General features: G+C 38.1%; 2 protein-coding genes across 3 annotated transcripts; both read right to left on the bottom strand.

Moving 5' to 3' along the window:
- Nucleotides 1-24,427: 24,427 nt before the first annotated feature.
- Nucleotides 24,428-54,896, bottom strand: si:ch211-195m9.3 (galaxin). Of its 2 annotated transcripts, none has more exons than XM_038298563.1 (14): nucleotides 54,836-54,896; nucleotides 54,705-54,743; nucleotides 46,401-46,449; nucleotides 38,286-38,398; nucleotides 37,374-37,496; nucleotides 36,804-36,959; nucleotides 35,870-35,906; nucleotides 35,080-35,183; nucleotides 29,745-29,830; nucleotides 29,025-29,251; nucleotides 27,216-27,369; nucleotides 26,955-27,123; nucleotides 26,747-26,800; nucleotides 24,428-25,768 (listed from the first exon to the last, which is right to left on the bottom strand). In XM_038298563.1, exons 1-14 carry the CDS (start codon nucleotides 54,861-54,863, stop codon nucleotides 25,521-25,523), a joined length of 1,587 nt encoding a protein of 528 aa, XP_038154491.1. In that variant the 5' UTR covers nucleotides 54,864-54,896; the 3' UTR covers nucleotides 24,428-25,520. The 2 variants fall into 2 exon arrangements, with proteins under 2 accessions (XP_038154491.1, XP_038154492.1); XM_038298564.1 differs by having other exon boundaries at nucleotides 37,374-37,500; nucleotides 38,289-38,398; nucleotides 54,836-54,895.
- LOC119792097 lies at nucleotides 49,721-50,971 on the bottom strand. Its single transcript, XM_038298565.1, has 3 exons — nucleotides 50,592-50,971; nucleotides 50,313-50,481; nucleotides 49,721-49,917 (listed from the first exon to the last, which is right to left on the bottom strand). Exons 1-3 carry the CDS (start codon nucleotides 50,917-50,919, stop codon nucleotides 49,785-49,787), a joined length of 630 nt encoding a protein of 209 aa, XP_038154493.1. The 5' UTR covers nucleotides 50,920-50,971; the 3' UTR covers nucleotides 49,721-49,784.
- Nucleotides 54,897-72,089: the final 17,193 nt, after the last annotated feature.

Below are 72,089 nucleotides of genomic sequence, written 5' to 3'. Positions count from 1 at the left end.
CCTTATGTCTTCCAGAAGTCTAAGCCTATAGCAGCATAACTATAGAAATAGCTCAGGACAACCTGAGCCACTCTAACTATAAGCTTTATCAAAAAGGAAAGTTTTAAGCCTACCGTTAAAAGTAGACAGGGTGTCTGCCTCACGGACTAAAACTGGTAGTTGGTTCCACAGGAGAGGAGCCTGATAACCAAAAGATCTGCCTCCTACTCTATTTTTAGAAATTCTAGGAACCACTAGCAAACCTGCAGATGGAGAGCGATGTGCTCTGTTAGGGGCATAAGGAACAATCAGATCTCTGATATAAGATGGAGCTTGGCCATTTAAGGCTTTTTATGTGAGAAGGAGAATTTTCAATTCTATTTAACAGGAAGCCAATAAAGAAAGACTAGGGTAGGAGAAATATGATCTCTCTTTGTGAAGTGTTCTATTGCAGCCAATAATCTCTTATCCTAATCCCAGACCTTAATAGTTCTGTGGAAATAATGAGATAATGTCAAACCATTTAGTTGACTAGGCAGTTGACACCACTGGGCCTCGCCTTCCTCAGAGTGCAGCAGCCACTGTAGTAGGACACCCCTAGATACTTCTGGCTCAACATCATCAAGGCCTCATGTGAAATTTCAAAATTAAAGCTTTTCAAAATCTCTAAATTTGGTCACTTTTATCGAAGTTATTCTCAAAATTGCTAATAAGATGGTTCTAGTCATAGATTTAAATTCAGTGGGATAGTAGAACACTCCTAGATGCTTCTCACCCACGGCTACACATAAAACGTCCTTTACCTTCATTTAAGTTCATTTACTGTTTATCTTGGTTATTCTTTGTTGCCCCCTATTGTCCCTTTTCTTCCCCCTTAGCTCCTTTTTAGTTGATCCTGTCCACACCTGCTCCCTATCAACTGATTAGCTCATTCATTGTTTGCCTCTCCTATATATACACCTCCTGTGCAGTTCCTCTTTGCTAGATTCTCTTCACTTTTATGTATGTTTCTTGCACTTGTCTGCTTGTTTTGGTTTCTAAGATCCCTGCCTGTTTGGTCTGGATGTATGCTTCTTTTGCAACCAAATTCATTATTAAACCTACAAGAAACCAGCTCTGCTTCCGTTGCTGCATTTGGGTCCTCTACAAACATCCACTAAACCTGACAGATATATTATATTAGTGAGAAATACTGTGTTCTTTTACCAATATGATGCAACATTTTGCAAAACCTTTTAATACACACACATGCATTTGCATCTCCAGACCACAGCTGTTATCCCTTCATCTCACTCCCCATCTCTCTCATACAACACAACATAAAAATGTTAATGGAAATACTGACATACCGATTTGGACAAACCCAAATCCAAACATTCCACATTTTGTGTAGTACAAAGCCAAAGAGCCGAAGTGAACTGAATGCATAACTTACTGTTAGATGATTCTTTTTTGTGACAACATATTAAACCAGTGTCCTCTGGATACCAACTTGCCAGCTGCAGATGTAGTGACCGATAGTTCTGTCATAATAATAACTGAACTTAATTGATCTCACACTGGAGAAATTTACCTCTGCATTTAACCCATCTCCTTGGGGAGCAGTGGGCTGCCATCGTGTGGCACCTGGGGAGCAGTGTGGGGTTAAAGGTCTTGCTCAGAGACATAGAGTGCCGGCTGTGGGGCTGTGGGGGTCGAACCGGGTACTTGCAACCTTCTCACTGCTCCAACCCACTAGGCCAACAGTCCACGCAACAATGCCAACACTCCCCTCAATGGCAAATAAAAACTTAATTTATAATTGCAGAGTTACATCATACATAACGATGTCTCCTAAAAAAATTGACAATTGCTGCTAAGTAAAACAAATGTGGTAATTCAGTGAAAAACTAGATTTAAATAACAGCTGACTGTTTGAACAAGGGTCCTATGTCAAGTCCCTAGCACTTGTTAAATGTGTCTATACCTGAGAGAAGATTAGAAAAAGGAGAACAGTTATTAATTCTTATGAATCACTTGTACAAACTATTTAAGAACAAATTTGTTTATACAAATGCTTCTTGCATGAGACCCATTGTCCACACCCTGTGGTATTGCATCGGAAAATTGATGTAATTCTCTTCATCAACTCCCCAAAATAAGCAGGAACATTGTATCAGACTATCTGGAGTTTTCTCCTTAGCTGTTACTCGATGACAGACACTGTTTGCCACATCTGTTTTATCATAAGGTGCTTAGTTGCCAACTATGCTCCAAACTTTATCAGTATGAGTAGCATAGAGCTCATTATCTTTGCCTAAAAGATGAACTTTTCTTTACCATAGCTACATTCATCAGAGTTACCAGAATAAAAGCATATAAACTCAATCACATATACAACAAATAACAGTAAGTTTACTTTGTCCTTTGTAGGGTGTTTGTTTACAGGGCAGCAACAGCACAGTTGGGATTGATGCTTCCTGTAGGGGCATTCTTACACAGTTATTCTGTTTTTACAGGACAAGATGGGGTTGCTGCACAGACAGCAGTGTCACCAACTGGTCTGTAGCGGAAGTCCATGTGCAACCACAAATAGACTGGGATTGTGTTTAAATAAACTAATTACAGTTAGGGGAGTACTTATTTATATCCTAATTAGGGAAAGCATCTAAATAGTATCGTGTAAAATATTCATAATGACTTTGCTAAGTGAATGTATGTATTTACATAAATTGTATTGTATTGGATGTCTGATGTCACCTCATGTGCTCTCAGTAGTCCAGTGAATTATGATTGCACTGTTATTCTTTAGATCATGCCCTATACACTTCACAGGTACAATTATAAGCAAGCATTAACCAAAAAAATACTACAATAATATGGAAAAACAACACCAAAAATTGCCCTGTTGAAACTACGGTAAAGATTTCTGGTACATAATGAATGAAAGAAAGTCCCGAGTTTCTTGCAGCAAAGTTATTACTAATATTTTAAAATATCTTATTAATTGCTCCTTAAATAATTCAGGGTTATGAATATACTGTTTCCGAAGGTGCATTAAGCGGCGATCCAGATGTATTTGTGGCTGCATATGCAGGTACAGATATAACACTTTGTGCATGATCTTTATAAAGGCATAGCATTATAGTATAATTTAAAGCTAAAATATATATATTTTGGATGATTATAAGCTCTGTAAGTATGATATAGTTGTTTGTCTCTCTGTTAAATGCAAATTCACTTATTTTGGTCCAAAATTATTGGAGAAACTTTTCTAAATGTATTACAGATTTTATTCTTTCAGATTTTGGCTTTTGCTGTGTGAATATTATTATCATTATATACATAATTTTGATAATAATGATGGTTAATCATTTATAAATAGGTTTTTATTTTTGTTAAAATTTCACATACACAAAAGCAAATTCTTCAACAGGAAGCCTGAACTCTCTGCTAAAAAATAACTTGAACAGTGTGTGAGGACAATCTTCTCATCAAAAAAACACAAAGGCTTTAAAGACCATCAACATTTGTCCTTTAACCTGTTTACTTGAAATTCACTCTCACATATGTATTTTTTATTATATATTTTTTTGTTTCCTTTCTTTGTTTATAAATGTACTTCTATATTTCTACTTTGCCCCTGAGTTTGCTGTATGCTTTCTAAAGATATAAAAATGTAACAGTTAAGCAGTTTAAGTTTTTTTTTCTGTTTAAGACAACATTTTAAGATGCTACAGCTGGATTTCTTTTTTATTTACCAGTCAGACAGTTGGATCTTTTACACAAAACCACCAGAGGGCAGCAAAAGATACAATAACACTGTTAAAGGTTTTTTTGAGACTTTGGCTCTGTTCGAAAACCTAGGACGGGTCCTCCAAGGACGCGGTCTACCTAGACTGGATCCTTCGAAGTCCTTGAAAATAAGGAGACCGGAAGAGTTTTGGCTGTAAATTCGACCAGGTCTACCCTTTGGCGGGTTTTACCGCCGTATGCTCTGTTGCTTAGCAACCGTGAACGTTGACACACAAAGCAGGAAAAGAATGAATACAGAAGTTTTCAAAACTGTTTATTTATTTCTTTTTTATTGTGAAGTGAACAAAGACTACACTCACAAGAATCCAGAGTGGAATAAATGTTCCAACCATCTGGAGCAGGAACAAATAAAATCAAATGTAATGATAGAAACCTTAGTCAGTTAAATAAAATGCTGCTGTCATTCTGCACATCTCTGATGTTGCTGCTATTTTCAAATATCCATGACTGTAAAAATGTCCATAGCTGCATATTGGTTATTTATTCCCCAGTTTTATATTGTTAAAACACTTTACAGTATTTCATTGTTTATATTTTAACTCTTCCCTATTATGTTATTCTTATACATTTTATACTTTATTACATTTGTGTGACCATTTTCAATAATCTTTCTGCTGCTGTAAATTTTCCCATTGTGGGAAAATAAAGAGATTTTCTATTCTATTCTATAAAAGGGGTAGAACGATATAAGTAAATCTAAACAATATATGTATAAAAAATATATCTGCAAAATCTCTAATATTCAACAACAAAAAATAGGAAGTTAAGCATATTGTGCAAAATAGCAATAAAAAGATAAAAATCCTATCAGATTTATAGTCCCCACCCTGCAAATATATTAGAATCTGTCCTTAAATTCCAGCCAAACCCATTTACACAGTAACAGATTAAAACCTTTAGATAAACCAAACATTACCGCCACATATCTGACTCAATAACCATTAAAACAACTATTTTCATTCATTTCAGACGGAACTATTCACAGAGTTGTATTATATTAAACTGAACTTCCAATTTTCACCACTGTTCGGCGCCAAGTAACCTTTCCTCTGATCACGGCTTGCTTGGTCTCGCAATGAATCCTGGGATATCCAAGAATACCGAGGATACATCGGACCCGTCCTTCAAATTGGGCAAAAAGAAGGACGCATTTTAAGGCCGCATAACGAGGACTCTTGGAATCCGACCAGACCTCGGCGCCGCGCTATGACGTAATCGGCCTTCGAATCCGGTCTTCTAAGGATGCGTCCTAGGTTTTCGAACAGAGCGTGTGAGTCCTTCATTTAGTGTTAGAGGAAAAACATTTCTGTGTGAAACTATGCAAGAGAAAGGAAATTCAATGTTATTATTTGCATTTTTAGGAAATATAACTCCGATAGGGACAGTCAGGGAATTGGGATGGGAAGAGGAAGCCAGACAACCCAGTGAGAGTAACTCCTGTAGTTATTCCAAAGGGAAACATGTCAGTCCTTTATCAAAGCAATGAAACATGTAGAGATAAATGCCAGTACAGATATAAATGCACTTTTTTTTTAAATTATGAAATATACAATTTTAAGTAACAACCTGTACTGCTTTTAACAAGTGTTTTGCAGGTGTCTCACAGTAAAAAAGTGTAACATATACTACCATTGTGAAATTCTGTAGCATCTTATTTTCTTATACATAAGCTTGCCAAAGTGCTCATCCAGGAGGGGGGATCCTGCAAAATTAATGACTCAATGCAATTGTCAGGGTTCCTTAGAAAACTCTTAACGAATCTGACTATAACTTGATTCAATCTATATTTTTTTAGATGACATGTGTTGTGGATTAGTGCTATATAAATAAACTGAATTTAATTGAAAAACTTTTAATTATTCATTGGTCATTTTTTACTGAATTACTGTTGAGAACAATTTGGTATTTTTTGTGTAAATGGAATTGGAGGTTTTTTATTAAACTATACTTTATTAATTGCACCCTGGGCAAAAATCCTCCTTCTGCTGCCCAAAAAGAAGATATAAAATCAAAATTTTAGTATTGGATTAAATTCAGTTAGGGTCCACAGAAAGCATTAAATCTATTTTTGTCATCCACTTCAGCAATATAGGTAACCTACCTAACAGCACAAGTAAGCAATAGATCATTTTACAAGGTAGAACAGATAGAGATGTGGTTTTTCTGGTTCTCAAGCATTGTTTTTTGTATAGCTGCCCCAGGATGCTGTCCAAATTAGATCACTTACAATCACAATTGCTACAGTTTCTCTAAATTATAGGTGTTAAACACCACTCTGGGGTATATTTTGGAGCATAAAACATTAGCCTTGTGATTACTTCTAAAACATCACCCAAGAGTTATAACACATGACTTTACTCATGCACTCTGTCTAGACAACTAGGCAATCATGATGTATATTTTGTCATGTTCAATTTTTTTTAGAGGGCCGAACAACCTGGAGTTTCTCTCAAATATGCTATTACTGAATCTTTGTTTTTCCAGAAAAATTAAGAGCAAATGTGCCCAAAATCTTGCAAACTAAAAACATTTAGCTGCAGCTTTTCCAGTAAGGCAGAGTAACAGAAAAAGGCAGAACAAAAAATTACTGGGGAACAGCTCATATAAACAGAGTGAATAGAAATGATGTTTTGGCAGCAAGAGGAGAGTGATGCACAGCTCTGTTCCACAAAGCCGGATTACTGGGTTAGCCACACAACTTGAGGTTTAACCTTTACTTTCCAGTACCACGAAGTTGGATTGAGTCTTAATGAGGCTAGTCACAATAAAAATGTACTCTGTTCCTGTTAAGGTTAGATTAAGAGATTGATCTTAACCCTAGAAAATACTTATTTGAAAACCCAATTTAATTCAAAGCCCAAAAAGAACTTAAACAAAACATCAAAATAAAAGTTGAAAACTAAAAAGCAGTTAAAACAAAATATATTCTTGACAAATTGAACAGTTTTTAATGTATTAATTCATTTTTCCTCTTTTGTGACTTCTGTGTCCTCCTTTTGTGTCCTCATACACTTCTGGCACTAACTGTTTCTTGCAAAATTGTTTAATGAAGCTAAACACAAAAAACATATATATTGGAAAATAAAAACCAGAGTGGAGGGTGTGCTTCGGCGGCGCAGTGGTTAGCTCTTTGTTTTTACAGCGCACACGACCCATGTAAGAAGGCCTTAATCCTAGTTGTGGCCGACCCGGGGTCGACTCGATCTGTGATCCCTTGCCGCATGTGTCTCCCCTTCTCTCGTACTCCCTTTCCTGTCTGCTGACTGTACAATAAACGAGCCACTAGTGCCATAAAATCATAAAAAAAAAATAATAATAAATCAGAGTGCAAAGTGTGAGAAGATCCTTTGGGTCACTATGATAACATGTGCAGTGAAGATTTTCCCAGGTTGGGCTGGCATATATGTTGGATCCTAGAACCATTTGTTGGCTGTTTGGCAGCAGGAGTATAGCGCCCACTGTTTCAGCCTTTATGTGTGGCCATGCGATATTATGCAACCAGCAGCTTTGTGTAAACCGTCTGAGATGCTGAGGGCTCTGGAAAAATTCAGTCTGTTGATCTGTCCATTAAGAGTCCAGAGTGCTGATGCAGTTTAAGTTAAGACTTAATTTCTTCTGATCACATGCCTGCCATAGCTTTCAAGTTTGGCTTGGATATAATTAAGCAATAACCCCAAGAAGCCATGGGTTAAAGGGATTTTACAACCCCCCGCAGTGGCAGTTGCTCACTTGTGTTAAGTCCGAACATCACTTATTGTATTGCCAAAAGTTGAAACACATTACTACAACAGACAAACATAGCTGTTGTGAAGCACTCTGAAATAAATAAACTCCAGAAACCACTGCACGATTTCAGCACAAGACGAATGATCTGACTGAATGATCAATTCTCCATCCCGACTCATACTGTAAGGAAAACCTTATCACTGTCTGGCCAGTATCAGTCAAGAATCCTTAGGTATGTTTGCAAATCAGAATTTAGCAGCCATCTACACCAGTGGTCGCCAACCACTGGACTGGGGATCAATTGCCACTGGGCTGCCGGCCGCCCAAGTAATAATTCATTGTTTCCTTTGTATTTATTTATTCTCCAGGTCTGAATAATCTTTTAATTTGTTAAATCTTTTATTTTGAAAAATGACTGGATTTTTTTGGATCTTACATCTTGGTCACTTCAGTGCCAATAATCGAACAGACAAGTTAGCAAAATGAGAAAAAAACAGATATCTTTGAAAAGTTTCTGTTCAAAGGGGAAAGGCCCAGTGAAGAAACAGAGGAAGAGCCCACACGTTTGAAGAAAATGAAAGCTTTTAACAGACAATAGCAGGAGTTCTGCTTGAAATATGGATTTACTTCAACAAGCAATGGATGTTGGATGTTTACTTTGGCTGTATTCTTTTTGCTGTTGTTACGTTTTCTTTTTCTCTCATCTCATACAGGTGTGGAGAGAGACTTCTAGGAGTTACTTTATATCTTCTGTGTTGTCTATTTTTGCTGTATTTTTGCTGTTTTGTTTATTTTCTCTCTTTTAGTGCACTCTTTCCTATCTCTAGCTCTTTCTTCTCCCTTTAGTTCTTATCCGCTCTTTCCTTTCTCAGGTCCCTTTCCATCTCCTTTTCCTATACATAAGATTTTACCCCTTTAATAATTTTCAATAACGTTTCATTTACTTGTATGAAGTGCAACCTTATGGCAACAGTCATAATGATCTGCTTGTGAAAGCAAACTTGTCTGGCTATCATCTAGCTATGGGAAATCGATTCCCAGAGCTATATTGGGATATATTAAATATAGCTATATTGAGCTATATTTATTTATATATTATAAATATATATGTATTGATATATATATATATATATATATATATATATATATATATATATATATATATATATATATATATATATATATATATATATATATATATATATATATATATATATATATATATATATATCAACAGGACTATTTTACTATTAGATCAACAGGACTCTAATAGCCTTCATCAAGAACTCAATGAAGCTGTGGAAAACAAGTCTGGAAGCCAATGCAAAGCCAATAGCACAAGTCGCCATCAAGTGCGGCATATACCAGGGCGATGCACTATCCCAGCTGCTGTTCTGCATAGGCCTGAACCCCCTCAGCCAGATCATCACAAAGACTGGCTACGGATACCAATTCCGAAGCGGAACAATCATCAGTTACCTCCTCTACATGGATGACATCAAGCTGTATGCCAGGAGTGAGCGAGACATCGACTCACTGATCCACACTACCAGGATCTACAGCAACGACATTGGGATGTCATTCGGACTGGACAAGTGCGGTCGCATGGTCTCAAAGAGAGGGAAGATGATCAGAACCGAGGGGGTTGAACTACCAGAAGGCCACATAACAGATGTTCAGGACAGCTACAAATACCTTGGGGTGCCACAGGCTAACGGGAACCACGAGGAGATGGCAAGAAAGACTGCCACAGCTAAATACCTACAAAGAGTAAGGCAGGTCCTGAAAAGTCAGCTGAATGGGAAAAACAAGATCCAAGCCATCAACACATATGCCCTACCAGTCATCAGATACCCCGCTGGTATAATAAACTGGCCAAAGGAGGAGATAGAGGCTACTGACATCAAGACGAGAAAGCTCCTCACAATGCATGGAGGGTTCCACCCCAAATCCAGCACTCTGAGACTGTACACCAAGCGTAGCGAGGGAGTCCGAGGGCTAGTGAGTGTCAAGACCACTGTCCAGGATGAAACAACTAAGATCCAGGAGTACATCAGAAAGATGGCCCCCAAAGACAAATGGCTTGGTGAGTACCTCTGGCAGGAGAAAACCGAAAGTGAGGACAAGAAAGAGGAAGGAGAGCCATCATGGAGGGACAAGCCGCTGCACGGCGTATACCACAGACAAATAGAAGAAGTGGCTGATATCAAAAAATCCTACCAGTGGCTGGAAAAGGCTGGACTGAAGGACAGCACAGAGGCACTAATCATGGCAGCACAAGAACAGGCACTCAGTACAAGATCAATAGAGGCCAGGGTTACCACATCAAGCAGGACCCCCGATGCAGACTGTGCAAAGATGCCTCTGAAACAATACAGCACATAACAGCAGGGTGTAAAATGCAGGCAGGAAGTGCATACATGGAACGCCACAACCAGGTAGCTGTCATAGTGTACAGGAACATCTGCCATGAGTATGGGCTGGAAGTCCCAAGGTCAAAATGGAAGACACCTCCTAAGGTAGTTGAGAATGACCGAGCTAAGATCCTATGGGACTTCAAGATCCAGACTGACAAACAGGTGATGGCTAACCAACCAGACATCGTGTTGATCGACAAACAGCAGAAGAAGGCAGTAGTGATAGATGTGGCAATCCCAAGCGACAGCAACATCAAGAAGAAAGAACACGAGAAGCTTGAGAAATACCAAGGACTGAAGGAGGAGCTAGAAAAGATGTGGAAAGTAAGAGCAACTGGTGCCAGTGGTAATTGGAGCACTGGGGGCTGTGACCCCCAAACTGGGAGAGTGGCTACAGCAGATTCCAGGTAAAACATAGAGGTCTCTGTCCAGAAGAGTGCAGTCCTAGGAACAGCTAAGATACTGCGCAGAACCCTCAAACTCCCAGGCCTCTGGTAGAGGACCCGAGCTTAAGGATGATACATACCACCCCACGATGGGTGAGAAAACAGTTTTTATATATATATATATATATATTTATATATATATATATATATATATATATATATATATATATATATATATATAAATATATATATATATATATATATATTTATATATCATAAATAAATAAATATATATATTATAAACATATATATATATATATATATATATATATATATATATATATATATATATATATATATATTGGGATATATTAAATATAGCTATATTGAGCTATATTTATTTATATATTGTATAATAAATAATATTTATTTATATATATATATTTATTTATATATATATATATATATATATATATATATATATATATATATATATATATATATATATATATATATATATATATATATATATATATATATATATAAATATTTATTTATATATCATAAATAAATAAATAAACAAATAAATAAATAAGTAAAGGGGACCTGTTGGAATGACTAGGACGTAATTAGTGGCAGCAGCTGAAGCTGGGTTTGGTGCTGAATAGTGGCTTGGAGATGACTAAAGAAAATGCCGCATGGAATGGAAATAAATTAGTCCAAACTAAACAAAACCAAAACATGACCCTGAGGTAGCATTGACAATGTGAGTGTACTGGTTTTATAACAAGGAAATATGCGCACAGTTTCTGGTGTCTGGTCAGACTTTATTCAAGCAGAGAGTGACAACATGCATCCTCTGTTAGAGCCACATTAAAATAATGATAAGTATTCATCCTAACAAGGCAAGATAAGTTAATTTATGATCCATCCATCCATCCATCCATCCATCCATCCATCCATCCATCATGTATGTTTGATGTGTGTTTATCCATCTAAGGTACTAAAATAATCAGAGCATTATAAAACAAACACAAAATAAACTGACAAAAACTTGGTCTGTGAAACACATTTTATCACTGATGGTAGTCTTCAATTCTGCTTTGTTTAAAAAAGAAAGCTTTAGTCTTTGAACCTATTAAATATGGCTTTGCAAAGTATTTTCTTAGATGTTTTAGTTGTAACTGATGTCTGATCAAAAGCTTACTCATTGGCTGAACTACAGTATGTTATCAGCTGTAAGGATTAACCAGAATGCAAATAGCATGACAAAGGTCTGTGTTGACTGTTTTGATCATAATGAGAAATGGATTACCCCAATTATCTTTTTTGGATGATCTCTACTAGCCCAACAAAACTATTTGCTGAACAATCAAAAAGCATGTGCCTCACCTCTCTCCCGTAGACAGCTGGAGATAGGCACCAGCACCTCTCCCCACTTGGGATTAAGCTTGTCTGAAAATGGGATGGGAATCAAAAAGCTCTGTGTTATGATTATGATTTATATGTTATGGAGTTTGACCTTATACTAGGTGGTTTCTGCAAACAAGGAATTTGGGTGAGGATGAATGTGTTAGTTATTTGCCTCACAGACTGACGAAAGAGGAAATACTTTATATCCCTGAGGGCAGTTTCCCACGTACCATATTAGTGAAAGCAGACATTCCAGCAGCTTTATTGGCACTACCTCTTTAGTTCTCCACCAAACTCTATTAAAACTAAATCAGCTGTTTCACTTTAAGCTGCCTGAAATTCTTTTTTTCCTTTGAAGCTGTCTGTGCATGTTTGTGGCTTATGTTTGGAAGGTTTGACCTGGGAAGTCCTCTCATTGCGGACTGAAATAAGATACTGTACCCTGCCATCTGGTAGTAGGTACATGTGCAAAAGGTTTCCATGTTATTTTCTCTTAAAACAGTCTACAGCAGGGTAGTGTTGTTTTATCAATTTAATTAAATGCAGCTTATTCATATAGCTCCAATTCCCAACACGTCTTCTCAAGGCACTTTACAGAAACAATTTAACCAGACCATAACATCCAGGTCAGACTGGACGTTGTGGGGCTGTGTTGGTTAACACGACTCTGCAACATTGCGTGGACATCAGGGGCAATCCCCCTGGATTGACAGACTGGGGTGGTGGTCCCGCTATTTAAAAAAGGGGAGGATGTGTTCCAACTACAGAGGAATCACACTCTTAAGCCTCACTTATAAGGTCTCTTCCAGGGTTCTGGAAAGGATGGTCCATTGGATAGTCGTAGCTCAGATTCAGGAGGAGCAGTGTGGTTTTCGTCCTGGTCGTGGAACACTGGATCAGCTCTACACCCTGAGCAGGATCCTGGAGGGTGCATGGGAGTTTGGCCAACCAGACTACATGTGTTTTGTGGAGCTGGAGAAGGCATTCGACCGTGTCCTGAGGGGGTCCTGAGGGGGTCCCCCAAGGAGTATGGAGTACAGGGTCCTGTAAGGTCACTGGTCTGTTCCGCATTGCCGGCAGTAAGTCGGACTCATTTCCTGTCAGGGTTGGACTCCGCCAAGGTTGCCCTTTTTCACCGATTCTGTTCATAACTTTTATGGACAGAATTTCTAGGCGCAGCCAAGGTGTTGAGGGGATCTATTTTGGTGGCCTTATGATCGTGTCTCTGTTATTCGCAGACGATGTGGTTCTGTTGGCTTCATCAGGGCGTGATCTACAGCACTCCCTGAAGCGGTTCACAGCCGAGTGTGAAGAGGCCGGGATGAGGATCAGTGCCTCCAAATCCGAGACCATGGTCTGAGCCGGAAAAGGGTAGAGTGCCTCCTATGGGTTGGGGAGGATGTACTGCCCCTAGTGGAGGAGTTTAAATATCTTGGAGTCTTGTTCACGAATGAGGGGAAGATGGAGCAGGAGATCAATAGATGGATTGGTGTGACGTCTGCTGTGAAGCATGCACTGTACCGGTCTGTTGAGGTAAAGAGAGCTGAGCCAAAAAGCAAAGCTCTCGATTTACCGTTCGATCTATGTTCCCACTCTCATCTAACATGCCTGGAACATGCCTGGACCCGAAGGTCATGACCGAAAGAACAAAATCCTGCATACAAGTGGCTGAAATTAGTTTTCTCCCTAGTGTGTCTGGGCTCTCCCTTAGAGATAGGGTGAGGAGCTCAGTTATCCGGGGGGACTCAAAGTAGAGCCGCTGCTCCTCCACATCGAGAGGAGCCAGTCTAGGTGGCTCTGGCATCTGGTTAGGATGCCTCCTGGATGTCTCCCTGGTGAGGTGTTCCAGGCACATCCCACGGGCAGGAGGCCCAGAGTGAATCCCAGAACACGCTGGAGGTACTGGGATTCCCCCTGGGCCTCCTCCCCGTGGCCCAGGGGGAATCCCAGGACACACTGGAGGAACTATGTTTCTCAGCTGGCCTGGGAGCACCTTGGGATTCCCCCGGAGGAGCTGAACTATTGAGATAGCTCAGGAAAACCTGAGCCCTCTAACAATAAGCTTTATCAAAAAGGAAAGTTTTAGGCATTGCCTTAAACATCTTAATCCACTATTCTGTTCCTGATATCCTAAAGATCATTGGATTTTTTCAATTATGTCACAAAGGAAGCAATGCGTATGACCTGATTTATTGAAATACACACATTGGCTCTGCAGTCACCTTCAGCTTGACACACCACCCATATGAAAAAACTCAGCATGTAAACTGAATGGTTAGTGCTACATCAGGGCAGGTTTGTGCAGTTAAAATTATAACTTGTAAAAATTAAAAAACAAATCAAATAAAGATTGTGTGCTACTTTTGTTTTAGCAATATCAAAGATTATTTTAGGTCATCCAGAGGTCAACCATGGCCCCATTTAAGTAAAAATTGGATACAAATGACCTATTTGTTTAGTACTACTTGATTTGTGCAGGTAAAACTAACATTTATTTGATATCTAAGGTAATATGACAATCCTGTGCTGATATGTGAATATAACGATGGGAATGTTTACCTTATTTAGAGAGTCGAATGATCATCCACAATATTTCGTAGTTGAGTAATTTTGCTTGCTAGTATGTTCCTCATGATGCCATGAGGCTGATGGGCGATTCAAGATGGTGCAAGAGGCGGTTTGGCAGAGAGATGGTGTTGGTGAACATCAGATTTGTTCATTACAATGCGGTTTGTTAGGCTCCGTTTTGCTTGGACTCTATGTGTTTCTCCATAAACTCCTTGTGCCTAAACTTCCAGACCTAAAACAAGAGGGAGCGCAAGACACGAGGGACGCCACCAAAACAATGCAAAGCCTATCTCTCAACAGCACGCACAACGATTGAGTTATGCCCTACTTTTGTTTTGCGCAGGATTATTGTTGCTGCAGACTGCGCACATGTATGTCAAAGTTAAGAGAGTACAACATGAGTCATATGAAGGATTCCAGGTTAGGCCTACCTCCAGCCAAAACAAGTTTGAGTATGGACATTTTAATATTTTCACAACAATCCTGAACTACGGTGAAGCAAGATTTGAACGCAATACAAAGCCGGACACTCCATACACCCAGAGGAAGAACACAACTAAATGGACAAAAATATGACAGCCATGTAAAAAAAGTGTCCAGAGTAACAAAAGCAAACTTGTACACATTCAAACTGATTAGATTCCCTACCGTTTCACGCTGCTCACAGTTTTGTGCACTCCATGATCTTTTCCCATCTAAGTTACTGCATTAGTTCTTGGTCACAGGCCACAAACACTACTATCAAGCCTCTTCAGATGATATATAATAGAGCTATAAAAATCTTAGATAAAAAACCAATCAGGTCCCATCACTGTGTTAGTCTGAACAATTTAAAAATGCTAAATTTCGAGAACTTTGAGAAATTTGCTTAGTTAAAACTGGTATATAAATGCTTGCATGATAAGGCCCCTAAGGTTTTGAGTGACTGTGTAGTTCCTCTCAGAGCTGTGGGCTCAGACACAAGAGGAGCCCACAGGGGAAACTGTCAAGTACCCAGATGCAAAACCTCTTTCGGTCAATCAGCTTTCATTGTACAAGGCACCAAAACATGGAATACATTACCTGCAGAACTGAAGGGAGAGTCAAACTGGGTCCTTTTTAAACATAAACTTAAAGACTTTTTATTGAGAGGTCAGTCATGTGAACATTAATAATCTAACTGACCTGATCTTATTTCTGTGAGGTTTTAGTGTTTAATTTGTTCTGTTGTTTCTTGTGTACAGTCACTGTGTTTTATTGTCCCTATCAAATAAATGAATAAATAAAATAAATAAATGTAGGGAGTGCTCCAGGAAAACAGAGGTGAGGGACCTTTACAGAACACACCCACATGAAAACTGTAAATATCATAAAGGTCATCTCATTGCCTCACAAACTTAAAACAAAGAACTGTGTGAAATCCCACAAATTATCAGTGCTTTCTGTTTCACGTTTCCTCCCTGGCGTAGCTCCAGGCGATTTCCTATTGTTTCATCATGAGAGCTGACGCTGAGGCCTGCCCTGCTGTATTGCACGTGTCTGAGCTCTCCAGTGAAATTTCTTGGCCTTTAACAATGGGAATATGATTTCTGGGCCAGCTGCTGTAGGGAAGGGTGACCACAGTTTCATGGGTTCTCCCTTTGTGCATTCCAACTTTTACTGTGGCTCTTTGGGAAAAGGGCTGGGACTCCCTCTGTAAGCTGTTAGATAGCACTTTCACGTATGTTCTTGAATAGATATATTTAAGGGCAGAATAAGTTGCTTTTCAAACTGTTTACCCTACTTTGTGTTATCAGACAGGATACAAACTGAATTGAAGAAAAATAGGTGGATCAATGTAAATAGAAATAATAAAAAAGACAGTTCCCTGCATTCCTGTGGAAAAAATAGGGCATACTGGTTAGTATCAGAGTATATAGATGTTTTATTGTTTTTTTTTAAAGAAAAAGGAAAGAGCAAACACTTTGTTTAATCTACTATTTAAAAAAAAAAAAAAGTTAAACCATTGAAACCTAAGGCAGAGCGGTGCTTTAGTTGCTTGCTGTTGCATCATTCAAATAACTTGGCTAACACTAAGAGGCTTGGCTAACACTTTCAGACATAAAGAGGAGCACCACACAAACTGAACTAACTCATATTCCTGAAAATATACTGCGTAGTTTTCATATTTCTTTTAATGACTTAGTGATATGTCCAAAGTTCCAGAAAGTAAACTAAATCATAACAGGTTTAGATTAGACAACATTCAACTGCTAGAAACTGATCCACACCCTCAGTTAAAATTGCAAGAATCTTTATGTTTCACAGACAAAAAACCCAATCAATCAATCACTGTTATTTCTATAGCACAATTAAAAACTGCAGGGGTAGCCAAAATGCTGTATTTATAAACAAAAACAAGTTAAGAATAAATAAATAAGATTAAAGGAGACATAATAACCAGGTTCACAACAGTAGTAGTGTCATAAAAAAATAGATTAGACTGTTAAAAACCAAGTAATAAAATGTGTTTTTAAAAGAGATTTAAAACAGGAAAAGAGAAGGCCTGTCTGACACTTAAGGGTAACATATTCCATAATTTAGGAACTGCAACAGCAAATGCTCAGTCCCATCTGAGCTCTAGACCAGTTTTATGAATGGTCGGCAGTAGCCGATCAGCAGACCTAAGTGATGGAGGAGGGCTGTTCAGACATTTAAAAACAAATAACATCTTTAAATTAATTATAGTATCATCACTGAGCCAGTGAAGTAATCACACTTTGTGGGAGCTATATTCACCCCCACAGGTGTGAGTAATCAAAGGAGCCGCAGAAGTCTGCACAAGATAAAACAGACAATAACAGTGAAATGAAATGACATGCTTCCTAAAAACAGAGCTGGGGAGAGAAGGTAAAGGGCAAATAAAAGAGGACTGAGAATTTACCCCTGAGAGACCCCATGTGGAAGACACAAAGTTTTCCAATTCTACACAGGAAATTCTGCTGGATAGGTTGGACCAAAACCACTTGAGGGCGACACCACTAATGCCCACGCAGTGCTCAAGACAGTACTTTGAAATGGTGTAATGAACAGTATCAAAGTACTAAAACAACACATTTTCAAGTCTGTAGACAATAATATATCATTTGAAACCCTCAGAAGTGTGCTTTCTGTTCTGTGAAGGGTTTTAAATCCACACACGATTCAGTGATGGAATTATTCTCTAAAAATGGTAACAGGTGGTTCTAGGCAACCTTATATAGTATCTTAGAAATAAATTGAAGGTGAGAGGCCTACATTGGAGCACAGAGAAGTGATAAGGTTTGTTTTTTAAGAGGGGAAGTGCAACTGCCTGCTTAAAAACCCTTGGTACTGTCCCAGAGGAAATACCATTATTATTAGCTAATATCTTAGGAAATACCTCTTTATATAAACAAGGAGAGATAAAATTTGCAAGAGAAACAGAAGCTAGAAGCTTCCTTTGATAACTATTGTGTCCAGCTGCAAATGCCATTGGCAGCTAGCTTTTGGTCTTCTATCACATTTTCCAGGACTCCTTTTTTATTTTAGAAATAGAACTGTTTTTCATACTCTAAATACTTTGGGTATAATATGTCTTTGAATTGTATGTTGAGACAACATTTAGCCTTTTATTCCATTTTTTTAATAAAAATTGGGGTTTGGGATGGGATCATTTCTGGATTAGCAGCTTTAACCCTTTAAAGCCCGATCCAAGAAAAAAACAAAATAGAAAATTACTTTTTTTTGGTTTGAATTCCTTATTTGCCCTTTTAACAAAATATGTAAAAAGAAAAAACAGAAATACATTTTTGAAATTAATAATTTATTACTATGCGATAAGTCAAGATTATTTTTTGTTTAGTCTTCTACTGGCTGTTATCAGGTATATCGGATTATGTACAATAGGATTTTGAGCAAAGTTTTTTACCATTAAATTATGCAAAAGGTTCTCGTACTCGTACTCGTCGTCTCCCGCTTTATCCGGAACCGGGTCGCGGGGGCAGCAGACTAAGCAGAGACTCCCAGACTTCCCTCTCCACGGACACCTCCTCCAGCTCCGTTGGGGGAAGCCCTAGGCGCTCCCAGGCCAGCCGAGAGACAAAGTCTCTCCAGCGTGTCCTGGGTCGTCCCCTGGGCCTCCTCCCGGTGGGATGTGCCAGCAACACCTCCCGAGGGAGGCGTCCAGGGGGCATCCGAAGAAGATGTCCGAGCCACCTCAACTGACTCCTCTCGATGTAGAGGAGAACCGGTGTAGGTACCAGATTGACTCGGGCTGCCAGATTGACTCGGGGGCCTGCGCCTTTTGAGATGCGTCAGAGCGTCCGCCATCTTAAATGTGGTTTCTCAGTCACTTAAACAGTATCAGAGGGACTTTAATTTCTGAATATACTTTGTATTCGTAGTATTTTTGGCTTTGTAATATTACAAGTTTATTTTTTGTATCCCTTTAGCTTCATTCTCCTGAAGTTAATCTCGTTACAAATGCAGACCGCGGGCTCAATGTAGTTTGTTTGAGTGGCGTTGCAATAATGTCACGTCATCGGGAGGCGCAAGGCCCATGGCGAATTCGGTGACGTCATCGGAAGGCGCAGGGACCATGGAGAATTTCTTCGTAAAATTGTCCGTTTACAAACCGCAATCCCGCTTTCGAATAAAACCTACACCCCGCTATAATTACTTTAGTAAGCTGTCCAGACCAATCAAAATGTTTTGCGCAATTGTGCAAACGTTAAAACAATTATGTATTGTGACGTCATCAAAAGGCGCAGGCCCCCCAGTCAATCTGGCAGCCCGAGTCAATCTGGTACCTACACCGGCTCTACACTGAGCCTCTCCCGAATGACCGAGCTCCTCACCCTACCTCTAAGGGAGAGCCCAGCCACCCTGCGGAGAAAGCTAAATTCAGCCGCTTGTATCCGGGATCTCGTTCTTTCGGTCATGATCCAGATTTCATGACCATAGGTGAGGGTAGGAACGTAGACCGACCGGTAAATTGAGAGCTCTGCCTTTTCGCTCAGCTCTCTCTTCACCACGACAGACCGGTGCAGCGTCCTCATTATTGCAGCAGCCGCACCGATCCGTCTATCGATCTCCCGCTCCATTCTTCCCTCATTCGTGAACAGGACCCCAAGATACTTGAACTCCTCCACTTGAGACAGGGACTCTCCTCCAACCTGAAGGGGACAAGCCACCTTTTTCCGGTCGAGAAGCATGGCCTCGGACTTGGAGGAGCTTATTCTCATCCCGGCCGCTTCACACTCGGCTGCGAACCACCCCAGCACACGCTGTAGGTATGCAAAAGGTATGGTTCGTATGCAAAAGGTGTCAGATGCAAAACATTTCAGAAATCGTATATATCAAATTCGATACATTTGGCATTATAGGGTTAAGCTGCAAAAGTTATTTTTTTAAACTACCTTTTAGCATTAGTGGAATAGATTTAAAGAATCAGTCACCAGAAGGCTCGGACTCATTAGGTGCATAAATGTGAATCATCTCGATAGAAAGGCTTCCAGAGGTATCACATAGAAATTATCAGGAAAGGATTTTTTTTTTTAACTCAATTGCACTTTGTTCTGTAATGACTGAATCTTTTTTTTTTTTTGCTTTTCTATATATAGGTGTAATTGAAAAGTAAGAGAAATATATTCCCCAAAAGCACCAGGAGATCAATTGGCATCAGTACACTACTTCCAGCTTCTTTCACAGACTTGAGATAATGTATTATTATTCAGTTACATAGCACAACACTTGTAAACAATATATGCAACCCCACAAAAAAAAACATAAAAAAGAATGACCTTAGATCTAACTTAGTGATGCATGAACCATTTCTGTCTCCTTATCTCCAGAAATAAAGACAATGCATTGCAATGCAATGTGATGTGAACATTGATGTTTGAAGGTTTTAGTTCTAAGTTTTATGTTTAGACCGTGCTCATATGTCCACTGTGGCTTATTGTTTTGCTCTATCAATTTCTCTCTGTATGTTCCTGCACGTAATCAGGGTGTACAAAAACAAAAGATGCCGACCTCCTTCATCTCCTATTAAGGAAATATCTTACATCAGACTAACAAAGTAAACTTCCGAGACTATCCTGTGATACAGGAACTGTCTGTATACTCATAGGTCATTTGTATCAAACATTGTCGCTTCCACCTCCTTCCTCTGGTCTTTATTTATTTTGAAAAGTAATTACCGGATTTCATTTAGGTTTGGTAGCCCGCTTCAAGGAAATGCATTTCCTTGCCAGTTGTTACGTCCTTAAACCTTAAGTCGTATCCCCTCCATTATTCTCCCTGAGGCTTTTTAGGGTCTTGGACAATGCCACAAGGAATGCCACTGAGGCAGCTGCCTGATTCCTAATGACAATGCATCACTGTTATGTGGGGGTCTGTGCAGCACCAGCAGCGAAATAATATTTTAAGGCAGGATCGTAATCTTGATGAAGTCATTCTCTGCCACTGAACAAAGAAGAACCACAAGCATCAGAAGCGTCTGTAGACATTTTACTAGAGGCGCTTCAGGAGCATCAGTGGTGCTCTTGAGACGCGTCTGACCTCTATGTGTACAAGCATCAAAAGATACGTTTATTTGCTGCTGAAATTGCGCTCAGTGTGAACGTAGCATAAGAGTTGGAAAAAGGTAATGATGGAGTAGAAATAGATTTTTTTATTTGAGAAACTCATAAGCAGGCTTCAGGACACATGACTGATAAAAAATTTTATACTGTGAGTTTTTTATAAATGTTTATAGAACAAAGTGTGGCAACAATATCTCAAGAAAACAGCCTGGGGAACAAAAAGGACCTAGAGGATAAATTAAAACATGCTGCTACGAACAGAGGCCCTGTGTCAAAAATATACGGACTATTGTGTCATACTAAAGCATACCATAAATATGTAACAAAAAAACAATGGGTAAAAGACATTGGTGTGCCCATTTCTAAATCACAGTGGAATGCAGCACTGCAAAAAAGCACAAAAATGTCCAAATGTATAAAATCATACACCTCAAAATAAGAAATCAAGCATATATATTACGCCTAATATTCTGAATAAGATGGACAAAAAAAAGTGTAAATTATGCTGGCATTGCGGTGAGTCTGAAGGCACACTGTTGCGTATGGTTTGGAATTTCCCTTCTGTCTGGACATTCTGGAGGAATATAACATTGTCTGATATTTGCTAGATGTCGAAATATAACTTTGCCCCCTGGAATGTCTGCTTGGAAATGTCATGACTCACTTTTTGGAATTGATGGATTGTCTAGACATTGGCCCTTACTGAAAAAGTATTAAAAAATGTACATAATAACCCACTGTTACTGTCTTGATAAGTGACCCCTCTACCTTGTGTATTATGGCAAACAAGTATACACGTGTGTACTTGTCCTGTTAGAGCTCAGTGCTGCATTTGATATAGTTGATCATAATATTATTTTAGAAATACTTGACAGTATTGCTTATTCAATAATAAAAAAATACACCATGTTCACAGATACACAGAAAAAAAACAAACAAAAAAATTTATAAAAACCCACTATACATCAGCTGTCAATTCATCTAAATGGTATTTAGTTGACCTCATATAATAGAGTAAAACTCCTTGGTATAATTTTTAACCAGGACATTTTATTTAAATCATCACTCATTATTCATTCTTTCATCCCTTGAACAATTAGTTTAATAATAATCAATTCAATTCAATTCAGTTTAATTATATGGCACCAATTCACAACACGTCATATCAAGACACTTTACAGTTCAATCATACAGTCAAATTGATTCAAAGTCCTCTAAGGAAAACCAGTTGATTGCATTGACTCATTGACTCAAATTCAATCCCTCACACTAAGCATGCTTGTAGCGACAGTGGAGAGGAAAAATTCCCTTTTAACAGGAAGAAACCTCCAGCAGAACCAGGCTCAGTGTGAGCGGCCATCTGCCGAGGCCGACTGGGGTTCAAGGAGACAGAAGCAGAGATACAAAAAGCAACAGTAAAAGGGTGGCCCCGTCCAGGAAACACACAGCCAGGCAGACGAGCTCCGAGCCAGCTCCCATGTCAGCATCTATAAACAACGGTGTTGATGGCAGAAGCACAGCTGATATTTCTCTCCAGGATGGTGTCACAGCCAAACAGGAACAGACGAGGCAAAGCTAATATGAGAAAAAGCAGAGAGAGCATAACGTTAGAGATTGAACTAACAGATTCTCCAGAGTGGGATAATAGAGATACAATGAAGCAGAATGATGAAATATCAGAAAAATCTTTTCCAGGCAATGGCGTAACGACACAACAATAGGCCCGTAAGCATTATCTGGGTGGGCTCCATATGAAGCACAACACAGGCTACCTTGAGTTTCACAGCTCCCGTCCTCACCCACGATCTCTCTTTATTAGCTTCCTGTTAAATTCAGAATAGAGCTGTAAAATCTTGGATTTAGAATTAAATTCCTCACGTATTAATCCCTAAATAGCCAAGTTCCACCTAATATCATAGATCAGATCATTCCTAATGTTCTAAAAGAGCACTTCGCTATCAATCTGCAGTTTTACTGGTTGATCCAAGGATTTCTAAAAGCAGCTTGGGAGGCAGATCTTTTAGTTATCAGACTCCACTCTTGTGGAACCAACTATCAGTTTTAGTCTTTGAGGCAGACAACCTTTTTACTTTAAGATTAGGTTTAAAACTGTCCTTTTTGACAAAGCTTGTAATTGGAGGGGCTCCTGAGCTAGCTCTATAATTATGCTGCTTAAGGTTTAGACTGCTGGATGACATAGGGACCTTACATCATCCTACTTCATTCTATTTCTATTCCCCCATTCTACAGTATGGTAGATTTATGCTACATAATGCTCTCTTGGCTTTTCATATCATAGTAGCTTCATCTGGTCAGTTGCTGTTTTGGTGTGACATCATCTTCAGGAGAAATATCAGCTGGCTTGCTGCCGTCAATACCTCAAATTATAGATGATAGAGATGGGACTGTCTTTTAGTGCTTAGTCCTGTTTCTTTACTAGACATAGCCATTGGTTGAGCTTTTGCTGTGACATGCAAACTGACTCAGAGCTCTTCTGCTCAACTGTTTCTTTTCCATGCAGAGCCCCATATGGGGCTAGTTTACCATTCTCTTTTTTTAACATAGAAAGTGTTTATATATCAGTGCTTCTATATTCATTTTAGATGTCTGCCTCTGTCTCCCTGAACCCCCAGTGAGCATGGGCAGAAGGCTGGTCCTCTGTCTAGAGCTAGCCAGCCATCTTAAAGGATACGACTCTGTCGTAGCTCTAGTTTTCTTCAGTAGAAAGAAGAAAACCTTCCAGAAGGACAAACAGCAACCCATCCAATCAGGCCTGAAATGTAGTGGCCATAAAAAAGCCACTAATTAAAGGTATACTGGAAGATTCTGAAGGATTTTGAAAAGACCCGTCCTCTCCACTTAAAAAAAAGCACATGCACAACCCTATACCCACACCGAGAGGGAATACCTACACTGGAAAAATGATCTAGAAATAAGTAAAAATTTCTTAAATTAAGTGTATTTACCCTTAATTTGAGTAGGTAAATGAGACTATTTTCCAATGGAATTAGTATTTTTCCTCTTAAAATAAGATATTTAGATAAAATGCACTTGAAATAAGACAATATAATTGTGTTTTCTTATTTTATATGTAAATTGTCTTGTTCCATTGGCAAAATGTATCTCTTACCTTCTCAATTCAAGAACAAATGCACTTATTTTAAGAAAAAATGACTTATCTAGATTTAGATTTTTTCCAGCGAATTAAACGTGTGCTAGTACATGCATAAGCCAATTTCTTCTGTTATGGCCTTACGTAAACATATCACCAGAATGACTGACAATTAGGAGGACCCCTTATTTTGATGATCCACCTGGAAAATGAGCATCCTCCTCTATATCTTTAACATGCATGTGGCAGCCTCTCTAATTTGTAAGACATGAATCTCATACGATGAGAAGGAACATTTCCACAGTAGATTAAAAAAATGTTAATCTTACGGTAAGTGCTTTTTATTTAACATTTCCTTACCGGGCAGGAGAACAAACAATACATTCAACTATGTTAGAAAAAATAAATGTTCAATAAAAAAAAACAATGATAATCAGGCATGAAACATTTAATCCACAAACACTTTACTGAATTTTAATCAGCTTTTTATTCACTTAATAGTTTCGTCAACTAACACATGTGTAAGAGAACATATGTCACATTTATATTAAATGATATAAAAACGAAACAAAAACTACTGGATACACAAATGAAAATAAGTTCACAAAAAAAAAATAAGTCTTGCTTTTTTAGTTAAAAGACTGGTGTGGGATTTTAGCACATTTACATCTCTGGCATGGTTTATTAAAACTGTATTTAGTTTTATTATGATAAACTACCTAAATAGAATCACTATCTTGTCAGAGTCCAGTACAAATCAGTGCAAAAATAAAAATAGTATATATAGTGCCTTGCGGAAGTATTCAGCATCCTTTATTTCAGGCTTCAAACATAAAGACATAACACTTATTTTTTTGTGAAGAATCAGACATATCTATATTGACCTGCAGCTGTAATCACAGCAAAAAACGGCATTACAAAATATTAACTCAAGGGGGCTAAATAATTTTGCACACCAAATTTTCCTGTTTTTGTCATTTGTTTAAAAATTTTCAAATATCTAATACATTTTGTTCCACATCATAATTGTGTTCGACTTGTTGATTCTTTACAAAGTATAACAAAGTAGTACATTAGAAGCCTTAAAATGAAAAATTCAATGGGGCTGAATACTTTTCAAGGTACTGTATATACTATATTAAAATATACTTTTAATAAACATTTGACAGGAATTTAGCTTATAAGAACACAAAGCTTATAAGGCTCACCTACAGCAACATTTTTTTCACTTAGCTTCTTGTATCAAACCGTTAAATGTTTGATCTTGTGTTGCTTCTACAACTATAGCTTTGGTCAGACTTTGGTACTTAATGATTGTGTAAACTTACTTTCTGACTTTAAATTGGCAAGCTGGCATCAACATAACACAATGCTAAACTGAGTTAGTTAGTCAGTACTTGATGTGTAAAATACTTATAGAGTCACATATTGCTTTATATGTAAGTTATATGCCTATGTCTGAGTAAAAGTGTTAAATGTTCTTAATGAATCATAAGTTACTGAATTAAGTAACTGCTCAAAGGATTGGAAAATGTGTAGGATGGCACCAGCCAGTGGTGACCTACTGAGAACACTTGGAAAGAATGAAATGCAGTGACTGCAGGACAGACTCGTGGTTAAAATCAGTGAAGACATCAACACGATTGAAGAAGTAGGTCTTTCCAGCCGTTAGTCTGAGGAAGTTGCATTGATTTGCTGCATTCAGGGTGAAAACATTTGGTTCCACTGTGACGTTTGTTCCGTTGATTTTCAGCACGCTGCTGAACACGGTGCTGTTCTGAGACACGCTTTCAACAACTCCGATGTACACTAAATAAGGGCAAAAAAAAGAGAATAAAAGTTACAAACATACACTTCAGAATACACTTGATATGAATATTAGAAACACAACAGCAACTCAGTGTGTTAGAAAGGAGATTTAAGTGACAATTTAAAAAATGATGTAAGCGAAGTAGTGAATGTCCTGATATCACAAGCTAATACTATCTTTTTAATATTAGCAGTGCTTTCTCAGTGCTTCCCATATATGCAGTTCAGAGTTATTCATTACTATGTTCAAATCAAGCAATGCTCTACTCTAAAGGGGTAAGTATTAACACAGAAAAATGGTTAAGTCGATGGCTGCTAAATAGTGAAACAACATAACAGACTAGTAAACCCACCTGCTTTAATGATCTTAGTTAAGTTGTAAATGCATTAATGGCTAATGTTGAAGTAATGGTGGAGCCAAAGTAAGGCTGAAAATTACAGCAGAAAAACTAGAAACTAGTTGCAACCTTCCCAGCTGATGTAGTTAATTGCTAGAGAAAATATCTTTGTTCAGCATCTTCAAATTTTTTTGTCAGAGCCTTGTTTGTTTTAAAAAACAACATTAATTTTAGAATATACATTTTCCAAACATGGATGTTAAACTTCAATTATTTTTTCCAGGAGTGTCAAAAAAAATTCCAAACTTCTTTATTCTGATTAAAAGCAAGTTTATTACTTAATATAGTTTAAAAATCTTATTTTTTGTTGTTGTTTTTCCACCAGAAGAAACAGTTAGCCTTCAAAAATGTTATGCCATAGTTTTGAAAATAGCATTAGGTATTGTCATTTTTTGTGGTATTGGTATCAAGCTTGAAATTTTCAAACCCTTAAGACCATTATGATAATTTGGGACAGCTTGTCGCAGGAAGGGCAGTTTCAAATACTAAGATGGTCTAACCTGGTTTTAGTTAGATGTTCCCGCTAAAGTGGTTACAGATTATGTTTATTTTGAAGAGAGAGCTATTTACAGTTTCTTACATTCATTGCAAAGTTGTGCTTTGTTCAGATTGTTCACCAACTGAAGTTTGGATTCTGCAAAAAAATAAAATGAAAAAATAACACTTTTATTTACACAATTATTTACATTTTCTAGCAGAAATGGACGCACAATTTGGCTACAATGAGACTGAAATGAATCTTGTGTTTTAGGCCCAGTCTTGGTGAAGTTTTAGGCAGAAGAAATTACCTTTTGTGATGGAACTTTTACAGATGGTCTTGTGGTGAAGTGGACTCAGCTTGCCTGCACAGCATGACCACAGACTTTGGTTGTAGTACTGGTGACCGCAGCACTTAAAGTTTTTCCTGGCTTGGTAGGACAAGGCGTAGTCCTCACTTATGCAGCAAACTTCGTGGCTCTAATGAAGATTTAGTAGGTGTTCAGTGGGAAATAAAACTTGTGTTTACTTCTACCCAGATTGTTTAGTCTGATCTGCTAAAATAACACTACCGTTATGTTCAGCAGCTTAGATCCACAGCACTGCATGTCATTTTCCTCCTCCCTTTTCAGCGTATACAGAGTTCCGTCGCAGCACTTATGTGAAGGGTCCGAAATATTGTAGGCATGACCTCCACAGCAGTAAATGTTCTTCATTCGATTGTAGCTATTTTATCAAAGAAAAAAAAAGAAAGTCATGAACAATAAATGAAAAAAGTGAGATAAAGAGAAAATACTAAACTGACATCACTGCATAAATAATGGGTTGAATCCTGTTGAAGATTAGTTTCTTTTCGTTTTATTTTCTGTTTTAAATAACAATGGACATATGGTGGCCCAAGCGACCCCAGCATCATCTTACATGGCTGTGTGGGGAGGCCAAGATTGCTGACTTGGTGGGAGACATGTTGACTGACTTTCAGATAAAAAGGGAAAGACGGCAGAAACTCTCTTTCAGCTGGGTTCTTCCCCTGAAATGGCCAGACCGTAAGGGCCCCATAGATTGTAAGATGTTCTGCTGCAATTTGTGCTTGTATCAATGATTTGTTTAACATGACTGGATTAAATATTGTTAATACTTAACCATGTTTCCTCATTTGTGTACGCTGTCTGAGAAATAATACCTCCATTGGATTTTAACGGGGCAAAAAGGTTCTACAAAAACAATCCTCCTCATCACCCCTAGTCTCATATTTTCATTAAGTTGAAGGCATACTAGTGTTTTTGTTTCTAATTAATGAACAACTGTACCTTGATCTTCTAAAAAAAAGTTAATAATTGTTTTCTTATAAAATGCATGGTCACTGTTTTTTCTATTAGTATTATTAGTAATGATAAAGGGGATCTGAAAAACCTTCATATAAGCATGTCTAAAATGTCTAAAAGTTCTCAAAATTTGGTTGAGATAGATCAAATAAGATAAACAAGTGCGTTATCTAGATGTGTTATCTAGGTGGAGAATCGTTTGACATGTACCACTGATCTAACCATTCTTTTATACTATTCCCAATTTTCAATTACAATTACAATTACAATTAAATTGAGAATCTGTGGGTTGGGCTGGAGAAATCTAAATGTTAAAATCTCTGAATTTATAAAGCTCCTGTTCAAGTCTTTGTACTCCAAATTGATTTGAAACTACTTTCAGTTGGTCATTCATTCATTCACATACTGATAGTGGTAAGCTACATTGTTTCCCAATACCAATCTTCGCTGCTCAGGTTAAATGAAATAGTCCAAGTCTCCTTTATCTGACAAGTAAGGCGTTACGTGTGAGGGGGACATGCGGCAAAGGACTACAGGTCAGATTCGAACTAAGGCATCTATACATATGTTTTGTGCACTAACCGCTGCGCCACTTGACTCTAAATAAAACTTGTTACTGGGTCATCAGCTAAAAAAGCTTCACTTTGAAAAGATCTAATCATGTATTTCTCATTGTTATTAAGTTTCACATCCTCCAGCAGCTGTCTATGTACTGTATATGTGGGTCTTTTTCTCATGGTATGAAATGCCCACAGACAGATCAAAACAAGGAAAGAATTCCAAGCATCAATGCAGCTGCAGATTTTTTTGGCACAGCAGCTGAAGTAGAGAATAAACCAGACACTCCACCGCTCCAGGAATGTCTGTTTGAATTAATATTCTTCAGACTTTGGGAAAATACAGCTCCCTTAACAGTCTGTCTAGATTATCATGGAAGCAAGCATTAACTTGTTTATGCATTCCCAGACTCTGCTTTCAGAAACTGTCGTCTCAAAGACCAAACCCTAAAAAATTTCAGTTAACTTCAGCATCACAGAGAATGGATTGATTATTCACCTATTTCCTTTGCAGCAAATAGTTTTGTTGGGTTGGTAGAGTTCCTCCCCACAGCAGTGTCCTCCAGGAACATTATGCCATTTAGAAACACACACCGTCTCTTCAAAAGGCTTATAAGGTACTCCACTCTCTGAGCACACTTCTTCATCCTCCCTGTCCTCGTACAATATATTTTTACAGCAGAGGACTCCTCTCTGCGCTAAACCGTATGGGGTCTCACCACAGCACTGAAAGATTCAAAGGAAAAACTGTAAGGAAATATTTACAGCAACAGTATTACATTACATCAATTCTCTAGCTAAAATTATGACAAAAAAGGACATTAATAAGAAAAACAAAGTCAAAAGAAAAAGAAAATTACACAGGAGCTTTTTTTTTTACTGGTAAACCATAAGCTTTAATGTCTTACCGGAGCATTTTCATATCATCCTGTCTCAAACCCTGTTATCCTCGACAAAACGACTAGCGTGAGTTATCCCTCCAGGAGAACACCCATTTAAATTTGTATAGGGTGGAGCTACGAGCTGCAAGCAGCAGTATAACTCCATGGATTTTATCTTTGTTAAAAATGTTTTTTTTTTTTTTTTTATTAAATATGTGCAAAAGAAAATAGTGCCAAGGCCTTAAGCTAAACAACAATGTATCTTGTTACCTGAGACATATCTCAATAAAATCTAACTTTATAATAAAAAATCATAAATTACGGTATGAGAATCTTACTTGATCCATCCATGGCATGAGTTTAGACAAGCAGCCGTCACAGCAGATATATCTCTTTGGGTCGTACGTTGTAGGTATATTTGGATCTAATAGATAAGGATATAAAAGTTAAAATTCTTACGGAAAACCATGGAAAGGATGCAGATGAGCTCTGTAGATTTAGAAGTTTACCAGCAGCTGCAGTTTACAATGTCTTTACTACTATCATTTTTTAGAAAAAAAAAACAATCTCTCTAATTCATTTAAAGGGATGAAAATGATTTACCCGTAAATATGTTTTTGCTACACTTATCATCCTGTTCAAAAGTGAGACTTTAAAGACATTTCACATGTTGTTTAGTCTAGCTTGTCTCTAATGCTGGTGCTATAGCCTCCAAATGATATTTGTGGTTTTTAACTGGCATCAGTTACTGTCTGGAAACTCCTTATAAATTAGTGGGAAGGAATGTATTGAGACAAAAGAATGTTCCATGTTATTCTTTTCCAAGTAGCCTTCCAGGAGACAAAAACATTTTCAACAGCCTTAATGAAAATGATTAACACAAGATGTCCCGGAGAATTCCAGTTCTCCTGCAAGCCACCCTCCCCTCTTCAAGTTTGTGTATTCACTCTATCTTGCTAACTGTCCCGATTGTAATGCAAATCACATATGTGATATGACCAGCCCTTCTACATGAGACTGGATAAGGCTGAAACAAACTGGCATCAGAACAAGAGCATGCTCCAAACACTTTTCATTACATGTACATGCAACATCAAACCTTGTTGCAGGAATTTCTTGATAAGTCATGTCTAAATCTTTTATTTAGGCAAACCTATTAAACAACCAGATATCATACGGGTCCTAGTTCCTGAGCTGAGAACAGGTTATAACCATGCTTTTCCAACAAGGCAAGGCAGAGCCATATATATATATATATATATATATATATATATATATATATATATATATATATATATTATACTACAATTGTCCAATTTAGCAGTTTTTACAAACCCAAGGTGAGTCCTTCCTGCATTTGTGACAGGTATACTTTGTGCAGTGCAAACAACGCTCAGTGCTGTGGTTCCTGTTGCAGAGATTGCACACCTGGCCAGCTTATAATTACAATGAAAAAATCTAAAAAATAGAGTTTAGCACATTTTCCCAAAGTAAATTTGGTGGCACTACAATGATCTATAGTGTAATTATTGGCTATTATATGCATATAATAACAATGAATAAATCTCAAAAAATACAGATTGGCCTATCTTCCCCAAAAAAAAAAAAAAGAATGTTAGAACTGTAAATATAGAGTCATACGTTTATATTACTATTTTTTTTAAAATGTATTTATTACTGTTTTCAAGGCTGCACTTTAAAATATGAAATTGTCTAGAGCTGTTCTAAACTAAATTTCTTTTTGTTTACACTTGTGTATATAAAATGACAAAATAAATCATAAGTAATTATTGGTTTTTATATGCTTATAATAACAGTGAAAAATCTAAAAAATAAATAGAGTTTAGCACATTTTCCCAAAGTAAGAGTTGTAGTGTGAACTAGATGAGGTTATCTATGTGTAGTAAAAGTTTGGAGGCACTACAATGATCTATAGTGTAATTATTGGCTATTATATGCTTGTAATAACAAAGCCAAAATCTTCAAAAATACAGTTTGGCCTATCTTCTCAAAGTAAGAGTTGTAGTCTGAACTAGATGAGGTTATCTATGTGTGCTACAAGTTTGGGGGCACTAAAATGATCTATTGTGTAATTATTGGCTATTATATGCTTATAATAACAAAGACAAAATCTCCGAAAATACAGTTTGGAGTTCCTGACAATCTTCCCAAACTAAGAGTTATACTCTGAACTAGATGAGGTTATCTGTGTATCCTACAAGTTTGGTGGCACTACAATGATCTATAGTGTAGTCATTGCTCATTTTATACTTATTCTAATAATAAAATAGAGGTGCCATTTGTCATTTAGGCTTTTGGAAATTCCTCAGAAAAGTATTATTTTTGAATCCAATAAATGTGGTATGAAAGACATGAGATGAGATACACATGAAATGAATGTGATAATAATTCACCTTTCCTTGGTGACTCTTTTGAATATTTATCTCTGGTTATTTTGCAACTTGCAGAAGGTCGTTAAGCATTTGCGGAGGAGCGAGCTCTGCATAGGGTCCAATGTAATTCTCCTAGCGCGATAGGAGAATCGTTTTGAGGAAACTACTTTGTAGCTCACTGTGTGGCTTGCTGTGGTTGCAGAGAGGTGTCTGTTTTGTAGATGAAATCATCTGACGAGTTATTAATCTGGAAAAGCGGAATCTGTGAATATATTGCCAACAGTCTGCAGTCTGTATGGCTGCAGCGGAGGAGAGAGAGAGGGGAGATCGTTTGAGTTATATTCCCCCCAAAATAAATAAGCCAGATGGTCATCCATCTTCCAGCTCATCCAGCTATTTTCATTGAACAGATCAGTTATCATCTGACCACTGCGCTACAGTGAAACGTGCTACCTTGGCAATTTCTGCAATATTTGGCTGAAAGCCCTGAAAAGAAAAGGCAACGACGTATTTGGAAAAAAGACATGGCTGAGCAAACGTGGCTACTACGGTCTGTCAATTTTACAGACAGAACTGCATTTCACTCATTGATTTCCTGCCACGCTGCTGTGTTTACATATGAGAGGAAGAATAAAAAGAAGAATCTTTGTTTGTGCATGCGCCCTGAGAGATTTGCCCACGACAGTCTGGAAAAAATCAAACATATTAGATTTTTTCCCAACCTCACGATTCCTGAGGTGGTCGTGAGAGGCTGATCGCCGCTCATTACCCCCTGTATACTACACGACTCAGGATCAGGCTGAAAGTCGACCTGCTTGAAAGATTCTTGCATGACTGGAAAATCGCGCCGAAAATCGCAAAGTGTAAGCCCGGCTTTAGCTAAAACCAAAAACTGAAGGGGGTGGAATGGTTCTCCAGCCACAGCGCTAATGAGGCATTTACATCTGAAAAGGGATTAATGAGCTGTGAAGTACTGTTGGGGGGACTGGAGGCTGACGAAAATTCTCGTATCTCTGGGATTTCTAGTGTTAAAGCTCTGCTTTTAATTTCATCCTCCCTCCAACATCGGGAAACAAACTGGGGGATGTTGGTCTCCATCACCCCACCTGCACGTGGACTATGATCATCTTAACTGGTTGATAGGAGAGATAATCATAATAGCCTACAGGAAGAAAGAGAATAAACACTTTGCTGCTAACAGACATGGGCAATGTGGAGTCAACAAGTCATCTCCATGTCATGTATTTGTTCTACCCAGCCACTGAAGCAGGTGAGTCCAATCTTCACCGTGAATTAACCTGTGCAGATTGGACTCACCTGGTTAATTGGCTGGGTAGATTAAATACATGACATGGAGATGACTTGTTGACTCCACATTGCCCATGTCTGGCTGCTAACCATCGGGGAGACTATACTAGGTAGAGGGGGTGGCTGATTTCAGTCAACATGAACACCTTTGGGCTGACAAAGAACACCCAGCAAAGACTGTACCTACTGAGGGTTCTCAGGAAGAACAATATCAAGTAATATCAAACTGCTAGTGTCCTTCTACGGTGCTCCATAAAGAGCAGGCTAACATACTGCACCTGTGTATGATTAAGCAGTCGTACTGTGGCTCCAAGAAAATCTTTCGTTAGGTTTTGAACATAGCCCAATAAATGCTGCCTTATCCCTCATGAAAGATTTGCACAGCAACCGCCGTGATATCGTAAAAAAGATATCGCAAAAGAAACGTCTCATCCTGGACACTCTCTGTTTGCACTGTTGCCTTCTGGTAGATGGCACAGTATTATAAGAACCAACAATAATTAATAAATTAAATAAACAGTTTCTAACCTACAGCTATAACGAAACTTGTCAAATTCAAAAAACAACCTAGGCAGTAAATACACCTTGAGGATTGTACTGTAAATTCTCTAATATTGGCCTGTATTCCATTAGCAGCCGGGACTCTAACATTGGCTGGTCTCGCTGTCAGAGGAGGTAAATAATGGCCGGTCTCTCATACAGGCCGGGGCTATAAACGTTTTTTCTGGGCATACCTCAACATTATACTTGTGGTAGTAACATACAAGTACCACAGCCCTGTGCTGCTGGACGACAGGCCCTGACTGCTGCCCGTCTGCGCGAGGAAGAGAACAGACATGCAGCAGAACATGAGGAGGACGAAGAGGAACTGTACAATAATGAACTTGTTATAGAGACTGGCGCGAGTGATGAGGAGATTAAAGGGAGAGATGAAGAGGAGGAGGAAACTGAGGCGGAGGAAACTGAGGAGGAGAATTAAACAGAATTGGAGGATTTTTTTTTTTTTACTTCAAACCAAGCGAGACATGGTAACTGTACTTTTTCAATGAACCTAGTGTTTTATAGGTTCAAATAGACACAAAATCTCATTTTCATTAATTCCACTGGTAGTCTGTTTTGCTCAAATAGCAATAGAGGCCTGTCTCTAATTCTGGCCTCTTTCCAATAAAGGCCTGGACAGCGATGCAGTTGAGTGAAATAAAGGCCCGGGCCTATATTAGAGGATTTACGGTATGTATGAATGTGCATATGCTATCTTAATATTTTCTTGTAATTTTTTTTTTGGGTGGTGGGGGGGGTGGGGGTTCTTTAATTTGTTATCATGTGTGTTAATCTTTGAAGATAACATGATTAATTTTTTAATGTCTATTGTTTTTTTTTTTTTTTAGCAATGACTGACACTTAATTTCATTGTTCATATGATAATGACAATACAGATCAAATCTAACCTAATATCTAGTCTAATCTGATTTTATGTTTTAAAAGAATCTGCATGGATTTTTTTCTAGTTTAAAGAGTGGCTATGATGGCTAGACATTACTACCACAACGTTAAGGATTACAGATTACAAGTTATCTGAAAATATGTAGTTTTTAGTTAGATAACAAAAACAGGTTAAAAAAAATCAGTTGAAAAGGTTCATAGTGCTAATATGTGAGCCCATTATGATTTATAATAAAAACATTTAAAGAGGATATTGCCTGACATTGAAGATCACTTATTAAAAATTGGATGGATGAAAATTACAGAGATTTTTTGTTTTTCAATCCTTATATCTGAGCTTTGTTTGGTTTCTTAATCAACCCAGAATGGGGTTGTACTGCATATACACTTTTCTTTCCTTGGAAAAAGTTTTTGATCCCATTCAAACAGAGGAGGCATTGTTGGCCCTCTTTTTATCTAAAATCTGATCAGCTATCAGGAACTGAATGCACTGTTGCTTGCTGAAATATAAACATCTTGGAAATCTTACTTGAGGGGCATTTCCATTTTTCTAGTCTATGTTTTCTCTGACAGCAGCGCTCTGTCTTTGGATCATAAGATGTTGAGCCACAAACATGTAACTTAGATTCAGCTCTGTAAATGGACAAAGAGAACCAGTGTTATGCAAAAAAAACATGAATGCATCATGCATCAATGTCATCTTTAACAACTATACTATGTAGCATTATTTTTATATTACAGTTCAATATTTTGGTCAAAAGTAAAAGCTGCAGTTACTGTATGTCAATCAGGTAAAACAACACTGTGTAACTTTTAGAAACCAGGGATGCTAAACTTGGAACTTCTAGGTTTAGTGCCCATGAAAGCAACTGGGAACACTACAATATAGCAAAAGACAAGCCTACATTCAAACCTCTAGTTTAATTACTACTTCAGAAAAGCAAAACTTTGTCTGATCAGTTACAAGCTGAATGATGCCTTGTTGCATAGCAACAAATTATCAGGGTTAGTTCTAATGTTGTAGAGGAAATCAGCCTGCTATAAAGCAGCGCTCTAGGTCAGATGACTCAATTAGAGAGAGACCCAACCATCCAAAGTTACATGGGCACTTTTTTGAGAAGAACAACATTGATGCATCAAGTGCTGTATATTGAGCTAAAAAATAATTTAATATATCTCGTATAAATCTAAAACGGATCAAAACTTACACAGTCTTGCTCTTAATAATTCTTGGCAGCTAAACATATAAAGTTTCCCTAAATTTGCATTCATTTGTCTCAGTCAACTAACCTTAACAAAGGCAAATAAAGATAAATTACCTCAGTTCCTTTGGAGGCGAAAAGAGGCGATTATCATCTGTAAGGTAACCATCATGTAAAATATTTATTCACAAGCATATCACAGCAGTTAAAGCAGCTGACACACTTAATGTATTTTCCTTGTGCTTTAAAAAACAAAATAATTTCTAACATTTTAAAAGTTTAATGTTTTTAAAACAAATGAAATACTAAATATGACTTATAAACATACTTGTTAACTTGATATCAAAAATATCCCTCTCACTAAATCAATCAGACGATTGCCTGCTGAGGATGTTAAGTCAAATCTAAATGCATTTCTCTTTGAAATATATTTACATTGCTTGATGCACCTCTACTCCAATAAGAGATGGAAGTTTACAGAAAAGGTTTGTTTCCATTATTATAACATATTTTGCTCTATCCATCTTCCAAATAAGTATGATAAACCTTCATGTTGCTGCTGAAGAATACATACATAATCTTATCTAATAAAAGCTTCTATTACTTTAACTTTTTTTTTTTTGGTTAAATGGTTGTCCAACTGTTTCTATGAATCTCTGTAGCTCATTGAGACGTACAAGAAGCCTCTTCTCTGCTTGTTTGCCCAACTTGTCAATTAAAAGACACCTGTCATGTCTTAATAGGCTTCAAGTTTAGCCTCAGTCTTTCAGCTCTTAAATGATGTATTGAGCAGACTTGTATCTGATAATCAAAGCTTGAGATATTCATCTTCATTCTCGACCTGTCTGCTGTTTGTTTATTGATGTTATCTGACAAACCCTGTGGTTTTCACAGTGTAGGCAGATCTATAAGAAAGTACACACGTGGACACGTGCATGGTGAATACATATCCACTCCGAACTCTTCGTTTTTTTATTTCAATAGAAGGTTTCATAACCATGGAAGCTTTAATAAGATACTGGCTATCCTTTAGGGGAGGTTGGATCCTTACCACAACAGGCTGGACCTTTGGGTGGTGTTTTTCCACCACAGCAACACTGTGTCTTGGGGTTATACTGGCCAGCATAACAGCACCGGTGGTCAGAAGACTTTCTGGTCAAGATCTTTGTCGATTGGCAGCACATTTGTGTTATTGTATCAAAGGCCTCTGTAAGAAGAAATCATTATTGGTCAGAAATTCAATCGAAGTGACAAAAACAAAACAGAAGAAAGCTAATACTGGAGGTATATAAATTTGATCATAGGTCAGCTGACCCGAACATGAGTCAGGACCGCAACAGCAACTAGATTGACTGTAGGGTAAAATGTTTCAAAATGTAATTGTTTTTCTTTTATTTTAATGATCAATTTCCATGTTATTTTCCCTTAACAAAATAATTGGTGTAGATTACCACAGATAAAATAGTTTCTATTTTTATAGATATTACAGAAGAAAGGTCATATTCGAACTATCATTCATATATATTTTGTTATTTTTAAAAAAACAATAAATACTTTATTTTCCAATTAACACCCATGCCAACATTTCACCCAGTCTTGACTGTAAAGAAAGTAAACCTACCATTATTACAGCACTCTGCCATAGGTGAAGGTCTAGGTTGTAAACTAAAGTTACAGCATATTTCATTCAGTGGGAGGTAAGCTTCCAGGCCACAACATCTGGACACCTTCTCACTCAGACCTTCTGTAAAAACATTGAGAAAAAAAAAAGCTTCATCAGTATCATGGAAATATAGCAGGGGGAGTGGAAGAACTGAAAGTTCAGGGAAGGTTCAGCTTGAGGTTCAAAGTACATATCAACACATGGGAAACCTTTCCAGGTGGTTTTTACATCAAGACACAATCTGATCCATATTTAGAGGTTTGTTGTTTGCTCAGCGAAAGAAGAGAGCTCGGTTCATTAAAATGTCACCCATGTTGGAAGGTGCAAACTTTATGTGAACTCTGGGGGAAAGGAGTACTAGCTGTGCCTTTACTTGTGAAAGTAGTAAATAGTTTCACACATCATCTGCCACTATGTAAAGACGATTAAAACCAGGAAAATGTGCAATGCCTTATTAAGGTTAACTGCAGGGCACATGGAATTTTTCTACAAAGGTAGAATACATGTTTTACAATATATCCCAGATTTTGTTTTTTTTCTTTTAAGTTTAAATTAAGCCAGCACATTATGAAAAGTATGTTATTAACTTTTATTCAGCCTGTAAACAGCTGGAATTTCAGGCTTCCTTTCAGGATTGCATCATATTTAGATCCCTCTACCTTACTGTAAACTCTGACACTATTGTTGTAGAAGACGTTTTCCCAAAACATGATGCTGTTGGCTTAAAAGCAGAAAAGATTTTAGGACGGGAAGTGTATAAGAGGACGTTTGCATAACACAAGAGGTTTCCAGATGTTTAGAGTTTGCGATTTTAACCAATCTTTAAATAATAAAACAGACTATCTAAATTGTCTAACACAAAGTTATTACCTGTTTTTTTCTCTCCATGACCCCTGCAGCAAGTGTCTCTCTCTGGATTGTAAGGCTTCCCATTGCAGCAGTGCAAGTCTGGGTTTTCGGAATGGGTTCCATTGCAGAATTTTCTGTAAACAGAGGGTTTTAAACATTTTGACTTTTTTTTTTTTTTTTTTTGCTTAGAAAAAGATTTTTACTAACACAAAAACGAAAACATATAATTACAATAAAGCTATCATGAGTCATAATTCCTCTCTTCAAGCCTGTATTTCCCATTTTACTGCCCTCTGATGAAAACCACCTCAGCTTACATCATACTCTACACTTAGAAAAAAGGAAATCTATTAAAACACTGCTCAAGGAAGTTGGTGCTACTAATTTGTAAAATTTCCTGTTTACTTACAACCCCCTATAGTTGCATAAAAGCAATGTTGGGAAACAATTTTAAAATACCCTTGTGAGGATATGTTTAACACTGTAATACTGCTGAAAGGCACGGCAAGGTTATTTATATAGCAAATTTCAGTAGCAACACTATTCAAAGTGCTATGCATTGAATAAATTAAATAGGTAAAGTAATAAAATTACAATAAAAATGAAAACAAGTTGGACTACAAAACCTATCGAAATAGGTTCTAATCTTGATTTAAAGCAACCTAGATTTCAGCACTTTTATATGTTTTGGGGGGTTTGATCCAGAAAAGACGAGCATGATAACTTTAAATATGCCACTCTATGGCTGTGTCCGAAAGATCGCACTAATCACTATAAAGGGCACTATATAGGGGTTATGCCACTTTAGTTTAGTTTCTGAACAGCTAATGGATAAGTAGTGGACTCAAAATTTCCCACAATGCACCTTGAAAAGTAGTGATCATCAATGTCCAGACTTTTACTGAATTACCTGCTATAGCTCACTAGACTCCCCTCTGGAAGGGTTTCAGGACAAGTACGGCGGATACAACTCAAGTCGCTTTATAGATTTTTATGGCACACACATTCACAATAAGCATCAACACACACTAGGCAGCTCAACTGCTACAACTACACTAGCCTGTTGGCTCGATAATTAATGAGTCAGTTAGCAACGTTAATTAGGTTGTAAACCTGCACTGAAAACAAACGCAAAACCCAGGATTAACCAATGACCTTATACAATCATTCATGAGATATTAATGCTTGATATAGATTATTAGCAATGCTAGTTTATAGCCACTCACCAGCAAAGCATACCAGCCCTGACCATCAATCAAATGTGACTCAAAGGCGAGCCACCTGCGTACCGTGACTACTTACGCATACACAGACACACAGTATGGAGACCAGGAATGATAATAAACAAACCTGTAGCCAGGTATGTTTATAAAATATGTGAAATGTAACATAAAATATGCATTCGTTTGGAACAAGGTGATAAATGTACACACGTATTTTCTCAAGTACCCCAGGACATCCTCATAATGCCCATTTCTAATACATATATATATAAAGCAGAATCTGCAACTGCTTGAAAGTTCAACAATCAATTGCAGAGAGTCAATGTATTAATATATATCATTTTCTTTACCATTAAGGGGTAGTTATAAAATGGAGGAATATCTAACAGGATGAGGTCTTGCAGACCTAAAGATGGGGGACAAGTTTCTGAGAGACAATAGATAATATGATGTGCAGCTCAAAGGGCAGCTGCTGCAAGTACAACTTAATAGTAGCCATAATGGTCCGGATATGACAAAGAGGATTGCCTGGGCCATAAGACATTGCCATTGGACGGCTAAAGAGCAGAAGAAAGTCTTTGGTTCATAAAAAGGGATCTTTATGTGTTGTCAAATATGTGAAAGGAAGGTTCCACAGTGACATCAACTGTTAATCACGGAGCAAAGATCTTTCTAAAGAATATTCAATTTATATGACACTCCAGACCCGTCCTTCAAGAAGGGCAAAAAGATGGATGCATTTTTAACGAGGAGTCTTGCAGTCTGAACAGATCTTGGCGCCGCCGTATGACGTGATCGGCCTTCGAATCTGGGATAGGGAGGACGCAGTCCTTGGATTTGAATTCAGTATCAGTACATGTTTCTTTTTGTTGGTTTGTTGCTTCCTCATCTCTTGCTCCCCACATGTGTTTTCCCTGATGTTATCTGGATTTTTTAGTTCTCATTTTATTTTTTATTTTTGCCACTGTTCCCCTGGACTTTCAATTAAAGCAGCAAAACTCATCTCTGCCTACTCATCTTTGCATGTAGGACCTGAAAACCTCCACCCATTTTTTGAAAAACCCAGATTAACCTGCTATTTTAAGTAGGAAAGAGGCTTAAGTAGTTGTAGTTGCTCTCTTTCGTCCTTTTTTACACAAATAAACTTCAAAGCTCATCTGATTAACTTTTTTTTTCCCAGACTAAGACACCTGCGGAGCTAGTTTACAATTACATTCTCTAATATATAAAGTGTTTATGCATCAGTGCTTCCGTGTTCCTTTTTGTGTCTCTTTCTGAGTTCTTGAATCTCAAATCAGAATTGGCATAAGGCCTTTCACACTGAGCCATGTTCTGCTGTAGATTTCTTCCTGTTAAAATGATTTGTTTTTCATTTTCACAGTTGCTCCTTACATGATCAGAGTGAGGGATTGCTCCAGAGTCAATGACACAATGCAACTGACTGTCTACTGTATTCATACGCTCTTCCAGGAGAGGCAAATGGCTTGATGCAGTCAAATGGGTTCATATAAAGCCTGTGCTCTCTGGTTAATTTGACTGAATTGTATCTGTAAAGTGTTTTGAGTTGACATGTGTTGTGAATTGGCTTATAAATAAATAAACTAAACGTCTCTACATTAAATATCGCTTCAAATACCCCACCCTATTATCTAAATGCAGCAGAATAACCCAAAGGCATTAAAGGTACACTATGCAACCAGTGTTGATTTTCCAGTGAGGCTCCCTCCAGAGGGCGAAAGTAAAAGTGCACTGTCGTAAATATGCTCAGCTGTTCTCCTGGTTTCTCCATCAAGCCAGGCGCGGTTGTTTTGAGCTTAGCAGCGAATGACTAACGCTGCGTTCACACTGGACGTAGCTGGCGCGACAGAAGCAGCGAGTTTACATGCAAAGGTCCCGCGGCGCGTTTTGAGCTGCAGGCGCAGCATGTCTGAGTGGCTGCAGCAGCGCGTCGGGTGCGTTTAACGCAGGGAGAGAGACACAGCGCTGATGATCACTGCTCTTAAACAGTTTATTGACGCCTAAATTAACTTAAAATGCAGAAATCTGCCGGCAGAATATGCAGTTTGGATTATTTAGATGAAAAACACCTACCAGCTGCCGCGGTGAACCGCTGCTGATGAAGGGATCCATACTGTCGGCGCATCCCTGGTATGTGGGGGTCTGAGCGGCTCCGACAGAAAAAATATTGAAGGCAGGATAATAATCTGAATGAACTGACTGCACTGATTACGTTTTCAGGTGTATTTTCTCACTTAAACACATATTAAAACTACTTTATTCCCACTGATCACAGCAAATATAGCTGCAAGGCAGAGAAAGGATAGTGAAGCTCCGCCCAATGCGCCTCAGACACACTTTTGCAGCCAGAGCAGCAAAGCTGCTTCAACCACGCGTCAGTACTAACTGGTACAAGCAGCAAAAATGAAGCAGCAGATGCGATTTTGCTGCTTTTGCTGCGTGAACGTAGCATAACTGCACAAAGATTGCCACTGTGCTAGCAATGAGAATGCTTTTAACTGGGGGCGTGTAGCAGTTCTCGCCGTAAAGCAAGACTGACTCTCACGAGACTTCTGAGCCTGTGGGTGCGGGTCGGTGCTCCTGCAGTTGCAAGTGCAGTATTTCCCCCACAGACCACCAGGGCGGCCGAGAATACCTTTGTTCAACCTGAAATGACTCATTTAGTCATCCATAACGTTATGGAACACATTAATTAACTGAAAAATGTTGCATAGTGTCCCTTTAAAATATAATAAAAATATGTGGACAAATATTTCTCACAAGACACTTTTTTTCTTTCTTTACCACTGCTGGAAAAAGAAGCATGAGTAATCTATAGCTTGCAGATTATTACTATACTCATTTCCATATATATATATATATATATATATATATATATATATATATATATATATATATGCCCTGTGGGGGGTGCTCCAGGAGTATGGAGTCAGGGGCCCTTTATTAGGGGCCATCCGTTCTCTGTACAAGCGGAGCAGGAGTCTGGTTCGCATTGCCGGCATTAAGTCGGACCTGTTCCCGGTGCATGTTGGACTCCGACAGGGCTGCCCTCTGTCACCGGTCCTGTTCATAACTTTTATGGACAGGATTTCTAGGTGCAGCCAAGGACCGGAGGGGGTCTGGTTTGGGGAACAGCGGATCTCGTCCCTGCTTTTTGCGGATGACGTAGTTCTGCTGGCTCCCTCCTGCCAAGACCTACAGCGTGCGCTGGGGCGGTTCGCAGCCGAGTGTGAAGCGGCCGGGATGGGAATCAGCTCCTCCAAATCCGAGGCCATGGTTCTCGACCGGAAAAAGGTGGCTTGTCCCCTTCGGGTTGGAGGGGAGTCCTTGCCTCAAGTGGAGGAGTTCAAGTATCTTGGAGTCCTGTTCACGAGTGAGGGAAGAATGGAGCGGGAGATCGATAGACGGATCGGTGCGGCTGCTGCAATAATGCGGACGCTGCACCGGTCTGTCCTGGCGAAGAGAGAGCTGAGCGAAAAGGCAAAGCTCTCAATTTACCGGTCGGTCTACGTTCCTACCCTCACCTATGGTCATGAAATTTGGATCATGACCGAAAGAACGAGATCCCGGATACAAGCGGCTGAAATGAGCTTTCTCCGCAGGGTGGCTGGGCTCTCCCTTAGAGATAGGGTGAGGAGCTCGGTCATTCGGGAGAGGCTCAGTGTAGAGCCGGTTCTCCTCCACATCGAGAGGAGTCAGTTGAGGTGGCTCGGACATCTTCTTCGGATGCCCCCTGGACGCCTCCCTCGGGAGGTGTTCCAGGCATGTCCCACCGGGAGGAGGCCCAGGGGACGACCCAGGACACGCTGGAGAGACTATGTCTCTCGGCTGGCCTGGGAGCGCCTAGGGCTTCCCCCAACAGAGCTGGAGGAGGTGTCTGCGGAGAGGGAAGTCTGGGAGTCTCTGCTTAGCCTGCTGCCCCCGCGACCCGGTTCCGGATAAAGCGGGAGACGACGAGTACGAGTACGAGTATATATATATATACATATATATATATATATATATATATCTTTAAACATAATTTTATTGAAATATGTATCAACCCAGAAAAAAAGTTCAAGGCCACCTGAAGATGCTGGCTAAAGCTAATGCTTTTAAGACTAGGCTTAAAATTGTCCTTTTAGATAAAGCTTATAGTTAGAGTGGCTAAGGTTATACTGAGCTATCTCTATAGTTATGCTGCTATAGGCGTAGACTTCTGTAGGACATAGGGGCGCCTGTTTCATCATTCTGCTTCATTCTATCTCTATTCTCCCAATCTGCAGAATCTGTTAGTTCTATCTCTAACGTTATCCTCTCTGCTTTTTCTCATAGTAGCTTTGCCTCGTCTGTTCCTGTTTGGCTGTGACGCCATCCTGGAGAGAGATATAAACTGTGCTGCTTCCATCAACACCCTTGTTTATACGTAGATGCTGGAGATCTGCCTGTTTTCCAGTGTAGTCCTGTTTCTCTGACCGTGACTGGCTGGATGTGCTCTCTTCATCCTCTGACATGGGAGCTGGCTCTGATCTCGTCTGCCTGGCTGTGTGTCTCCTGGACAGGGCCGCCTTTTACAGCTGCTTTTTGTATCTCTGCTTCTGTCTCTTTGAACCCCAGTCGGTCTCGGCAGATGGCCACTCACACTGAGCCTGGTTCTGCTGGAGGTTTCTTCATGTAAAAAGGGAGTTTTTCCTCTCCACTGTCGCTACAAGCATGCTGAGTGTGAGGGATTGCATTTGAGTCAATGAGTCGATGCAATCAACTGGTTTTCCTTAGATAGAAAATTTTGAATCAATTTGACTGTATGATCTGGTTGAATTGTAAAGTGCCTTGAGATGATGTGTTGTGAATTGGCGTTATAGAAATAAATTGAATTAAATTGAATTCAGTTAAAGCAGGTATTGACAGAAAATATGCAATTGTCTTTTGAACAGCTTGTTAAAGCTCTGTCGGTTTTTGGACCCTCAGGATACAATGGTCTTGTGATATAAATAATTTTTTATGAGAGATTTGAGTCATTACTTTGTAAAAACTGCACCCAGAAATTCACCCAGCAGTATTGTCAACATTGGCAGACACCGATAGTATCTGAGTGATCTTTTTAATAATCAGATACAAATTCTAGATGCCTGAAGGTACAACATTCCAGTGTTCAAACAGCGATATCAGAATCAGACATACTTTAATAATCCCAGAGGAAAAAAATAACCTAAAACAAAATTTATGAAAAAAAGCAAGAAAGTTAAAAAGCAAACTGGAGCGGTGTAACTGCAGCATGCTGCTTTTCGCACATGCGCACCGACAAACAAACAGAGTAAAGGGATTATACTGTTTAGGAAGGGTTGAGTTCCTTTTCCTGGTCATGGATGACATTTTTATTTCAGAAGTGTGTGTTGGGAGTGGGGGGTGGAGGTTATATTTTATTAGAACTAACTTCAGGGTGTTTTACCATCCAATCACAGATCCGTTTTAGTGACTCATCAAATGTTTGTAAAGTGAGCTTCTCAGGAGTGACAACGATGACAGCCAATCACACAAGAAAAGACGGGGCGCCAATCAGGAGCTTGTGGGCGGTCTGAACTCAGGAAAGCGTGCTTCAGTTTGAGCTGTGGTTTTTGGCTAGGTCCTAGTGCTTGACGATGTCTGTGTACTGTAGAGTAACATTGTTTTTGGACAGTAAAAATTGCAGGGGACCAAAACAGGTGTTTGAAAAACTGCAGGGTACATGCCCCCCTGTCCCCCCCAGAATTACGTCCATGGTTCCGAACAAATTTACTCAGAAGAAAAGCAAAAGGCATTTAGAAGATGCTCACTGAAGGTAATGGGTCCAAAATAAATCATGCATACACTGACATTGATAGTAAAGCCAATCAAAAAGGAGGAAGCCTTACAACATAAAAAGGCTTTTTGAAGATATTACCAGTAATCTAATTAAACCAAAGATTGAAGTGTTTAACTATAAATACTATTGTTATATTTAGAAGCAAAAGTCTGAAAACTTCACAGCCTTAGATAAATCATCTCTACTGTAAAACACTTGGATGGTAAGGGGGACTGAGATAGTGACCCTTGAAATGTGTGGGCAGAGGTGAAAAGAGAGTGTAAACATGGTGGCCAAAAAACATGACTGTGTTTATACAAGAAAGTACAAGCTTGAGACGGGATATCCAGAAAAGCTTGACTTGTGTCAATGAGTTTAAAAGGCAGGGGTTCAAAAATACTAAGGGAAAAACATAAACTTATATGCTTAAAGAAGTTACTACAAATATATATGCTTTCCTAATTCTATGTTTTAGAAAATAGAATAATATGTTGATAATTCAAAATTGAGTCATCTGATATAAAATCAGCAGTTAAATATGTTGCTAACCACTCTTTCAGCAAGAGGTGCCAACAGTGTCTGTCATATGTATCCACCCACACTTTCTTTGATGAGAAAGATTATGCAACCCTTATCTAGCTATGCCTCCAAGCACTTTAAAAACGATTCACCCAGCAATATTATTGCCAACAATCTTTGTGTTTCACAACTCAATGAACTAAGGGACACACACGCATGCAAACCATAAAACCTGGATGACGGCTGCAGTAAAAAGTCGCCCCGAGGACGTGTAACTCTGCCAAAATAATGCAACCGCTTTTGGCATTTACTAAATCATATATACTTACTTTAACACATTTGTTTTATGTCCTACCCTCCTAACATGAAACAGTGGTGTTAAAGTAACTAAATATGATTAATTAAATGCCAAAATGGTTGCACTATTTTTTCACAGTGTAAATGGATAAAGAACTCTCCATGGAGGAATGTATTTTCAGTGTTATACCTCATTAAAGCTGCAATGGACCGAAAATTAAATACGCTTCCTGTTCTAAACAAATAGCCTATTCACTCATAAAAAAGTAAGCAGCTCACCTGTTACTGTAGACATCTTTCAAGACCTCATTGTCTCCTGAGACGGACCCTACCAACAAACAAATACAAATTATACTATAACTTGCAGTTGAATAGTTACTACCTTCAAACTTTGAATGACTCAAAGTCTTTTGAGTCAGATTTTAATAAAAAAAACAAAAACAAACAACAACTAAAACAACTTTACACTGCAAAAACTACAGAAAAGGATTAGGGCCACTGAAAAAATGTTAACTGATTTTTAAATTATATTTCAGTATAAGAAAAAAGACAGAATTCTGATTTTTTTTATCAGAATTCTGACTTAAATCTCAGAATTCTGACTTTTTTCTCACGATTCTGACTTTAATCTCAGAATTCAGAGTTTTTTCTCACAATTCAGACTTTAATCTCAGAATTCTGACTTTAATCTCAGACTTTTGGATCTTAATGTAGATGGGCACTAGAAGGAAGAGATGTGGGAGCACTCAGCTTCACTGACAAAGATGTGAGTTGTCTGGGAGTTCCAGTAATACATTACATGCCCAAGGGGTCCCCAGTGATGCTATTTAATTAATGGAAGAGCGGAAGGTGATTAAAACCAGAGAGTTAGTTTAGTCCTTAAAACAGACATGGCTACGGCTTGATGCTAGCATGTTTGTTAGCTGTCAGAATTCAGTCAGAATTCTGAGATTAAATTCAGAATTTTGAGAAAAAAGTCAGAATTCTAACTTTTTTCTCATATTATACTGAAATAAAATGTAAAAAATCAGTTTTTTTTTCTAGTGGCCCTTCTGTAAAAAACAATATAGAAATAAGTAAAAAAATAAAAATAATTAAAAATCAATCAAGTACATTTACCCTTAATTTAAGTACGTAAATAAGATGATTTGCCAATAGAATATGTATTTTTACTCTTAAAATAAGATAATTGCATATCATGCACTTGAAATAAGACAATGCTACTGTTTTCTTCTTTTATTAAATGTTCATTGTCTTGTTCCATTGGCAAAGTGTCTCACTTTCCTCCTCAATTCAAGAAAGAAATGAGTTATTTTCAGTAAAAATTACCTATTGAGATTTCATTTTTTGCAGTGTGTGTATAAGGATCTTCATCCAAAAAGGCTGCTGCATGGGCTTCCAGCCATGCCACTGGCGCTGCGCTCTCATTTGAGCTGAGCTGTCGCACCTTTTTCTCCGAGCAGAGCGCGCGCAGGGTTTGCGCACTCGGTGGGTCTGGAGTGCAACAGGAGCGCAACAGGAGCGCAACAGGAGCCGCAGTAAAACCAAACAAAAACAGCACTCAAGACTATTCATTCATCTCTGATTACAGTGCTTCATAAGGGAAGTTGTAAAAACTGATCTAAGTAGGAATAATTACAATGTCATATAAGCAAGACAGCAGAATTATCAGCTTTGATTATGCGTTTGTTAAACCTGCAGATCAGACAAAGGAAAATGAAGATCAAGAAGGGGAAATTAATGAAAAGACGCAGATTCAATAGACACGTATTATCTATTAAACGGCTCCCAACTGATCAGTTGTGGTAACAACCCACAAAACATTTTATTGTTGATCCATTCTGTTTCTATGTCCCTGTCTCTCGGCAGGTTTATTCTTGTTGACTTTGCGTCATCATAAGTTACGGCTGGCTGAAGCTTAAGGGAAATCTGGTGCGTTTATGCTGGAGGGGGGAAACATACAATGAAAACAGAGTTCGTCTTTGTGTCAGGTGTCTAACTGCTTTCCCATTAGGGACCAGTAGCTATGATGTAACATGCCTAACGGCGCCTTACTTATTCCCACAACAGATTGATAGTAATAAAGCATGATAAATGCCCTCTAAATTAACCTTAATTATAATTACTGTTGACATGATCTCATCCAGATCTCCACACTGAACTTCTATTATAATATATTCTGCATTTTCGGGATGCTTCTGATGTCAATCAGACGCAGCAGAAATGTTATCAGTTAAATATGTCCTAAGTTATGCTGGTATGTGTGCCCTGATATTCTGGAGAGACTTTCTCCCGGGCGTGTTGTGAAATATAATCTCCAAATGAGGCTAATCTCTCCTGTATCCACGAACCCAGCTGCAGCAGTACAGCTGAATATTTACATGAGACTCCGGAATATTACAAGACATGCTCAGACGTTTCAAATCTCAGCCTGAACTATTTTTAAAGGGTATATAAATACCATGTAGGTCTAGAGGCACATTAATATGTTCTGCCTTCCCTCATCCAGATCAGCATCCCTGCTGCTGATGTAGTCATCGTGCATACACTGTAAAAAAAAAGCTGTCGTTTTTACAGGAAAACGCTGGCAGCTGTGGTTACCAGAGAATTCCTGTAAAAAATACAGCAGTACAGTAGACAAATTAACAGCTCATGTATGTAAAATGATTTACAGTGAGTGAAATCACATCTGAATTCCACTTAAAAAATGTTACATTAACAAAAAAAAAGTGTTAATTTTGCATAATTGTGCTGTATAAAAATGGCCTATTTCCTGTTTTGTTTATGACTAATAATTGCTTATTTTACATTAATAAATGGTTAAATTAACAGGAAAATACTAAACAAATCACCATTTAAACTATGCATTTCAAAAGGAAATCTCTGTATTTTACACATAAAATCTACACATAACATACTGTATATTTATGTTTTCATAATAAAGTTATATTGTAAAATTTACTTGTAAACCTGCAAAATAACCTACACGAAAACATGCAAAAATGCATCTTCAGAAAAAAAAAAATAGGTAAGACATTGCTCTTTGGAAGATTTATTGAACAGCCAGCATCAAAAGTTAACAAGTGATGCATTTTTAGTTAACATCAACATACATGTTAAATGTAGACATGTTTATGACACTTAAAATTTTTTGTTGCATAAAACTAGAATTCAAATCTGTGGTGAAATCCTTCACTTCTAACTGAAGAAAAGCAAGATAGTTTTACAGGAACCTGTGGAACATTCCTGCAGGAGGATTATCTTCAAGAAAAAAGTTGTTAATAGACCAGAAAGCTGCATAATGCACATTTAGACCTCAAAACAAAACAAGGATACAGTGCCTTAGTTGACATAGTGCAAACTGGAAAACGACAAAATCAGTTTGAGGCTTTCATTAAAGAACTGCTAACATTTGAAATATTGTCATTGAAAAACAAAAGTTACTTAGCGCACTTACAAAACACCAAGAAAACCCCAAACATATTGTGCTGTCATTACCATGACAAGCATTGTGTGTTTAACACAAAACTTTGGATAACCAAAAAAACAAAACAAACAAACATTGTGCTGTCCTTACCATGACACGCATTGTGCTTTCAACAGTGTGGAAATATACAGTACCTCTTTTCATACAAACAGTCCCTGGCCTGAATATGTCCATGTTTAGGTTTCACACCACTCGTGATCGGCGAGTTCCTGTATCAAGGTAAGGACTCGGGGGTTCACGCTGAGATGGCGCTTTGAGTTTTTGTTCTCCACTTTGGTTCCTTTTTCCGGGTTTATCGAGAAGAAACACCTGCAGAAGAGAAGCATATAAAACCATTTAATTGATCAGTTAACACCAGTCCTACCAACTCTCTGAACTTTTTTGGTTCCCACAATTGATCTACTATCTCCCAAAGGAATTACAATAAAATGTCTCCATCTCACATCAGATATGGCACACATGCAGCCAACCTGAATTTGATTGAGAGGATATGTGTGATGAAGGAGGAAGAGTGTGATAGAAGAGAGTGTGATGAAGGAGGACGAGTGTGATAAAGAAGGAAGAGTGTGAGAAAGAAGGAAGAGTGTGATAGAAGAGAGTGTGATGAAGGAGGACGAGTGTGATAAAGAAGGAAGAGTGTGAGAAAGAAGGAAGAGTGTGATAGAAGAGAGTGTGATGAAGGAGGAAGAGAACCATTTACCCACCTTTGAAGAAACTCAAGGGTGGAAGCCAGCTCAGATGGGTAGTGGATGTTAAAACAGTAGTAGCTCCCAAACATGAGGCACAATGCAGAGATGAAGGATGAGATGTTTGTGTTGATGAGGTTCCGGTCCAGACTCAGCATGTATCTTCTTGATGAAAAGCAGGACTGTCCTGTGAATAGATCATTTAAAAAAAAAAAAAGGTTGTGTTAATAAATGCTGCACTCAAGACAAATTCTATAAGCAGTGCTATAAAAAAGAAAGAAAAAAAGATGAGCTTACCACAGACAATAATGGTGGGTGTCAGAGGCACTTGCTCCAGTTGCACCTCCTCTGCCAGACATGTATCCTCCACACAGAAGAACATGGACTCCTCCTTCTCATCAAAGTAGCTGAACAGAAGCAGGATCATCTCTTTCAGGTCATCCGAGCAGCCACTCTGCGGTCCCCGCATCCTCTGAAGTCTTGTGTAAGTCTGAAGGAACTTCTTGCTCTTGTTGACACAAACCGTGGTCATATAGTTCAGAAGCCTTTGCCCTTTCAAATCCAAATTTCGTGTGAATGTCTCTTTGAGGTCAATCCCAGTCAGTTCCTTGAAATGAACTGACATGCCAAGTTCATCAAAACAAAATGGCCACTCCTTTCTAAGCCACTTGATGCTTTTTCCCTGGTTGACATGTCGGCGCTGTGTGTAAAAAGTGGACTTCACCAGACGTTTTACCTCCTCTGGATTGTCATCAGAGTGTTGGAACATCACTTTGAGTTTTTCCATCTTTAGCTGCTGGCTCTCTTCAGTTTCTTCACGGGGCAGAAATTTTACATTCCATTTGATGCACCCGTACGTATCTTGCATTGCTGCTCTTTCTTGTAATGGGATCTCATCTGTGTCGTCTGACTCTTCAGTCTGATGTTTTCTTTTTCTAATTTTGGGTGTTGAAGTGCGCCTAACATTCTCAATTCTGTTCTGCAACTGTTTGACAAGGGAATGGTAGCCTGCCCCAACAATATCCCCATCTATTACATCTTGCAGGGAACTGGGATATTTTGCAACCATTTTTTTGGCTACATCAGTGGAGTGCTTTTTACCTACATGAGGGCATTTTTCCATCATGTCCGCCACGATAATCCGGACCATTTGCCTCCTCAGTTTTGAGCCAAGCCTTTTCCCCCTCTCCAAAGCATGCATCACCTCTTCAGGAAATTTCCTCCAAGGAATTTCAAAGTTGTCGTTCCACTGTGTGTCAAGTTCTCGGCTGCTTGCAGATGATGTACTTCCGGGTGAAACCGAGAGCGATGACAGTGATTGGGTAGGTAAGGCGTCTACAGATGAGGGTGAGCTGTTCTCAGGAGTTTGGTCTTTAAAAGAGAAAAAATATATACATATTTTATGATGCAAAATGAACTATATTTCACAATGTCAATGTCTACTTTTGAATACTAAATATTTTTATGTGTTGAAACATATGTAGAGTTTCTACTTACATTTCATTTTCCAAGCAGAAAGAAGCTTTCTGGCTTGAACAGGTCTTAATGCTGTCATCAAATCAGCCTCTGTTACGAAGCGTAGATCATCATACATCTCAACTCCGATGGACTGCAAGTGTTCCACCAGGATGTTTTTGTTTACTGCTGGAAGTTCTGGTAGGACCTCCATGATTGCGACATCTAGGAAGGTTTGCCCTGAGTCACTCATATTTGTCATGAAGAAATGGCACCTTCAAACAGAACAGAAAAATAATGCAAAATATTACATATACTTAACAGAACAGGGACATCATGTAACATTTAATGTCAAACTATTTACAGTCAGAGGTAAACAAGCTACAATGGGCTTTATTTTGCCACAATACTGTGTTTCAGGGGAATGACTTGGTATCCATCGAGAATGTACGATACCAAAGGATAGAAATCGGGCAAGTCATTAATGTTAACACAGTGCAACCCAAGACTGTCTTTTGTCACAGAATACAGGTGGTATTCTGAGAGGAAGACACCTTTATGGATATCCATCAGCACATACACAGATCCATCAGGACATCCACGGACTGGACATGACACAGACCTGCCCTCTCCGATGTGATCACTTAACCCTTTAAAGCCCAATCCAAGAATAAAACAAAACAGAAAATTACTTTTTTTTGGTTTGAAGTCCTTATTTGCCCTTTTAACAAAATATGTAAAAAGAAAAAACAGAAATACATTTTTGATATTAATAATTTATTACTATGCAATAAGTCAAGATAAATTTTTGTGTAGTCTTCTGCCCTCTGTTATCAGGTATATCTGATTGTGTACAATAGGATTTTGAGCAAAGTTTTTACCATTAAATTATGCAAAAGGTGTCAGATGCAAAACAATACGGAGGAGGATTAGGGACAGTGGAAAAAAAAATAAGTTAACTGATTTTTAAATTTTATTTCAGTTTAGTATGAGAAAAAAGTCAGAATTCTGACTTTAGTCTCAGAATTCAGACTTTTTTTATTGTTAGAATTCAGTCAGAATTCCTAGAAAAAAGTCAGAATTCTGACTTTTTTCCCCATGTTAAACTGAAATAAAATTAAAAAATCTAGTAACTTTTTTTTTTTTTCAGTGGCCCTAATCCTCTTCCGTAAAAACATTTTAGAAACCGTATGTATCAAATATGATACATTTGGCATTATAGGGTTAAGTGAGACATGAGGTCTTTCACTGTGTGAAAATGGCGGGCACATAACAAAACTGCACATTTTAAATCGGTAACAACAGCTTTTGCAGCAGCCTGCGGTGCAGGGACATTGTGCAGACGATAAAAATGGCCCTTGAAAGCTGTGTAAGTCGTAAAAGTTTGGCTACAGTTAGCACCAACACATTTAAATAAACAACGAGGCTAATTTCTATGCACTCTGCAGTGTAGTATATAACCCCTCAACGTGTCCAATTTCTTCTTGCAGAAAACGCAGGTGATCATTTTAGGATTCTGAGTGGACTAAAATATCAACTACTAGCATATACCTTGTGTTTATCTGTAGAGATTTTCGCATGCTCAAAAAAGTAAGAAAGAAAAAGAAGGACGTTTGAATCTTACCGTGTAAACTCTTGATTTTCTGGTTGAAATGAACAGCCAAAGATCCTCAAAATATATGTTAAATCGTAAAATGTTCCTCTTTAAACAGCCAAAATGATCCAAAGATTGATCCGCTCCTGTAGTCTCTGCTCCGAAGACCGCTTAGCTCTGGCCAGCTCGGAGGCCAACAGCTTCTTCTGCTATCCAATCAGGGATGAGCATTTCGAACTTGAAAACAGTCTCTTCTGCGTCCAAAAATAAAGCTAAAAAAGAGGGATCCTGCCCAAAGTCCGTCGACCGCCCAAATATCCCGCCAGAACCCGCTCAAATCAACTGCCAAGGTTGAACTGTTTGATCGGTGCGTTCAGGGAGTGTCGGCTTTCTGCAATGACTGAAATTATTCAGAACTTAAACTAAATCTTTAATGTCAGATTTACAAATATTTTTTTCAGAGGACATTTTTATTACATCTGGTACGGAAGAGGATTATGGCCACTGAAAAAAAAAGTTTACTGATTTTAAAATTTTATTTTAATTTAGTATTCTGACTTTAATCTCAGAATTCTGACTTTAAACTCAGAATTCTGACTGAATTCTGACAATAAAAAAAGTCAGAATTCTGAGAAAAAAAGTCAGAATTCAGAGATTAAAGTCAGAATTCTGACTTTTTCCCCATACTATACTGAAAGAAATAAAAAAAATCAGTTAACTTTTTTTTTTCCCAGTGGCCTTAATCCTCTTCCGTATTTTAAAACCATGTGAATTACTTTGAAAAATATTTTTTGTGTAAATGTAGCTGGTCACAATAGAGCTCTATGTAATAATGGCATGAAACAACATTTTTACAACATTTGCATGTTAAATTAACAAAATTGTTTTGACATGAGTATTACACTATTTCTTTGTTTAAATTATCAATGTTTTTAGCTTTAACAAATAAATTTGATTATTATCACGCAATGTTGCTGTAAATATCACAAAAATCTTCTGTTTAATAGTTTACAAAGGCTCGCTGTGATTTAAACAAAAAATATGTGTTTTGGGGTTTACAAACCTATTCTGTCGGGATTTTACATAGCTTTTATGTAAATTTCACGGTCTTTTTTTACAGTGTAGCACGTAGGATGTTGGCTGACTGAAAGGTACCAGCATACTCTCATTCGTATTCCCTCTGTTTTTGTACAGATAATTAAATGTTAAACAACAAGATGGAGATATGACTTTTAAACTGAAACGAAAGGAGTTAAAAATGAGACGCAAAAACCTAAGACTGAATTTGATAGATGAATAGATATTAAGCACACTATATCTCTTACTGAAGATCAGGCAATTTATAATGAACAGATACTTACTGTAAGCAAATATGAAGAACAGAATATAAATCAGGCAAGCTGAAACAAAATACATTTCTCATATTAATCATTTTATCATATTAGTAAAAAAATAAAAAAAAAAACGCTCTGCAAAGATGTGCCAATCTTACCTAACCTCGGAGTTTGGAGCGTATTCATCTTGAAAGTGTGTTTTACAGTTTGAACATCAGGCTTAAAACTTTGGAGGTTTATATAGTTTTTGGTGATGAGTCCCACCTCCCACGTGATATCGCCTAAAAATATGCTATTTAAAAACAAGGAGCGCACGTTCACATGGCCGTGTACTCGTGCGTAAAAAGCATCGCTTCAGTAAAACTCTTCAGAGGCTCTTTGTGTATCTCTTGAAGATTCAGATATTTACTAAACGTTGGTGCATTTGGGTTTTCTTTTTATGAAACAACTTTGTTCATTTTTACTCACAAACTTAATTAACTATCGATTTAAAACAGATTTATTAGGGATCTAGGGATATAACTTTGAGATCTGCCCGTGTCATCATGTTCCGCCGTTGATGCGTTTCATTTAGATCAAGCATTTTAAAACAATCGAAATTGCTGAGCATTTTTCCTTGATTTTATAAAATCTAAATAGTAAATATACCTGGTGTCTTTATATATGAATGGTTAATGTTAATGTTTATTTCGTTGGGCTTATTAGACGGTCTTAGGTTAACTGCGATAGATAGATAGATAGATAGATAGATAGATAGATAGATAGATAGATAGATAGATAGATAGATAGATAGATAGATAGATAGATAGACAGACAGACAGACAGACAGACAGACAGACAGACAGACAGACAGACAGACAGACAGACAGACAGACAGACAGACAGATAGATAGATAGATAGATAGATAGATAGATAGATAGATAGACGCTCTCGCGTGTTTTCGTAATATTGTCGGAATTTCTGTGGACAAATGACATAGTAGATTTTTTTACTTTTAAGTCAAGAGTCTGTAATTATAGAAAACGTGTGTTTACGTTTATGATAGGAACGATTCTACTGAAATCAAAATAAGATATATTTTTGAGGAAGTTGTGGCAATATGCACTATTTTTACACAATCTGTAAAAATAGCTGTCTGGTTTTGAAGAAGGTTTCTTCTTAATTCTTCTTTTTCACACGTACTCAATCCTATGCTAATATTTTGGCACATAATAGCAATCTGTCCATATATTAAAGAGATGTGGAATCTACCATTAACTACACCTGTGTAGACAAGCACAACAGCAGTGTTTGTCAATGAATGGGTTTACATTTATGTTTAAAAGAAGATAGAGTAATCAATTGATCTTGAAATAGATGGTAGATGTTTCCTTTAAAACAATAATTTGTTTCACATACTTTTTGTGAAATTATATGAAATCTGAATGTGATTTAAATGAAAGAGATGTACAATTCAATAACATACACTTTTTAATTCACAAAAAATAAAAAAAACACCCAAATACCTAAGAACAAAGGGCTGGAATGGACCAGTTTATTCTAGAAAGATGTGGATTTTCTATTTTCTATTAAATATTTTATTCCAGTTATGCAAGTTCCCACGGTCTATACCCCAAAAAAAAAAAAAAAAAACACACAGCCTCACTTGTCCTGGTCTGCTAATAAAAGCCCTCTCTCTTAAAAAACACCTTAAATGCCAAATCAGATCACCTAAATCTTCAGTGAGGGCGAAAAATGTTTTTGCATTGATGTTATTTAACAATGCTTTTAATTTGATTGGCTTAATAAATAATTTATTAATTCTATATGAAAACAAAATTATTCATTTATATACGTTTTTTTTTTTAACAATGTCCTTTTCTGGTGATGTGGCAAAAGAATAATTGTGGTGAGGCCCACGAAATAATCCGAAGGTGGGACCCTCCAGTTACGACCTCCTCCCCAAGAACATACATGTGTGGCAGTGTGATGAAGCAGGCAGAGGGAGGATTCCGGGGATGGGGAGCAAAGGACTAGGGTGCTTACTGCACTCCAAGGGAGCTAGATCCCCTGCTGACTCCAATAGGCACCCCTGTTCCCCGAGACCCCACCAGTCGCACCACCATGGCCCGGGGGCCAGGGACCGGCGGCAGGGCCCACAAGCCATACACCACCATGCCAAACACCCCCCCATCATGTCCATACCAAAAAAAAAAAAGGGAGAGAACCCTGGCAGGCCAGTCCGCATGCACCATGTAGAAGAACCCCCACCCAGGACGATGCCCCCACCAGCGGACGACATGGACCAGGACTGAGCCAGGGAGCTAGACCCAAAGCCCTTCTAACAGCAACATCCGTCCCCCACCCCACACACACCCCCCACCCCACCCTACCGGAGATGTAATCCCTGCACAACAATAACATTTAAACCACTCACCCCACAAGCGACAAACCACATCCAGGCCGTGATTCATTCCCACTTCCCCTCCCTCCCCTTCCCCCTGTAGCAGAGTGCAAACCTGCTACTTGGTTTGCACTCATAAAAAATGAATATAATTTAAAATATTCAAGTTTTATTCAAAATATGTCAAGGCTCGGAAATGAGGACCCATAAATTGAAGCAGACAGATCAGTGTGATTCACAAAAGAGTTTATTAATGTACGTCAGATCTGCAACTCAACAGCAAGGGAGTCAAAGGCCAGAATCCATGTACAGGGAAAACTCAGGTGAGTGACCCCATCTGACAGAGGGCGATTACGAGCATGTGAGTCACTAATATGGTTTTAGAGATCAGTCTTTACCCAGAAGAAGGAATAGAATCCTGCCAACACCAGCGCATGGCAAACACTACCCAGAAAGTTTCAGGAACCAGAGAGTGAAGAGTGCTGAACTAGCTGACCAAGGAAGGCAGGACTTACCAGAAGATAAGGCCCAAGCCTGTGTTGCATATTTTTATCCTGTGCGGGCAGTGCTTTTATTTTATTTAATTTACTTTTATTTATTTTAGTTATTTTATCTTTTTGGGTTCAGCACTTTAGAAACCTTGTGTTTATTTAAATCGTGATATATAAATAAAGTGGATTGGATTGGATTGGATTGAAGAAGTTTACAGGAGTACAGAACAGAAGATCTGAGATCTGAAGAAATCCAAGTTGAAGTCCAAAACAACATGTCAGCAGTGAAAAATATAAATAAACATTGTGCAAAATGCAACAGAAAAGTGAGTTGAGTTCTATTTTAAGGGATCTGAAAATTCCCCATGATTCCCCCAGTGATGTTTACAACTGTAATATAGAGCCTTGAATTTTGACTTGATTAGTGAATACTGTGATACTTCTATACATTTTAGAATAGTACCATTTCTATTTTCCTATTTAAACCCTACATAACTCTACACACAAGCCCAAAAAGGGTTCCAGCTCCTGATAGAAATGAGCCATAACAATCAAAAGAAAGGTTTGTAAGCCTTAAACATTACATCTGTGTTTTCCAACAGCCTCAAAAACAGAAAATGCACCAAAATGGTACTTATACTGATGAAGATTCCCAGTCATCCAGGTCATAGTCATCCCATAAAAGTTCAAAAAACATTTTTTTTTACTGGACTTGGTTTCCAAGATTTGAAGACGTTTCGTCACCTCTCCAGGAAACTTTCTCAATTCAAATGTCTGGATCTGCAGTGAGTTTGAGTCTTTATATAGACATGGCCTTGTATTGCTTGGAAACGTGCAGATTGAATCCGATGAGTGGGTTGTTTGGTTCCATTGTTGGCCTGTAATATCTGAAACCTGTCTATGATTGTTAAGGGTTGGTCGTTAATAGAGGTGAGTATTGGCATGAGTGTTGCGATTCAATACATGTTGCGATACTTGGGTCACGATACGATATTATCACGATATTGCAGTATCACTACATATTGCCACATTTTCCCCAGCTATCAAAATCAAATGATGAGATAAAACAGCAAGTGCTGTATATTTTCATCAGAAAATATTGATTAGGTATTATTATCCATGTTGTTTGGGGTTTTCTTCCACTTTGACTGCCTCAAATACAGATTTGGTGCTGCACGCACAGTTAAAGGGCTCCACAGCGCTTTCTGCCAGAGTGGTGGTGGAGAGGTAGCCCATTTTCCCATCAAGGTTTTATGTAACAATTTTTTTTTCTTTTTAATCGATACTAAGAAGTGAAAGATCGATATTATATTGGGCAGCCAAATACCACGATATATTGCCAAAACGATTATTTCCCACACCCCTAGTCGTTAGGGAGGTATTGTTCACCGGCTGGAGCGGGTAGGTACTTTGTTCCTCCGTGATGGGGTGGGGGGTGTGGTGATATCTGGAAGGGATCAACTCTATAAATGAATTGTAAGTTTTTGGAAGCTGGAATCTGGAGTCCACCACCTCTGTTTAAAGTTGTTTTTTCTCTCTTAACATAGATGGCTTCCTTCACGCCCCTCTCAAACCACCTATTTTCTTTATCCAGAATGTGAACATTCTGGTCCTCAAAAGAATGTCATTTGTCGACAAGGTGTAGATGTACTGGGGAGTCTTGTCCAGAGGAGGCCGCTCTTCTGTCTTGGGCCATGTGTCTGTGGAGACGTTGTTTGGTTTCTCCAATATAAAGATCAGAGCATTCCTCGCTGCACTGAACAGCATATACCACTCTGCTCATATTCGGTCTGGGGGTTTTATCTTTAGGATGCACTAGCCTCTGTTTAAGGGGTTTTGTTTGGCTTGAAATGTACTGGGATTTTGTGTTTGGAGAAAATCGTCTTGAGCTTTTCAGACACTCCAGCAACATAAGGGATTGTGATGTTTTTGCGTTTGAGTTTCTCACCACTATCTTCTGTTACGTGTCTTTTGGATTTCCTTGCTGATTTGATAAATGCCCAGTTTGGATATCCACAGTTTTGGAGAGCATCTTTGATGTGTTTCTGTTCTTTGTGCTTCCCTTCTGTTTTAGTAGGGACATGTTCTGCCCGGTGTTGTAAGGTTCTGATGACTGAGAGTTTGTGTTCCAGTGGGTGGTGTGAGTCAAAAAGACAAAATAGTACTTATTGAGGTTACTCCAAAGCTCCACAATGAACTTCTATTATAATATATTCTCCATTTTCGGGATGCTTCTGATGTCAATCAGACGCAGCAGAAATTTTATCAGCCAAGCAGCTGCATTATTTTTGAAATATGTTATTTTTACTGCATTATTTTTGAAATACGTTATGCTGGTATATGTGCCCTGATATTCTGGAGAGACTTTCTCTCTGACTTCCCCATCATTTACATATTGTGCAAAATAATTTCCAAATGAGGCTAAACTCTCTTGTATCCATGAACCCAGCTGCAGGAGTACAGCTGAATATTTGTACAGTGCACAGTCATTTTCCAAAGAGAGGGGAGGCAACAGGCTAACACAAAAAAACACCTCAGTTAAAGGAATTGTTTTCTGTACAGCTCTCAAAGATATAATAAGAAAAAATTATCTTTTTTTTTTTATTACGTGTGTTGAGATCAATTTAACCGCACTTACCACACCACCACCACACACAAAAAATATCATGAAGAAATGTTTGTTATTATTCAAATATTTTTTGGGATTTTGAGTTGTTCATATAAAATAACAACCAAACAACAGTCCCAATATTAACAATAAATTGCAATAACATAGGGAAAATACTGTAAAAGAAAAAAAAAGACATATAAAAATAAGAAATTTGTGAGAAGAAAAAAAAAATCATAATAGCAATGAATAAATAAATTAATATTGAAATCATCAGTAAATAGATATTTTACCATGAAAAGTATGGGGAAAAAAGCATTTAAATGTATTTTTGCCAACTGAAGTGAGATTAGCCAAACTCTGGGATCTGATTACAGGGCTCTATATATTCGCAACATATTTTAGCAATCATTTTCTTTCCATTAAAAAGTCAATGCCGTAGGGAGGTTTATTCTCAGTACAGACACACCTGACTCCTGCTAACTTATCAGAACCTCTTCTGCAACTGATCTTAATCCGAATGAGCAAATCCATCCACATAATTTTTGGAAATTCTAGCCTATTTTGCATACCCAAATGGAAAAGCAAATAACTTAGGAACTGTAAGCTCAATAATGTGTGATACATTATTTGAAAGCTAACACTTAGTTTCTGAATATAGACATGAAAATTGGGTGAGTAAAACACAGCCCAAGCTGCATCAGTTCAAACATGACTCAAAGTTGTTCTTTTTTATTCTTGAAATAATAGGTCTTTTTTGAACAGCAGTTATAAAGACATGCTTGCTTGTTTTGTCATGTTTACATTTTGACATGCTGCTAAATCTTTGTTGATTATGCTTTGGTGCTCGTTGTTTCCATAAAATGAACTTGGTGATTGAATTGTGGAGAATCTTAGCTTTCCAACAATGTCTAATATGTCTATATTGGTTTACCAGTGTAATTTTCATGCATTCTGAGTTATTAGTTGTAAAAGCTTGAGAGGATAATACATGATTAATAATCATTGATTTTTTTCCTTTTTATTTTTTGATCACATAAAATGATGATTTCTTTCTTAATCGAAATGGTGGAAGTGTGGAGGGGAAAAAAAAAAAATCTATCTCCTATCAATTCCCTTTTGCGTATATTGATTTATGGGTACTGACTTTCATTCATTCCGGCCTCAGAACTGCAAGGCTGCAAGATGTCTAAGCAGAAAAAAAGTTGATGGGTTGCTTATCCTATTGGGGAGAGTTTGGTATAAAAATGGTTCTCATAACAAGCTACACTTTTTTCAGGGATTGTTTCATGTTATTTCCAACTTTCTGTCTGTTTGGTATCTTGGAGGAGTGAGTATCTTGGGTCTTGTTTACAAATGGGGAATCGGTGCGGCATCTCCTGTGAAGTGGTTGCTGTACCAGTCCATTTCTTCAGACGACTACTTCTGAATCAGGGTCATGGGAGATAGGTGAAACATTTTTTCCCACCACAGTGAGTCATCTCTCATGAGTGTTTGTTGTTTTGCTTTACACGTGAGAAAAGTGTAATACATATCATATTAGTTCTCCCAGTTTGATCAGATAAATAAATTATGCAAAAACAAGTTTTTAGCTTGCTCAGGAAGATTTTATTGACAACCATGTATAGCAAAACAAGGGCTAATATTGTTTTACCGTTATAGATTGAACATGTCTCTGTCATGAATCAGGGACAGATGGACCCAGTATTCAGGAGAGACAGTCAGTGTGAAAGTTGAAAAGGTTTATTAAAATAAAAACAAAAGTGGAGCTGTGGTTCGCGGACACTGCAGGCGAGGAAACACAGGTAAGTGACCATGATAAACTGATATAGGATTATCTGGGTTGGTCACTTACCTGGTTTAACACTCCAGACCACGAGTGTCCCCAGTGCTGCAGTCCCAGGGGTGATGCTGGAAGCTGATCCTGGTGAGGGATCCAGAACAGACAGGAACAGAGAGAAACAGGCAGGATCCAGATCAGACAGGAACAGAGACAGGTGGCAGGATCCAGACTTCCATTCATCCACAGGCTTCCAGGAGGGTTCAGAGTCTGACTGGGACCAGAAGCATGACCAGGTGGTCACGCACAGGAGCAGACAGGATCAGGTGCAGACAGGCAGGCACAGTGGAAGAGGGTAGCCGAGACAGGACGTAGGAACCGGAACTTGAAGCAGGACTTTAAACTGGTCTCCTCCCTGGAGCCAGGCTTACTTTGATAAAAACTGAACCTCCCCCCATAATGAGCCAAAAACCCAGAGGACTCCGCAGGGGAGGAACAGTGGACAATCAGGAGACGAGACAAACACTAAAGCCCTCTTTCCACTGGCAGCTAGGATCCAGGACAGGAACCATCAAATCAAAGTGAACAGACAGACTAACAAAAAGACAAGCAATGATCTGGCACTGAATGCTCAGGCTGAACTGAATATAATCTAGAGGAAACAGGTGAGGGGAATAAATTATAATGAGGAAGGGAGGGAAGAGGGCAGGTGAGAGGAATTACTAATTAAGGGAGAGCAAACAGGCCAGATCATGACAGAGCCCCCCCCCTCAAGGGCGGATTCCAGAAGCCCAAAAAAGATCCACGAAAAAAAAAAAAGGAAACCAAGCAGGGCGGGTAGGGGGGGTCAGGTCCAGACACAGATCATACAGAAAAAAAAAAACAACAACAAACAAACAGAACGTGGGCTTCTGACATCGGGAGACACAGATCCAAAACACAGACTAGAAACAGAATCTCCCGCATGTCAGAACCGGGATGAAAAACTAATCCAAAAAGAAAAACCAACCTTATCCTACTGACTGTCCCCCGATGGGTCCTGTTGTGGCCAGATGATTCTGTCATGAAATGAGGACAGATGGACCCAGTATTCAGGAGAGACAGTCAGTAGGAAAGTTCAAAAGGTTTATTAAAATAAAAACAAAACAAAAGCGGAGCTGTGGCTCATGGACACTGCAGGCGAGGGGGGGGGGGGGGGGGGGGGGGGGGGGGCACCGCCCAATCTCAGACACTCTGGTTTAACAGTCCAGACCACGAGTGTCCCCAGTGCTGTAGTCCCAGAGGTGATGGTGGAAGCTGATCCTGGTGAGGGATCCAGAACAGACAGGAGCAGACAGAAACAGGCAGGATCCAGATCAGGCAGGAACAGAGACAGGTGGCAGGATCCAGACTTCCATTCATCCACAGGCTTCCAGGAGGGTTCAGAGTCTTACTGGGACCAGAAGCATGACCAGTTGGTCACGCACAGGAGCAGACAGGATCAGGTGCAGACAGGCAGGCAAAGTGGAAGAGGGTAGCCAAGACAGGACGTAGGAACCGGAACTTCAAGCAGACTTTAAACTGGTCTCCACCCTGGAGCCAGGCTTAGATAAAAACTGAACCTCCCCCCATAAAAAGCCAAAAACCCAGGGGACTCCGCAGGGGAGGAACAGTGGACAATCAGGAGACGAGACAAACACTAAAACCCTCTTTCCACTGGCAGCTAGGATCCAGGACATGAACCAAATAAAAACTGAACAGAAAGACTGACAGAAAGACAAGCAATTATCTGGCACTGAATGCTCAGGCTGGACTGAATATAAACCAGAGGAAACAGGTGAGAGGGATAAATTATTATTGAGGCTGGGAAGGAAGAGGGCAAGTGAGAGGAATTACTAATTAGGGGAGAGCAAACAGGCCAGATCATGACAGTCTCACTTCCTCTGCCTTCCATTTTATAATACAAGGTAGCATTGTGTCTTAATACATTATTCCAAAAAAAGCAAGGCAGGTCAAATAAAGTAAAGCCTTTAAAAAAAAATCACAGTTAAAACTGCAATACATGAACGAAACACAGGAAAATAAACACAGAGCAAAGTACCGTACTAGGTATTGGTATAATTCAGGCATCTAATAAGAATTTCAAAAATATACTTGAAATAATGATACTTTAGTTAGGATTTTTAAATTAACCAGTCAATTGCAACTCTAAAAAAATAGGAAATAGTCTGATAGTTAGGGTGGAAGTTATGATTGATGTTGGTAGCAGACCGATTGGTAAACAAGTCCACGCTAAAAAGATGATCTAAAATGGCGGACCAGCGTTATCCCAGAGATAGACTATGTGTTTTCACCCCTTGATTCTTCTTTACTTTTCATGGCTAAAAAATGATTTTTGTTGGATTATTATGACATGTGAATTTATTTCATGGGAAATACAACTGGCTTTTACTTTTCTGTGAAATGGCCGGCAGGAGAGGTAAACAAGGTAAGAGCTGGAAGTAATAAATCATAAATTGATGTCAGATTTTTAGTTATTGGTGTTTTTATTGTATGGTTGTGATGGTTATTTTCCTTAATGTTAAATTCTAAAGAGGTATAACTTCTTGAGATTTTTAATTTATTTTATTAAATCAACATAAATGACAACACAGGATACATTTACAGATATATATATACCAACCCAAAAGCCTCCTTCCCACACTCCCTCCCCTTACACTCATTCACATTCATTCACCCATTCATTCGTCCACAAATTACATTTTCAGAATAAACATTTGAGAACTTCCATTGGTTTTTATATTTTCTGGCTTCATCATCGGTTTCAACCATATAAGTTCCTAAAATTAAATAATGCTGAATAAATGTTTTCAAGAAATTAATACTAAGTGAAAATCGATTTTTGGCTTTAAAGATAAACCTTTTACGGAGTACAATTATTATATTAACTAAGTTGTGACTGTTGATAAAGTCTCCTGGTAAAACATGAACCAAATCAAGCTTCGTAGACAGACCAATCCATAAACACATTTTTTCAGCTTCCACCCAAAATAGAGGCACAATATGTCAATACCAAAACAAATGCAGGGTGGATTCAGACTGCTGACAGCAGAAACGGCAATCATCTGACGCTGTCATATTCCATAGCTTTAACAGTTTTCCAGTGGGTAAGAAATTGTATATGATTTTAATTTGAAAATAAAAATTTTGCACATCAACAGTAGTTTTAAAAATGTATTTAAATATTTTATCCCACGGCAGCAGGTAATCAAAGCAGTCCTCCCATTTTCCATATGTGTTACATGGGGCAACCATATATATTATTTTTTATTAAATAAAATTTATATATTTTTTTATTTATTTTAATTCCCTTTTGCCAATTAGAGTTTCTTATTGGAGGTTTAAAAACATATAGTTTAGTAGTTCCATTGTTAATTATTTTTTTTCCATTTTTTCCCAATTACATCAGTTAGTTAAAAGGAAAGTTTGAACAAGCATCACCATATATAATTCTAAATTCTTCATACTCCATAATTTTACTGTTCTAATTAATAATGTCATTAACAAAGATAACTCCTCTTTCAAACATGCTTTTCCAAAAGAAAGGCTGTCCATCTATTAGTATATTAGAATTCATCCATATTATCTGCTGCAAAATGTCATCTCTTTTTTTTTTTGGTACATTAAAGTTGAAAACACCACCATGAACGGATTATTTCCTTCATGAACCCTGAGATGTTCCAAAGCAGACTCTCTACATATGGAAAATGGGAAGGCATCACTTGTAAAAAAAAATGATACAATTTCTTATGATACAATATATGTTTTTTGTCCACTTGGACACTTGTGTATTACTTATTGTTTGTGTAAATCTTTTGAACAATTGATGCTTTCAAAGACAAACACATTCAAGATTGAGGAGTTTCAAACCCCCATATTTATAGTCATTGTACAAAACTTTTCTTTTTATCTTTTCTGGCTTGCTATCGCAGATAAAATAGAAGATTTTATGTTAATAAAACTTAAAGAAAAAATGGGATGGAGCTGATAAAGACAGAAATAAATGAACAAATTGAGAAGTAATTAAAGGATTAACAATAGATATTTTACCATACTAGGTTAAATAATTCCCTTTTAATAACTGCATAAATTTATCCAGCTTTCTTAGTCGATTATCATAATTTACCGGATAATGTTTGGTTTATTGAAATGTTTTTATCTGTCCCTGAGTAAATGGGTCTGTCTGTCATTTCAGGACATATTCTAATACACCTGCAGTGTGGGGACTATAAATCTGATCTCTGAATCTCTGTGTTGCTGTTGAAGCTCCTCGAAAATGTTATTAGCACCCAGAACACCAGTGAGAAGCAATGGAGAATTATTGTCAATGGATGATTTAAATTAAAATATAATGCCTAATTCAAATCTCAGGAATACGGAAAAATTATAAATTATATCCTTAAAAGATTGATCAATTTAGTTCAAGGTTGCCTCAGTAATACTCCAGTTTCTAAACTTACTTAAATATATTCATTGAAGGCAAGGGCGTAGGAATATGTTTACAATTGGGGGGGACACATGTCGGAAATCTGAGATTCTTAAATATTAAACAGAAACATATCTTAAGTATGCTACTTAAAATGCAAAAATAATGCATTTAAAATGTACATAAAGCATTTGTTCATAAGATGTGAGCATATCACCAAACAAAATGACTGGAGTCTTTTATTAAGCAAAGGGAAATGTCTTTCAAGGGCTTCAGCCCTTAGCATATTTAGTGTCTGCATACGCACTAGAAAATCAAATATTTCAGTTGGATTAAAAACAATTCAGTAGGCCACACAAGTGCAAAGTTTGATATGTTTTATTTTGTCAAACTTGCAATACTGGTCAAAAATGAATTCATATAGGTTGACTGACCATAGAACCATCTCTTTGATTAAACAAAATTTTGAGATGAAAGAGCCCTCACAGATAATGTAGTGAACAAATTATTCATACTTTTAACATTAAGTAAAAGAAGAAAAGAAAATCCATCAAAATATGCTTATTCAGTTTGTTGAACTGTATGAGTAACTAAACCAAATCAAAAATGAAGAAATATTTCCCAACAATAAATACACATTTAATAGACAAGCTTTTTATCTCACTGACTACAGTGTGCTTTAACTGTTGGAAAAGCAGTTAGCAAAGAGATATTCAGTTTACGAAGCATTGTTGATTTTATTTTGTTTCATTTGTTTATAGGCTACACAACCCTAGGTAGAGATCAACACCTCTGTGCTTCTGAACAATTGCACTTTACAGCCATGGCTTTATAAGTCGCCAGAAATGTGCCGGACACATAAGGATGGCAAACACTGGCTTAGGCAAAAGAGCCAAAATGTTTTTTCCGCCTTTCATTTGCAGCCACAAATTGCTTGCAAATTGACTTCTTGTCCAGTAAATCAAGTTTATCTTTATGTACATGACAGACAGCAACATGATTAAGCCTGTTTTGAGTCATTGTAGATCGGAGCCACGTTTTGAGTCTTCGAAGCGCACTGAAACTTCTCTCTGCCTCAGAGGAGGAACCGGGGACTACCAAAAGCAACCTGACCAGTTTCCACTCGCCCGAAAAGTCTACGCACCTCTCCAGGCAGTCCACCAATGATCCCTGCAGCTTCTGTGCTGTTGCTAAATGAGTAGTTCAGTCTAAACAATGAAAGTTGCACTGAAAGTAACTCTCTATTCAACTCTGGGTATTTCCCAGTGACTGCAGCATCAATCGTTTTACTGAGAAGTGTCTGTTCCAACTTTTGCAAAGTCAGCAAGTCATCCTGGTTAAATAGCCCAGTGAGCTGTGCATCTACAACATCCAATACTTTAAAGAATTCACCTCTGTAGTGGTCCTTGGCACATTCAGGTTGAGGTGTCTTAGCTCCTTCAGTGAAACGTTTTGGTGGTGGCATTCTCTGTGTAACTGTGATTGATTTAACACCAGTGGTGTCAAAAGTACCCACATTTGTTACTTAAGTAGAAGTATAGATACTGCAGTTTAAAAACACTCTGGTAAAAGTTGAAGTATCAACTTGACCTCTTTACTCAAGTAAAAGTGAAAAAGTATGTGCTCCAAAAACTACTTAAAGTATAAAAGTATAAAGTAACCTTTTAAAAAAAACAGCCAGATGCCACTTTATGAATATTAAAGATACATTTTTCAACTATTTCTAAAAATTCTCTGAGATAGGGCCAAGGATGAGGGAGGTCTTGTTGGTCTCCATCTCCCGATACGCTCTCACCTGTGTCCGACCTTTCAGACATTTCAACATCTTTTTCTGAATCCCACATTGTAGCATGGCATAGACAATTCACGTTAGCAGTTTGAAGAACACCTGCTTGCTTCTGATGATTTCCTTTAGCTAACCAATGAGTGTTTGCGTTCTATGACTCATCCAATCACACTAGTTTTCACTAGATGTGGATGGAGCCAATGATCTGCATTGGATGGAGCACATGATGGGAAATAAATATTTACAAATATTAAACCAGGGGTAACCAATTAAAAATCAGTGGGTCTGAATAAAGAAAATACATAAAATTTTTAAATTGAAAAAAAAAAAAAAAATTGTCAAAAATTGCATCCTGTGTTATCTCAGAGGAGTTGACACTTATATGACTGTATTCCTATACATCCATCAGTAGTTAAAGGTCAAGGGTCAGCAAATGTAAATTCTACCTGTAAAACAATAACAGCGTAATTGTCGCTGTCTGATCTGAAGCCTCATTTGGAGCTTCTAAACTGGCTTTTGAAAAACTTTGATAATTTGCTGCTAATATTACAGATTTTTTTAGAATAAAAAACTAGCAGATGTGCATAATCAAACAAAAAGTAGAATTACAATTATAGAGCAATCAGTATTATAAAAAAAAGCCCACACTGTTTCTGACTTGATACATTATTGTATTAGTTACGGCTATGGCTTGATGCTAACATGTTTGTTAGCTGTCAGAATTCTGAGAAAAAAGTCAGAATTCTGAGATTAAAGTCAGAATTTTGAGAAAAAAGTCAGAATTATGAGAAAAAAGTCAGAATTATGAGATTAAAGTCAGAATTATGAGAAAAAAGTCAGAATTATGAGATTAAAGTCAGAATTATGAGAAAAAAGTCAGAATTCTGACTTTTTTCCCCATGTTAAATGGAAAAAAAATTTAAAATCAGTTAACTTTTTTTTTCAGTGGCCCTAATCCTCTTCTGTACAAGACTAAGATGACTAAACCAAAAAGATTCAGTTACTATATATAAAAGTAAATTGTACTATATACAGTATGAGTACAATGACGTACAGTACCGCTATGCTGAGCACGCTAGTTCAAAAAATGTCAAAATGTCTAATGTCTAATATTTTGCGGTACAATTTTTTTGGGGGGACGTATCCACCTGGCTTTTATATTAGGGGGGACATGATCACCCCCCCCCCCCCCCCCCCCCCCCCCCCTGCTTCCTACGCCGCTGATTGAAGGAATAACAAATCTGTTGGGATCTGGAGATCTGCCACCTTTCTCCAGCAGAGAGTGCCCTTGGTCTCCTGAGCTGAAGCCACCTGAACACCTGAGGCTGATTCATCTGATCAGGAGACCAAGTCAGCGGCTTGACTTCTCTTCAGCGCCGGAGTGTTGACCAGCTTTGGTTAGCGGAACCTGAGCCTCAGCTTGAATTTAGAATCTCTGTCTGCTCTGGAGAGCAACCTGATCCTAACCAGTCTCTGTCTTCTCTGCTCATAGGAAAACCGGATTGAAGTCTGTAGCTCTGCAGGAGCTCATGTTTGGAAACCTGCCTGCCTGCCCAGAGAAGCCAAACCTGAAGATCATCAGTCTGAATCTCCCAGTTAGTTCTCAGGAGAGAAATAGGAGAACAACTCAAGGTCTGAACCTCACTAGCCTGAAGCTAAGCTCTGCTGCTGCTGAGCTCTCTGCTGAATCCACAGTCTCTGGACCCAACCTGTTCCCTCTCTCCACCGATCAGTCTGAACCTCATCAGGTACAAATCAGAATCAAAACTCTGTCAAGACATCACTGCTACCTGGCTAACCAAACAATCCCTATCTGCAGATTACTCTGTGAAACCAAGTCCCGGACCAGTACCAGAACCAGTGCAATCGTTTACTCTGTGTGTTTATCTAAATAAACTGTTAAACTTTTACTCTGTTTCCTGTGGTGTTCTGCATGTGGGTTTAATCACAGAGACCCACCATGACAAAATCAACAAATAATCTAATGATAAGACTCTCTCTTTTAAAAGAATAATCCAAAAATGATATTCATGCATTGAAAGCCAAATATCTTAAATGTGCTATTCTGCCTAAATTTAAGGAGATTCAAAACTTTTAATAACATTTACCCTTCCAACCAATAAATACGCTCCAAATTTAAATTCACTGTAGACAAATGTCGTCTATGTGAGAAAGAAAAGGAATGAACTGAACAATTTTTTTTATTGTAGTAAAACCCAGACATTTTTATACTCACTTTATAACTAGAACATAAAACATAAAACATTAAACATAAATTTTCTCTAACCCTCCACAATGAAATTTGCTATCATTGCCCAAAAATAGAATTTATAATTAATAATATAATTATTATGGTCAACTTTTTCAAACACATGTTGTCTTATCAAAACTCTCTGCTACAATCATAGCATTTAAAAATAAAATAAATATACTTCTTCCTTAAAGAAAAGTCTACCTCTATGCTAATAAAAGAATGTATGCTTTACTCCTTACATCTTATTTTCTTTATCTTTTTCAGTATAGTGATTGTTCCTTGTCAATGTTTGTATTTTTATATGATAATCTAATTTACTATTGAATAGCTTTTCTTGTATATTTGTATTTTTTTATAGCTTTTTTGCACAATTTGCTTAACTAAGTAGTTTTTGTTGTTGAATATGAGATTTTGCAGATATATTTTTATCCATACCTTGTTAAGATTTACTCATCCCTTTCAACCTCTTTTATATCATTATATTAGCTTTTTTTGTTCATGATCCCAGTATTTGTCACCTTTATTACACTCTGTATTCTATGAGTGGTCTTTGTTCACTTTAGAATAAATAAAAAATAAATAATTAAATAAATAAATAAATAAAAAGAATCAGCTGTGTAAAGTTCAGTATCCATTCTTTCCCTACTTTTTCTGCTAGGCGACATAGCGTACAAGCGGTGAAAACCGGGGAAGGCTTGACCTGTTTGAATCCATAGCCAAAACTCTTCCGGTCTCCTTATTTTCACAGACCTCGAAGGATCCATTCCAGATAGACTGGGTCCTTGGATGATGCAGCCTCTGAAATCGAACACACCCACTGTATTTACGCAAGACCTGAGTAAAAGGAACTCAAATTCATACTGGTATATCGGCCAGAGTCTTCAACACTGCATCTTTGTCAGCACATTTTAGGTTACAAGTACTAGCTGTTACTCTTAATATAATGAAGTATGTTTAAGTTTTTGCAGCAAAGATGTATTTCAGTCTCCAAAAGGGGGCTGAGCGTGCCCCCCATGCCCCCATCTATATCTGCCACAGCCTGGTGGTGTCTGTGTACATCAGCCTTATATCAGTCAGGGTGACCCAGATCAGCTTTTGCCACCAATTAGCTAGCGTGACTGTTAATTGGCTTCTCTAAATTCTCCTTAGGTGTGAGTGTGTGCGTGAATGGTTGTTTTTCCTGTTTGTCTCTGTGTTGCCCTGGCATGGACTGGCGACCTGTCCAGGATGTACCCTGCTTATTGCCCGTTGAAAGCTGGAGAACGGCACCAGCACCCCTCACGACCCCACATGGGATAAAGCGTGACAGAAAATGGATGGATAGTTTAGGCACTATATAAGTTCAGTCCATTTACCATTACTTTTGGATCAATGTTTAGGACGGATCACTGTTTAGGGAAACGACTACAGAAACTTTAACATGAATCAGTTTACTAAAGATAAAAACAAAGAATATTTTTTTAGATCATGTGGAGACATTTATCCTTTAATCGAGGAAATATTTTTCAGGTGCTAAAAGACAGACTTTTTTATCTCTTTATGTGGCCAAGCCAGCCACAGCATGTACAGGATATGTCAATATTAGTCAAGAGAGGAGCAGCTACTAAGAAGTGACTAAAAGCACATTCACACCCAGCGTGAATT

The sequence above is a fragment of the Cyprinodon tularosa genome, unplaced genomic scaffold (assembly GCF_016077235.1).
Source record: "Cyprinodon tularosa strain WSP-4 unplaced genomic scaffold, ASM1607723v1 ctg41, whole genome shotgun sequence".
NCBI classification, from domain to species: domain Eukaryota; kingdom Metazoa; phylum Chordata; class Actinopteri; order Cyprinodontiformes; family Cyprinodontidae; genus Cyprinodon; species Cyprinodon tularosa.
Note: the sequence above shows the minus strand (reverse complement) of the source record. Positions and strands in the feature narration are given on the sequence as shown.

Bases quoted from the DNA above. Each gene is read 5' to 3' on its own strand.
- LOC119792097 (XM_038298565.1), bottom strand. From the start codon at position 50,919: ATGTCAGTTCATTTCAAGGAACTGACTGGGATTGACCTCAAAGAGACA. The intron at 50,482-50,591 runs GTAAGCTCATCT...ATCTATTCACAG, and splicing joins ACCCACCATTATTGTCTGTG to GACAGTCCTGCTTTTCATCA. The intron at 49,918-50,312 runs GTGGGTAAATGG...TCTCTTCTGCAG, and splicing joins ACCCTTGAGTTTCTTCAAAG to GTGTTTCTTCTCGATAAACC.
- si:ch211-195m9.3 (XM_038298563.1), bottom strand. From the start codon at position 54,863: ATGAATACGCTCCAAACTCCGAGGTTAG. The intron at 54,744-54,835 runs GTAAGATTGGCA...ATTTTGTTTCAG, and splicing joins GCTCCAAACTCCGAGGTTAG to CTTGCCTGATTTATATTCTG. The intron at 25,769-26,746 runs GTAAGAAACTGT...GCCCTTATTTAG, and splicing joins AGCACAACTTTGCAATGAAT to TGTACATCGGAGTTGTTGAA.